The 72,089-nt window shown below is 36.6% G+C and overlaps 1 protein-coding gene across 2 annotated transcripts; it reads left to right on the top strand.

Annotated features, from left to right (window-relative positions):
* The first annotated feature begins 20,691 nt into the window (after window positions 1-20,691).
* Window positions 20,692-52,340, top strand: PI15 (peptidase inhibitor 15). 2 transcript variants are annotated; one of them, XM_008514163.2, is made up of 6 exons: window positions 20,692-20,891; window positions 21,445-21,757; window positions 42,297-42,415; window positions 43,443-43,575; window positions 43,685-43,800; window positions 46,930-52,340. In XM_008514163.2, exons 2-6 carry the CDS (start codon window positions 21,485-21,487, stop codon window positions 47,063-47,065), a joined length of 777 nt encoding a protein of 258 aa, XP_008512385.1. In that variant the 5' UTR covers window positions 20,692-20,891; window positions 21,445-21,484; the 3' UTR covers window positions 47,066-52,340. The 2 variants fall into 2 exon arrangements, with proteins under 2 accessions (XP_008512385.1, XP_008512384.1); XM_008514162.2 differs by having other exon boundaries at window positions 21,417-21,757.
* The last annotated feature ends 19,749 nt before the right edge of the window (window positions 52,341-72,089 follow it).

Raw genomic sequence — 72,089 nt, 5'->3', positions numbered from 1 at the left:
AGTGTTTGCCCAAATATCTGGGCAGCACATGGCCCAGTCAAGTTGACACATAAAATTAACCGTCACACGGCAATATGGGGGAGAATGAAGCATGAGCTAAGCAGTGTAATCCATTTATTAGTTCCAGGTAAATGATGCTGAAATCAACATCTGCAGCCCTGACCTCTCATCCCTATTTCAATATTGTATTCCTCACTTTCTATAAAACACTCCCTGTAGTTATTCATTGCTCACCATGAATTCCTTATGTTTATATACAAATGAAGATGTTGGATTCACTTTCCAATTCCTGCCAATGTCTTTATCAGGAGCACTATTAATCTTTTCCTTTCTTGGCTTTACAAACTCGTCTGACATTTTTTGCATCAATAATCCCATTATCCCAGCAACTACCAAATTTCATTGTTTTACTTTTAAATGTCTCTTGTGTTTATTCACTTATTCCCACTCCCATTATGCTAGGTCACAATTTTGTAATACCATATCTGGATTATTGCAACAGCACCCAGATTCAACCTTGGGTCACTAGTTCCAGTTACTGCCAATCTACTTGCATTTCAGACTAGACTTCCTAAAACACAAATTCTCTTCTGTGGTTTTTTAATCCCAGGAAGTGCCCTAGGCTCACGATGGCCCAACATGTCTAATCTCTTCGTTAAATTTTTTGCGTTTCTCAAAAATCAGACCTTGCTTATTGATCCGTTCTTCTCCCCATCCTTCCTAATTTAAGCTTTGATGTAGTCTTCATAATTTTTCTCTTAGCTTCTCTTTCTAACCCCTCTATGTACTTTCCTTCCACATCATTGCTCATGCCACTTTCTGGCCATGTCCTTCCTCTTTAATCCCAATCTAAACTATATTCACTTTTTAATTCCACCTTTAATTAAGACCAACCTCTCTTTGCCTCAAGGAAAAGTTTTTTGACTACTTAGATTCTCAGTCATCTCTGAATTTTCATTGTATTTCTAACCTGTCTCACTTAACAATCTTATATTTCTATATATTACTGCATTATTATTTCATGTTCATTAGCTTTGCTCCTCCTAAATACAGTGTCTATGTATTACACTTGATAGTACACATAAATATTTAATAAAAGTCTTGGTTAACTGGTAAATATGCTTACTTTACTTTTTCAATATAAAATATCACAGACTTTTCCAAAGAAAATTTCAGACTTTTTGACTGTGGCACTTGTGTTATTTTAAACATTTTAGTATTCTGCTCCCAAAATATAAAACTTTAGCGGGAAATGACCTACAGGATCTGTGTATATAGCTCATGAGTCAGGCAAGGCATGAGGTAATTTCCCAGTGGAGGGGGAGCAAGACTAAATATCCACATCTGGGATTTAGTTAGTAAATGAAGGAGAGAAGGAAGGTGGGAAAAACAATTGCACACCTTTATATATTCTGCTTTCCCTCCAGGTTGTCGAGATGAAATGAAGGGGTACAAGATATCCATATTCCTAACCAGTTGGACACATCTGAAGTGTTCATCCTATATTATGTGTTCTAAAAATTTTCTAAATGAACAGTTTATGAGATGAATCAGAAGTATAAGCAATGCAGAAAAAGGTGATCATGAAATCCCACTGCTGAATAGACTTGTGGGACTAGGCTGAGGATTTCCCTTTAAATTGAGGGAAATAATTAGCAAGTGAGCTGTGAGTTGGCTCTGGATATGATTGCATCATGAAAACTACTTGTCCTGATAGGCTTGCTAAAATCCAAGATGTGCTTTTGCACCCCAGCAATGACCTTTCTATTGAGCCATCTAAACAAAATTCAAACATAACCTTCCTTTCTCTGTTAAAAGTATGTGCTATGGGTTCTGTCTTCTATTTTTTTAGGATATCCATGTTTTATTTTAAAAATAATTATTTTGTTTATATCTATTATTATTAGCTCTCTAATTAGATAATTAAAGAAATATTGCCATTAAACACCCTTTAAAGTTTATAAATATGAGATTCGATGATTCAATAAATAGATTATTCAGTGATCAGATTTTCCCACGCACTAATGAAGAAACAATATAGATTAGTTTAATTATAGTAAGTAGATGGTACATTTCTGCAAATATATGGTCTATAATCCACCTTTGTAATTATGTGGTATGTATGCATGGTGAGTTGGTTGGAATACATTGGCACTCTCTAGCAGTCAACAAGATAAACTAGGCTTAGGACTTAGCAGAGATAAACAGTCTGTCATAAATAAGTGGTATGACCTATTTTAAGTATCAAGAATTCTTCAGAGGCCATGTAACATTTCTGGCATCTTTTGCACTCCTTTCAATGTACAGATAGTTGCTGTTGTCTCTTCACCAGGCCTGGGCTTTTCCTGTGGACTCTCGATAGACACAGGTTAATCTAGTTAGCCAAATCACAAAATAAAATATCTTAGAGTTTTTGACATCTGCGTAATGTATAAATTATTTCCTGTGATTGTCTGAAGACTGGAAGCTTTGAATATTATCCGTGCTAAAATTAAGAAGGCAATAGTCAGATTCTCTCTAACACAGTGTTCTTGGGCTTCTAAATTGATTTTGATCGTCTGTGTCTCAATTTGTGTGGAAAGAAATACCCAGCCACTTTTCAATCTCTAATTTAAAATTTCACACTTATTGCTTGGAACATCTGCATATCACATTTATTAGTTACATATCTGTTCATAAGAGAAATCTTCCCAACTCCACTAACTCCAAGGAAACTTACTTGAATATATTATGATTTTTCTACCAATATTTGTCACAAGATCCTGACCTCCAGGACCATATCAAACATTTCCAGTGCTTTTTTATCCCTTCCTGTGGATCTGAGATTCCATCGGGTATCATTTCCCTTTATCCTGAAGAACTTCCTTTAGTACTGCCTCTAGTGCAGGTCTATTAGTGTTGGATATTCTCTAGTTTCTTTGATCTGAGATGACTTTATTTTCTCTTTATATTTGAAGGATGATTTTTTTAGACATAGAATTCTGGGTTGATAAGAGTGGTTTTTTCAGCACTTTAAAGATGTCATTCTGTTGTCTTTCTGTCTGTTAGTATTTGCATCTTCCACTTTAAGTAATATTGCCTTTTTTTCCCTCTCTGACTGCTTTTGACATTTTTCTCCTTATCGTTACTTTTCATCAGTTTATGATGTGACTTTGTGTGGTTCTCTTTATGTTATCCTTCTTGGGGTTCTTCGAGGCTGAAATTCTTTGAGTTCACATTCTCACCGTTTTTGTCCCCTCCTCTGGATAATCAGTAGGGTGTTCTTAGTAAAAAGAATGTTTCCCAGAATTAGCCATAAAAATCTAGCTTCATAACTATAATAATAACAATAAATAATGGTAACAATGAAAATAATTTTTAGTTATTGAATAAGTAGGACTATAATATTTCTTAGTCTGGAAATAATACTATTCATAGTGCAATCCAGGGTTGTGTTAGTTTTATTTTTCCAGCAACACTTTTGTTTCAGGCATTTTGAAGTTTTTACTATATGAACTGTTGTCACAGAATAGGATATTAGAGGTTAAGATTTTTGACACGCCACTGTTCTTATTGATGACAAGACTCAAATGTGGCTCTGGGAATGGGAGGTTGTAGAATGTGGAATGAAGATGAAAGCTGCTGAGGTCAGAGTTAAGATACCAGATTTAGTAAAGTCTCTCTACAAAGTAAAGACACAAGGATGAATATTCTGTGAAGATGATAGACTCTCCTAGGCTGATGTCAGAAATTTGAATGGAAAGAAACACAATAGATCAAGTACCAATTTCTCAGTGACTGAAAGTAAGTTCCCAGGAAGTCAGAACATGACAATGATGAAGGGAGAAGCCATATATTTCTTGGTTTTTAAATCAAGTACACTTTCATCAATAGTTTTCAATATTTTCTTTATTAATTGATTTATTCAAAGTATTTAATGGAACCCTCTGAGTAATCTACTTTTCCATTTTTGCCTTGTTCTGTACACCATTTTCTTTGCCCTATAATGATTTCCTTTGTTGAGTTGCCCCTTCAACATGATTTTCTATTGAATGCATGGTTCTGCTGAAAATTTATGGGTAACTCAAATCCAATTTTAACTCAGTAATCTGCTTAGCAACTTTCTGCATACTGACATTATAGCAGTCATTTCTTTTCATCTGGTAACATCCTATTCCATGCCCTAAACTAGAACAAAGATTAGCAAATTTTTGCTGACTATTCACCATTTGTTTTCCATCCCTCTGGATCATGAACATGCCGTCTTGTCTATATGGAACGTCCCCTTAACCTATCACTAAATCTGCCCTAACTCCTTAATTTGAACTGTATGTAAATTAACATTCTTTCCAAAATAATCCTCTACTAAACTCCAATGTCATGTGAAATCCAACAAATTCTGAACCTAAATAACTCTAGTCTCCTCTCAGCACCTTGATCTCTCATTTTCTCAGTTACACTCTTTTGTCTGAAACTGATGTTTCTTTGGAGTACATGGCTTGAGGTTCTGTCTTGGGTTTTCTTCTAACACTTTATCATACAGCATGTGTCATACAGCCTTCTTATCATTAATGCCTCGCCTATAGATTAAAATGAAACAAACCTTCAGAAGCTTCTGTCATCAATTATTTCTCATTTATTAATACTTACTGAGCATGTAATACATGTTTTTTAAATTTTGGAAAGAAATCTAAATTTAATTGGGTAGAGATGTTTGTTTGCCTATTTTCCCAAGTAAAATGAGATGGGGTAATTCCTAAGATAATTTCCAGCTCTCACATATAATTGTTGAAGGCTATTGTAAAGTAGATATTCTCTCTTTTCCTCTGAAAGTACCGTAATTTTCCTGTCTTAATTTCATGCACACAAACTCAGTAGGCTTACCTCCCAGCTATTGTCTTCTAATCTCATTACTGTCTGGACTAATTGTATCTACTACCTTCTTTTTGTCTAACCCCACTTTTTTCCAATACCATATTGGACTTAAACATTCCCTATCAACCCCACTCAAAATAGTTTTCTTTAAGATAAAAGAGTGTAAAAAAGAATGCATATTTGACAAACAGGTCGAGGAATGTATTACCAGCCCAGTTGTAAATCTCTCAAAAGAAGCCCATATTGGCCATCTTTACTTCTGCTCGTTCCTTGAACTCAAAGCAATCCGGTTTTTGCCCCACTAATTCCCTGGTGCTATTTCCAGAAGTTTGTAAAGGAAGCTATTATTTATAAGTACAATTATCCCTTTTCAAACCTCACCCAACATGATCAAAACCAAATTCTGATGTCCCTGCCTGAATTGGCTTCTCCTCTTATACTTTTACCTAAGAAGTACTGTCTTCCCACTCAGCTGTTCCTTGAAATCTTCCCTTGTTTTTATTTCATTCATTCAGATACCTTTTTGTTAAATCAACTCTACCTTCAACCAAGGGGTTTTTTGGAGTTTGTCTCTTTGAACAGCAGATTGTTACTCTCTTGATTCAATCATTCATCATCTGTTACCTGGACTGTTACAATGATCCTTTAGAATGCCTTCTTGCCTCTCCCCTCCTCTCTTAATTCATCATTCATGTTCTCACATGAGTTGTCTTCCTTTAACACAATTGTCATTATGACATTTACTCACCCAAAACCTTCAATGCCTCCTCATCGAAAAGAGAATAAAGTTCAAGTTTCCTAGCATAAAAGTAAAGTCCCTCTGTAATTTGAAACTGATATAACTTTCCAGTCTCAATTCCCCACACTCTCCTTTTCGGTACACCTTATGTTCTAATCACATCATTCTGCTTTCTATGCCATGAACACTTCAGCTCCTTAAGCCTCTTGCCTGTTTCTCTATCGATCCATACCCCTACCTGTTGAAATTCTACTTTTCTCTCAAGATTAAAGTAAAATGCTTGTTTCCTATGAGGCTGTTCCTATTGTACTAATCAGAAATTATTACTTATATATTTGATAACGCTATGTTTATACCTGTACTATTTCATAAATTGACCTCCGTTTGACCTACGACCATGGTGGCCATGTGTCTTTTGCATCACTGGAGTATGAGCGGCTTGAAGGAAGGGACTGAGTCTGTGTGCGAGTCTATGTGTATATCTCTAGTGGCCAGCACTTATTTCTAATTCATAGAAGAGTCAATTTATGTTTATTGAAGGCTTCCAATTGCCCTTAAAGTGATGCTTTTCAAAGGTATCATATTCTTATTATGTATTAAGTATTTTGGCTAGTAATACATTAAAGAATAACTTATCTATTGAAAAACAGCCACACAAACAATCTTCACTTTACCTAAAAGAATATGCGAAGAACAGACTATTCATAGACTGTTGTGATCTTTTTTTCTGTTTTTTTTTAGATTGGTACCTGAGCTAACAACTGTTGCCAATCTTTTTTTTTTCTGCTTTATCTCCCCAAACCCCCCCATACATAGTTGTATATCTTAGTTGCAGGTCCTTCTAGGTGTGGAATGTGGGACTCCGCCTCAACGTGGCCTGATGATCGGTGCCATGTCCACGCCCAGGATCCAAGGCCAGGATCCAAGGCCCGAACTTAACCACTCCGCCACGGAGCCGGCCCCAACTGTCGCATTCTTGATACAACAAATCAATTGTTATATGATAAGTAAGTTAAGTTTACTTAACTGTAGATATGGCAATGGCAGTATTTTGAACTAATACTGTAGGTATATGTCAGCCCATGTGTCAATGTGTGTTTTTGGCAAAAATGTAGGATATAGAATAGAAAAATTTTACACCCAGAAAATTGACACTTAACAATTGTTAGTAAAACTTTGGAATTATTAGTATTTGGGAATGGTTTGAGACCACTGTTTCCCCACATTGAAAAGAGGACTTGATTATCATACGCCATTTTAATATAACACAAGATAAAAATGCCGTTTCAGCTCTCCTTTCCCCCTTTGTAGTTTTGCTATTTCTTTACCTCAAAAATGGACCCTGGTAATTTCCACCTCCAGTAACATTATAGATAGAACAGCATATACAAGCAAGAAGAAGTCAACTGCCTTATGAGTTATCATTGCTGACAAGGTTCCTCTGATTGCATTTCCGGATGTGCATAACCACAACACAACCCCTTTTAGCTAAAATCTTATTAGAGATAACTTCTGACATGAGACCCAAGCTCAGCCGTAAGAACTGATTTGGGACACTTGCAGGGATGATCTTGTCATTTGAATATTGAGGAAGGAGAGGCTAGGTGACCCAAGGCTCTGGATCTCCTTCCCGTCCTAGAGCTCACGATCTCAGAGCTCTTGGCTAGACCCTCTGCCAGAGTGAAGCTGTGGTTCTTTGCAAGATGGGGTCATTGTTATTGTTCTTCCAGTCTCCAAAGCAAAATACATTGTGTGACCAGCCATGTAGGTAGTGCCAAAAACCACCTGGAAAAGACCCATAGTTGTCACCAGGCCACATTGAAATGTGAATCATTGAAACTGCTGACCACTACAAAACCATGACAATTTTGTTTTTACCCTTAGCCAGATGATGGTTAAATAAAAGGACCAAAGAACAGGCGAAAGAGAAGGCATTTAGGGGAAGAATTCAACTTGCTAAAAGTGACATTTATTTTCTTCTGACTTACTATGGCCCACGTGATGTTATTCTAACTGACCTATTTAGAAACATTTAAGAGTAATATAACAAGCAGTTGGTGGAGGATTGGCAATTTTCTTAAGCTGGTTCATGCGTCACTCTGCTTTTGTTTGTCCAGCTGCCAGTATAAATTATGATCTGTTGAAGTGGATCTCGCTTGGCGCCCTCTAAAGTTGGCCCGAACATTTGGACAGTTATATGTATCTCTTTCTGAACAAGTGCATCATTCGGCAGACTCATGTAGCTCAGATGATGCACAGATATTCTGTAAGAACAGAGGCAGTCACAGTTGGTGGGAAAATGGAACAAAGAGAAAGACCAAAGGACGTTTGAGTCTGTCTCGTTCTAAGTGTTACTCAATGTGCTAGGACAGTATGACACTGAGACCTCACTGGTGTGTCCAGCCATTGGGGCTTTCCCAAACATTTTGACCAAATTGCTTTACTGTCAGTTACTGCCAATGTGCCCTACATTCTCGTAGTTTTTTTCTCCCTATCAATTCCTTCCTCCACCTTTCCCAGTCCAAACCTTCTTCAGGATTTGGCACACGCTCCATGGCAGTTGTCCTGAACGCCTCATGCTGAGGCTGACAACAGCACTCATGAACAGTTTGGGAAACTGTGTCCCTGAGTTACAGTGTCTCCTTGTGACCCTCTTTCTTCTCTCTTTTATTACGGTAGAGTTACACTTTAAATCCACACACATTAAATTCAACATTTAATCCTATTAACTCTTTTTATGATTATCTTCTCAACCTTGTACCATTTAAAGAAAATTCGAATATTGCAAGAACACATTTCCTTTTTCCTTTCATCAGCAGTCTGGACATTTTTCTTCCTTTCCTCCCTCAATTCCCAACCCCTCACTTCCACAATTTCCTCCCTCTTCTCAGGGTTCTCAGGCAAAAGCAGACATGCCCTAAATATGCTATGGAATATGTGTGTGTGTTTGTGTGTATGAATTTATGTGTAAACATTTTCCACACATTACTTCATTTAATTCACAACAACCTTGTGAGGTAGATTATTATCCCTCCTTTAAAGAGAAGAAAGTCTAGGCTTGAGAAAGGTTGTGTAATCTGCTGACAATCCCGGAGCAGGATGTATGCTGGAGTGCGGCTGCGTGTTTCCAGAGCAAATCCTCTCAATGCCCTGCTCTACTGTCTCTCACTTTGCTCCCCACAATATATGGGAAACTTGTGGTAAATGTGAGGCTCGTACTTGTGCGAACTTGAGGTTTTGTAGAGCCAGGAAGAGATAAGAAGGAAGAAGACTTACGGCGTGTCTCCTGGCTCAATTCCCACCATTTTCTGGGAAAGAAAAATGGAACTTTTTGTGTTATAGGTTTTTTCAGCCTTTGGGTACCACTTGTTACTTTTCAGATCCTTGAAAAGTTGGCTTGAAGATGTGGCTCTCTGCCAAGAACACAAACTTGGGAGACTTAAGGGATTACACGGCTGACGTTACACTGTAGTGGGAGCGTGTACACATCAAAAACACTGTTTAATAAACAACTGAAAATTGCAAGAAAAGTGGGTATTGTGGGATGATTTTCCCACCACAATGTTGAGAAATTGTTTTCTTTGCTTTAGTTACTGTTAGTCAGAGGTACAGATTACACATGGTGGTTTGTGCAAGACAATTTCACTTCAAATGTTAAAAGGAAGTCACTTAAAAAAAGGTATCTTTTATTTAAGTATTTAAGGGTTTATATTAACTACAATTCAAGCATTTTTATATAGTTTTATTTTACTCATATTATGGCCTGTACTTATTAAGCTATGTTCTTTTTGACTTTTAAATATCTAAGTAACTCAACAGCCAAAAGTATTTATTGAGTTCATATTATGTATAAAGTACTTTTCTAGGTACTGTGGGACTACAGATAATATAGTCCTCAGCCACAAGGAATTTATGATTGTGTGGTAGCCAGAAGATTAATCTACCTTAGATAAGGAATAATAAAGCATAGAATCAGATAAAGAATAAAATGGTATCAGTTATTGGTGAGATAAATGTTGGTTTTCACTTCTTCACCTTCTCCCCCAAAGGATCTGAGACAATTTGTGGGAGGAGTCAAGGAAGCCTGTGAAGGTGGAGACAGAATGGGTTTATCCCATTGGGGACACATGCTGAGCAAAGCCACAGAGACTGGAGTCGCACAGGCATCATCTCATGTGGAGGCAACTCACCTGACGAGCTTAGTGTTAATGGGAATTAGGAATAAGTAGTACGACGAGGAAAAAAGGATTTATGTTCATGGAGTAAAAGTCTTTTGGAACTTTAAACAGTAGAGTAATAAGATGTAAGGGTCTTTATGAAATTCTGGTAATAATGGGTTGATTAGGCGTTAGGAAAAATTGAAGTCAAATAGTAGTTAAGCATTTATTTGAGCATCCTGTATCATGAGTGCCTAAGATGAGGTGATCAAAATTCAAATAGAGATAAATGGATATGCAGCTATTTCAAGGGAAATTGGCAGGTTTTAGCTACATTATATATTAGGAACAAATAGACCAATGGTGACACTAGTAAAGACACGGACGTTGAAAGAAAATATTTTGTGAAGCATATAATAATTAGTCTGTTCTGGTATTGTTGAGTTTGAAGCTATCTAATAGAAGGTAGTGTGGAGTATGAGGTTGGGGTTTAAGTGAGAGTTTCAGTCTAAAGGTGAAGACTTCTGGGCAGCTTTCATCAAGATGTACTGTGAAAAGATAAGGGTCCCAAGACCTGGGACTTAAGGCATACCAAAAGTTACAACGTAAATGTGGAAGGGGGGCAGATTAAGGTGTTAGGAAACAATAATCACAAACTGTTTTAAAATAAGCAGGACATGTTCAAAGTTTGAGTCAAGGAATAGAAAACAAGTAGAGAAAAAACATTGAAAATTCTAGAAGGGAAGGAATAATTGTGGAAATGAGATGCCTTGCTTTCAAAATGATCCCTTTCAGAAAAGTAGAAAATTAAGGTCACAAGTTTGAAGATTTAATATTTAAAAGAAAAGAGCTATTCTTCTAAGAATTGGGAGAGGGGGAATTCTAAAGTAGAGGATAGGCATACACATTAAAAAAAAAACAATGTCTTGAGATAGAAATGAAGGTAAAGTCATCCAACCATTCATTTGTTCATTTGTTCCAGGTTTGTTATTGTACTAAGTAGTATGTCAGCCTAGGGGGAGATCAGAGATGAGCAATAGACAGTCTTCTCTTTCTTTACCTTATTACCTAGTGAAGGAGGTAAGTATGAAATTAACTAGCAACTCTAACTATACAAATAACTACAATCTTCTTCAAAGTCAGTGCTTCTCATAGCTCCTAGGTCAGCAGCATCACCATGACCTGAGAATATATTAGAAAAGCTAATTCTTGAGCCAAGTCCAGTTGTACTAAATCAGAAACTCTGGACCAGCATCCCATATTGTAATAAGCCCTCCGGGTGATTCTGATAATGCTGAAGTCTGAGAACCTCCACTCGAAGAGAATTGGGACAGTAAGGCAAATCACAAGCAGGGGCCTGTAGGAGCTCCCACTCCCAGCCATTCAAAGGGTATATAGCAAAATCGACTTAAGATATCAATGTGCTGATGGAGAAAGAAGATAAAAAGCTTCTTTTAGTTCTCATAAATGCATCTTACCATTGGCCTTTTGAACACTTTTTCCCCGCATTTGCTACCTATTTCATTAGGGATTCTAAGTTTGGGCATTCCCACTGGAGAAGGGGTAGGGGATTATACCACAATAGAGAGTAAGGACATTAAGTGATAAGTAGAGTCTTGAAATGTCTTTAAATCACACATTATAATCAGTCACCATGTGTACATACAAATTCTGTCAGAGAAATGAGGTTCTTCCTATCACTTATAGGAAATAAACTTTTCATGCTGAAACTTCTGATGGAAATACTGCATGACATTTACCCCGAACAATATCCCTGGAATTACTTACATGGTGCCATTCCCCTTTCAGTAGCACTTCTACACCTGACGCACAATACCAACACGTGAGTCAGTGAACAGAGTATTGTAGCAGGCTGAAAGAAATGTGGTCCAAAAGCGTGTCTCTCTCTTGACATTTGGCTTAATCCAGAGATAACAGCTAAACAATCTGGATGAGTGCTCCAAACAATCCTGCATAAATGTCTATAGTGTATTTCAAAGTTTCTGCATCACAATTCAAGTTTGCTCCAAAAACATTTTAGCACTTTTCTTTCCCCTAATTTTCCCCCAAAACACTCACTGTGCTAGGTGGTTGAATTTAGGGCCAAATGTATCCTTAAATTTGCCAAAAAAGGGAAACTCAGACTCTCACAGGTGAACTCAATCTATTTTGGGTAAATGTTCAGTAGTTCAGGATTTCTCCTCCATCTTCCTACCCAAGATGACGCCAGAGGAGAGGAAATCTTGGATGACATCTTGAGGATAGAGCTTTTTAATTCAGTATCTGGCTTTATGTCCCCTGGATGTTAATTTGCTTAAGTGTGTTGCCTGGTGGCTGGGCATTATGTTAATATCTGCTCTTGACATTTTAGTGAGTGAAACTTGAGTCTATGACAGGACAGTCAGAGTCCTGTGGCCCTCCCTTGATGATTTGGCTTCACGTCAGCTCTCACTGGCACTGCAGGTCACCTGCATTTCCATCAGGTAGTTCTTCCCCACACCTGATTTAGGATCTCCACCTCTATCCACCTGCAGCTTCTGTTACAAGGTGACCTCATTCTTCATTATTTTCCCTCTTCTGGCCCCTAATCCTCTCCACCACTGCAGTATGCTGAAGATTACTTTCTGTGATACTGTGATCACAAGGAGATTTGGCATATACTATATTTGCTCTTCTCTCTGCTCAAATATGCCATCCAACCAATGCCATCACTCCATTCAGCTGTGGGAATGGCGTATTGGTATGGAGCACTTTGCAAAGTGCTCTCCTCCCAAAAGCCCAAATCAGATGTGAGTCAAAGCCCTTCTACTTTTGGCTTTCTGCTGTGTATATATGAAGTATCTATCTTTTGCCATCCACGCTTCAGCTCCCAGGCTTGCAACCTAGAGTGATGAGTTATGGCTGTTGCATCTATCTTTCCGCTTCTCTTCTCCTTAAGTTCTTTGCAACAAGGAAGGCTTTATTTTTCTTTCTCTTCTGTCTATAAGTGACTTTTCTTATGTGACAACCTCCTCATCCATGAGGTGTCATTAACCTGTTCCCTTCCTTTGGGCCACAGTGGCAGACAGTCTTTGTGGGAACATGATTTACAGAAAGAATAATGATTTCTGTTTATTAATTTCAGAATATTAACCCATTATTTATAATTTTTTTCAGCAGAATTTTTCATGTGTGTTGATTACTAGACAGTCTAAGGTTACTATCAAATGTTTGAAATGGCACATTTTCAAGAGCTTTTAATGCTCTTTCCATCACAAGGGCTGCCTAGTTGCATACCCCTATTCATATTCTTTGTGAATGACAAGTGATAGACTTTGTGATATATAATCTGCCTAATGGCTCGAAGCATCCTAATGCCATCACCCCACTGTTCATTTCTAAATTTTTGCTGGGCAACTAACAAGACTTTCCCATAAAGTTTATCCAGACCTTCTTCACAGTGAAAGGACCAAAAAGAATTGATGACTCTGGCCAGAGTGCAGATGGCTTTTGGAGAGCCCAAGTTTTTTCTGGCTGTGTGTTGAGGTCCTGGATTAGAAAAACGTCATGCTGATATAACATTTGTTTATTTATCAAATTTAACAAACATCTTTTGAATGCCTACTATAGGAAAAGTCTGAAATGATGCCATGAATAAGTGCATTAAAATCTCTCAGTCTACTTTACCACAACATAAACCTCTTGGGCTTTATTTTGATATATTCTTGGCACATGGAAAATAAATATCCTACACTTGGGGCATTGTGCTGTTCTTCTTTTCTAACATCAACTTCTTTATCCTAAGCGTAGGGGGGAATATTTTTGAGTAGAATAAAACTTTAGGGTGTTTCATTTCTGTAGGTTAACCGTACAATTCCTGGATGGTCCTGACATCCAAGTCCTTTTTCCCTTTACTAAATTACCGACACCCACACGCCAACTCCAAACATCTGTCTAAAGTTCTTTGGGTTCTTCATGTGTTTCACCAGATTTAACCTATATTTCATAGGAATTTGTCACTTTAACAATATCTCTTGTCTACTCACCGTGAATGTGATTTTGTATACCCTCTGGAACCAGATGGTTATAAATTCAATTATACAGTCTTTAAGGACCATTAAAGCCCAATGGATCTATAAGCCTCTTAGTGGAGAACACCACAGCTCTCCAACTGGCTGTTTTGCTGACACCAACATAAACACATTCGCTGTTTGAAGAATTCCTTCATTCTGTCATGCTTCAGAGGTGGCAAAGTCCATGAACTGATAAAGTCTGGTCTAGCTATGAGATTCTTTTTGAACCACCAGACACTTTGGTCTTAAGAACCTTGAGATTACTACCCAAGATTTCTGAAAGATGTCTAGAAGAGGTAGAGAAAGTATGTGCCCTTTTAAGGATTGATTTGAAAAGCAAAGGGGTACCTTTATCTTTTCCTGACCCTGAAGAAATGATGGACCATGGTGTTCATCCATTTTGTTTTAAAGCAACAAGGCAATCCTTGAGATGAGAGTTAAGACTAATCTCTCTTTATCCAGGGCCATAAAATATCCATAGTAACAACTGCTACACATGTATTTATTCAAGGCCTCATTTCCTACATTGAATTATAGGAAGATGAAAGCACAGCCTCAAATTCACTGGGACAAGCAAGGTAAACAAGGACCCTTTGAAACAGAGGAGGGTTATTCTGGGAGCGAGGCTTTTGAATTATTAAGATAAAAGGGTCCCACCAGAAGTTCCTATAACATAACTAAACCAATAAGACAGATCCTAGGCAAGCTCAAATGTGGTATAATTTTGTCTACGTCTCCAGTTTTATCATCTGTTTATTTACTCAGTAGACATACTTTAATGTGCACTATTTACCAAATTAATTTTTATGAATTCATTAATTTATTTTAATTAGATGGTTAAGTGCATATACATTTAAAGTCAAATAGCTCTATAAAGTTAGAATAAAAAATACAGGATTCCCACATTCCTCACTCACATCTACACTCCTTCTCCCCTGAAGCAACCACTTTTACCTCTTTAAATAGTTTCTTTTTGTAGTTGACTCCATATTTCCAAATAATGTGCATACTTCCTGATTTTAAAAAATTAGCTATTTTCCAAAGCTGTCTTGTGGTAGCCAGCCTTCCAGATGACCCTCAATAATTCTCACCCACTGGTTCATGGCCTTGTGTAATCTCCTACCACATCGAGTGGGTCTGAGTGACTCGCCTAACTAGGGATATTGTATGTGACTTCCATAGGTGGTTCATGAAACACATTGTATCTTGTACCTTGCTCCCTCTTGGATCGCTCACTCTGGGGGAAGCCAGCTTCAGTGCTCTACGGACACTCATGAAGGTCTGTGGAGAGGTCCATGTGGTGAGGTCCCTATGTGCTGGCCTCCTGCCAACAGCACTAACTTGCCAGCCAGGTGAATGAGCCATCTTGGAAGCTAATCCTTCAGCCCCATTTAAGTCCCAGCCAAAATCTTGACTGCAACCTTACGAGAAACCCTGAGCCAGAGCACCAGCTAATTCCAAATTCCTGACCCACAGAAACTGTGTGAGATAGTAAATATCTATTGTTGTTTTAATCTCTAAGTTTTGGGATAATTTGTTAGGCAGTAGCTAATAAGTTCCACATTTCCTATAATAGAAGGTGAGTATTTAGCTCTCTTTCAAGCCCCACCCCCTTCCCAACAAGCATACAAATCCATACTTCTCTCTTCGTCCTTCCAAAAGTAATTTCATATCTTTGGGTTATAGTGGTATTCATTGTTTATATTATTATGTATGTATAGATATTCACAGCAGAGCTACATCTTATTCTGTGATTATATTTCCTTTCTCCCACAATGTCTTGTAAATATGCTCTCAACATGTTAAAAAAAAGTATCATGAAATCAGTCAATTTCATTTTTTTCCCTTGGAAACACTCTTTTTTGGGCTTTTTGGGCTTCTATTCCAATAAGCTACTACAAAGCTTTTGCACTGAGAATTCCCTTTGCCATCATCAAGGGAATTCCCTTTGATTTTATCCTCATGTTGCAGCCCCTATTTCTTGGATTCCATATCTATCTCCTTGATTTATTCCTTTGTTTTGTTGTAGCAAATTCTTCAATAGCTCTCCAAAAAAGGTACATTACTGGTGAGTTTTTGAGACCTTGTATGAATATAAAACAATTTTATTCTACTCTTCCATTAAAGAAAAATTGTTCTTTATTATTGAACAATTGTTCTGTGTTATTTTGTATTATTTGTTTATTTTTGAGTCAAGCTGTGTCGGGAACTTAAAAGGTTGCCTTGGAACCATGCTTTTTGGAACTACGTCCAGCAGTTCTCAAGATTAGTCACACAAAAATTGTTAATTTTTATGCTTACTTTTCCAGTGCAGAAAACCCAGAAGTGTTTTTTTTTTTGAACTTGAGGAGAAATAATCACACACAGGTTGGAATAATCACACAAATAACATTATGTAATATCTAGATCCTAATCACTTTTCGTAAGAAAGATGAAAAGAAGAAATAACAGTGAGTTAAAATATAGATACTTGAATCTGGTTTCACAATACTAGGTAATACAATAAAATAAATTATACTATATGATAAATGATATTACAAATGTATTTTACAAAATTTCTCAAATATTTTGAAAATGTAGTATTTGGTATTAGATATTATAATTATACATATTTATTATGTAATATACACAATTTATGTGTTACACACATACAACATATAAGCTATGTGTTTTATATATTTATATATAATGCTTATCAGCAGAGGGCTCAAAATTTGAAAATAATTTGTGTGTTTATTTTGCCCATTTTCTGAATCCAACAAATTCACAATCCTCTACAACTTTACACAAATGGAAACGGAAATACACATTAGCCACCAAAACTCTTTACCATTTTTGCAAAGCCCTTACCTTTCATCAAATTACCCCCTACATATACTCTAGATTTATTAGTGATTATTAATGGTTAAATTGGTGAAAAAAAGTTTGCAAAGCTCATTTAGACTTCTGTAAATGTTGATCACTCTAGAATGCTATATGAGACGTAATCAAGCAAGAAAAGAATTTATTAAAAGGAAATTAATACACAGTACAATGTTATCTTACTGTTTACTGAGCTCTTTTTATACTAACATACACTATTAAGTGTAATAATTACATTATCAGAGGCAAAACGCCTGCCACCCTCCCCAGTGAACAAACACACATGGGCTTGTGAACTTCCTGAAGCTATCACAAAAAAGAAAGTGGTTAAGTGTAGTTGGGGCATAAATTGTGGCCAGAATACAGAAACAGAAAGGGATGTTTGCAGTAAATAAGGCTTACAAGGTAGATTGATTTATATTCTCAAGGCCCTTGTAAGGCAAGTCAAGGCACTTGAACTTGACCCTATGGGCAATGGACAGCAACAGAGAGTTATATGCAGATGAGTGAAATGAATTGATTTGCTTTTTAGGAAAGTGGCCAAAGGCAATGTGGATTATGAATAAGAGGAGAGACACTGGAGTAATCCTAGAAAAAGATAATGGGATTAACTGTACGCAGTCATAAAATGATAAAAGCAAAAGGGGTAGAACGGTGAGACAGTTCAGAGATTAAAAATCCACATGTTTTGCAGAGCTAGTGGATGTATAAAACAAGGCCCAAAAGAGTGAGGAACAAAGGAAAAATTGGGGCCTTTGTCCTGAGGGTGTCAGAATAAAATTATAGTTCCTATTTATATGGCATGTCACAATTTACAAAACACTTTCACATATACTGCCTTCCATTGTTTCAACAACCTTATGATAGATTAATATAAATTAATTAACAAGTAGAGTTTGTATAATAATCTTAAAAAGGCTCTGACCACTACTGAGTAATTTCTTGGTGAGATGCTCTTTGTAGGTCCTTTTCCCGGTCATCTTTTCTTCCTTACAAAGCAGATGTGGACTTGTGTTCCCCTCCTCAAACATGCTTGCATATACCTATATTGACTTTGATTCTCCCCATGTTACTAGATAAATAGATTTTTACTACCGCATATTCCATGGGCACGTGTGTTCTGTCTCTGAAAAAAAAAGGTAATTTAGATAATGCTTCTCAAATCTTAATAAGTATATGGATCATCTGAGGATCCTAATAAAATGCAGATTCTTTTTCAGCGGGTCTTCAATGGGGCCCGAAATTCTGCATTTCTAACAAGCTCTTTGGTGATATCCATGCTCCTAGTACATTTTGACTTGAAAGGATTTAGACTAAAGCCACGTGCACATCTGTACACACACACATACACCTTTCTTAAGCAGGTATGCCATTCTGGGACATTTATATCTGATTTCAATTTAAAAATAATAACTATTTTCTCACAGGTTTCAAGACAGACAATAGTTACTGCCAATTGTGTACGTTATTTCTTTTCACTAATATAGCTACATTCCATTTCTGTCTCTGTTGGCAAGCATTCGCCTAAAGGTTTTGAAACATGTCAATGGTCTTTTTCAAGAAGAGATCTCATAAAGAACCACCTCATTGTTACTGGTTCATTAATAGTTCTCTTACTGACAACTTGGATGTATGCCTCTTAATTTTGCAAGTATTTTAAAATTAAAATTACTTCCAAAGTATTTCGAATTCTTCTTCTGGCAATAACGTCTGCTTGGAAGCAAAATTCTTAACTCTCCTCCCACAGGTCTTTTCTTTTATGATTCCATAGCCTTGTGGGTTTCCTTAATAGTCTGAAATTCCACAATATAATCCATGTGTGTTGAAAGACCTTTGAAATCATTGACATGCCTCTGGGTCTCAAGATTAAGCAACTATCAGCTCTGCCCTCTTTTAATTGGATTCGGAGAGGTAATCTCCTATTTAGGTCCATCTCAGAAATTCCTCCTTTCTCTTTATCCTGCTCTATCCTTCCACTCACTCTTAGAGTAAACCCATTTATGGTTTCTCAAGGAATGCATTTGTATCCCCATGGAAGTCCTGCAAGTCAAACATCAAGAGATGGACAATATCTCTTTGTGTACATGACAAAGAGGTAACCTTGAAAGCAACAGTTGATTTTTATGAGATTCTAAGCAAGAACTCAGCCACCCTGGAGAAAGAAAGGCTCGTGTCCGCTGCTTAGGCATTAAAAGCCCTTTAGTCCTCTATATGCTGGACAGTCACATGAGACACGTTGAAATGTATAGGCTAATCAGCGCTGGCACTGATTTCTCAAAAGACCCTGGGATCTTCGAGTTGGACGGCTTATAAAGGGTGTGTTTTCTAACCCCCTGTTTGATTCAGGAATCCTTAACACAGCATCCTTGAGATTCATTCAAGGTACCATGAGTACTTTCTGAAGGGGTGAGACCTTAGCTGGACAGCTCCAGTTAAACATCTGCAGCTGTGAGCAGACACGTGCATTCCCTCAAGCAGCTCTGATGTTTCCTACCATTCCTGTTCACCGCCCATGCTCATGTTATATGTTCTTGCCTTTTCAATTCACGGTCTTAATTAATTCCTATTTACAGCTTTTAGTATGGCAACTTCAGCTCTCCTAAAATCACCTCACTTTAGTTAGGAGTTTAATACTCATCAAAATATGGCAAAACTTGAACTTTGACGTGTTATTGACATCTGAGACTGCATCTCTTTACTTTGAACTTCAGTGACGCTTTTGGTTCCAAACACCTTACTGCTCTCTTAAGGAATTTTATGAAGTCGGTCTCAACATAGAATATTCACCTTTTCCCTCCCATTTTTAGATGCACCAATGAAGAGTTAAACAATATGCATCAGGCCACACATACTGCTGGAGACCCAACTGGGAATATAGCCCAGGAAACTTGGCTCTGAGTCTGATGTGCTAACCACATGACCATCATTTCTGACGACTATAAATTCACGTAGTGCTTCTCCTGCTGAAACACCCAAGAGACAATCACATTGGCAAACTGGACAAGTCAGTGTATATTAAGTAAATTTCTCAACTGAATAACGTATATTTTCCAGAATTCCTGTTACCACTGACTGTGAACGGTCCACATTTTGTTAATGTTATCATGACACATGGCATTTTTGAGGGTCCTTTTATTAGAGATTGCCCTCAGATTCACATTCTTGGCTCTTGTCTTGTCAGACATGGATTTCGGTCCAATGGCATCTTTCTAAGAAGGCACTTCTGACTGTTGGCAGCTGCTGCTGCTGTTAAATTCTTCATGGCCTCTGTGCTGTGCCCTCCAATATGTTTCCTGAGAAGCTGAGCCACTCTCTGCTTATAATTTCAACTATATGCTTCTAAACCTGAAACAGATGTTATCTTGGCTGCGGTCATTTGTCATGAGCTTCTCTATTTGCACTGTATGCAGGGCAGGTAAAAGGCAGGTAATTTTCTGCCTCACCCTGCAGAGAAAGAAAAAAGGAAGGGAGTGTGAAACAAGAGACAGAGAGAGAGAGAATGCATATACCAATTCGAGGAATAAAGCCACATGGAGACAGAGAGTACAACCACTTGAGCATCTATTATCCTAATATCATATGCTATAGTTTGGCTACTACTATTTGCCTGGCATCCCTCTGGACTCATACTTGTGGCCACCCAGACTAACTGTGTGAGCTGATCTCTTGATGTAATATCAGCTTGCTCTTTTGAGCTCCCATGCCATTTACTGTCTTAAAAAAAATGTACTGCTTGTTACTCAGCCGTCTGTGTTTTCAAGAACTCACAGTCTTTTTTTTTTTTTTCTTCTCTTTTTGTATGGGAACCAGGAACTAGAAAGCATTAAGTGAGAAAAATGAACCACTCATAGCATAGGTAGAAGCCCAGAGAAAAAAGGGTTTGTCTTTTATGGTTTGTACTTTGTAAGCTGTGGGTGTGACTCAACTTCCTCACCACCCACATAAAAAGGTTGCCACCCAATCACTGTTTTTTCTATCCCAAACCCCTCCCCTTTGATTTTGGCTAGGAGAGACCCTAGGAAAGACTGCCCTTTCTGGACGTTGCAGACTGTGACATATAAAAGCTGTTAGCTGCTCCTGTAGCCAGCAGCATTCAAACCTTGCAGAGTTTTGCTCTCTGAGAGCTTGTAATAAGACACACTCCTCTTACAAGGGTTCATGCTACAACCTAGCAAAGAACTTTAAATTTTTGGAAGAACAATATATTCATTTTGGCATTGTGCAGAGGTAAGCTATTTAGCTCAACAAGTTTGTTTTGCATGCATTGATTTTAAAGTAGCTCACATTTTTATTTTTTTAGAATTGAGATTGGATTATGATAATTTTTTGTATGTGTTCTGTCACTTGGTGTCCATATATGTCTGGGAGACATTATCAGCACCTTCTCTGTTGTTACCTGTGATGCATTTTATCTCTTCATTCTCAAGATGAATTTCAGTTCCTCATGATTTCCCTCTGAGAACAAACAGGCAGTAAGGCAGTGTGTGGTTCAGGCGTTTAGGGTAAATGCTTCACATTCATTTTAGGGTTAGTAGTCATGCTATTTGTTTTTCTCTAGCTATAGGCGTTCCTCTTAGGGACCTACCTCATAAGACAGGTGAAATGTATAGAGACTACTATAGGTTGTCTCCTAGTCTTGAGTTCAACACTTGTTTGGACTTTTTGGAGAAAATCAAATCAAGCTATGCTCCCAAATGATGACTCTGTAAATTCCTACCCTCTGGCCTTATTTTTTTTTTTTTCCTTTCATAGACCCTAACTCTACCTTTCTGCTTTAAAGCAAAGTAAACTCGGTGGCCTCTCCTTCTCCACTCCTCAAAATGTTAGCAAGCTCTGCCGTCTGCAGCATACTCCTGTTCTGCCTTCTCTGTGAAGCGAGTGCTGTCGTCTTACTCAATTCCACTGACTCATCCCCGCCAACCAATAATTTCACTGATATTGAAGCTGCTCTGAAAGCACAACTAGATTCTGCGGATATCCCCAAAGCCAGGCGGAAGCGCTACATTTCGCAGAATGACATGATCGCCATTCTTGATTATCATAATCAAGTACGGGGCAAAGTCTTCCCACCAGCCGCCAACATGGAATATATGGTAAGAGGAATTCGTTCTCTTTGAATTCTGAGGGAGGGTGCTTTCTGTAAATTGTGCGTTGGGTTGGCAGAACCTAAAGAGTCTTTATATGTTAAGGGATATGGAGATTTTTACAGATTTGAACTTAGGAAAGGTTCTTATGTCTCTGGTAAGCTTAAGTACTATTCCATCATAGAATTAAAGAGGAGTGGGATCTAATTTCCTTTTGTGAGTTCCATACCCACTGACGAATCACATTTTATACAAGAAACGTAGATAAAGAGTGGGGTATGTTGACTGCTCGAATTTGGAAGGTCCGCTTTTTAAAAAGCTTCACATGGAACTTCTTCTGGGCTTTGTTTATCTAGTAGTCCTGTTTATCAGCTAAAAATATTTTTTTGAAAATAATTTTTTAAAATTATAGGTTTCATGTGCCTGATTTATTCTCTGGGTAGGTGTCTTTCCCTTTCTTGGACAAAGCTCTTCCTGAGCTAATCTATTTGTATTCTCAGAGAACATGCTGACTTTTCCTCTTTGTGATTTAATGCTTTGTCGTTCAGATAACAGCGCAGCCAGGGCACTTGCACACTGTTCCAACTTGCCATGAACACATTCTTTGCTCTCTCTTAAAAATAGGCTGTCTGTGTTTAAAGCATTTTACTTAGTAAAAAAAAAAAAAAAAAAACCGACTAAGTTGGTATTGGGAGGATAGATGGCTTTTTAAAGTTACTTTTATTTTTGGTTTTGAATTTATGCAAGGTTATGGTTTAAAAGAGCACAGCTTGGAGCCTCTTTAAGGCAATGAAGACCACCAATATGGTATTTCTGTGTGGGGGTGGGGGAGGTGGTACCACGACCAACTTTTTATAAGTGCTGACCTAAAATCTAGAATTTCTATTAGATTCTAAATTCATCTATTTTATTTAAATAAGCTTTTTAAGTTTGACTAATTGCAGATGTCAGAGTTACAGGAAAAATAAAGACTTGCCAAACGTAAGAGAGTCATAGTTCATAGAAGTACAATTTCGACTCTATGAAAAAGCATTTTTCTAGGAATTTTTAAAGCAAGAGGAAAAGAAGGCATAATCAATCCTGTTGTATGAGGGGCAATGTAGTCTTGTGATTAAAAATATGGGCTCTAGAATCTAAATGCTTGAGTTCAATCTCCAGTCCTGGAGTTTAAACTGAGTGATTTCATTAGCTCATTGCGTTTCATTCTCATCATCTCTCACATGAGGATAAAGGAAGTCTCTGCCCCATGGGGTTGTTATGAGGAATGTATGAGTCGAGGGATAGAGCAATTAGACCAGATCCTACAGCAAAATAAACATGAATGTTCAATAAACATTAGCTTTTACGGGTTTCTGTGAACTTCTGTGAAACGTGCCCGGTGAAAACTCATTCAAGATCTAAAATCAGAAAGAGCTACCCACATCACCTTTCTAGAAAGTGATATGCCGATATAGAAAGAAAAGGAACAAATAAGTTTTTTAAGTTTTCATATATTATGAGAGAAATATGCATGAGATTCTCTGTGAGATCAGAAAGGCGTAATAGCCAGATTGCAGGTTTAGGGAAGACTTCCTGACAACCATCACATCACTATGCTGACTAAGGTGAGGATCAAGACCGCTGAATCAGCTTTTGAGGCGAGCTCTTCTGGGTTCAAATCTTAACTCTGCTGCTTACTTTGTGGCCTTGTGCAAGTTACTTAATGTGTATAAAACTCAATTTCCTTATCTTTAAAGTAGGAATAATAATATACGTAATAACCAATCACTACATAATGCAATTCACTATTTTAATGATATTGAGGGCAGAGGTATCATTATGAGCAAAGGTGTAGATGGGGTACAACAAGTAGAAATAGATTGAAAAAGCCACATTTTTCTCATTATATTTTTCCACACTGATCAAGAATTAATTCATTCCACATGCATTTATTTAATTTCTTCTATGTGCCAAGGACTTGGCTAATTGTTTCCATAGATGATCTCATTTGATAGCTCACATTCTCCCTCTGAGGTTAAGATTATGATCTTCATTTTACAAATGAAATCACTTGGACCTAGAGAAGTTAATGACCAGGCCAAGGTGTTATGGGTAATGAACAGTACCACTGGAATTAGAATTTAGGTCTGTGCAATTTCAAAGCCCACGCTTGTGCTGGCGAACAGCTTTTGATTTGCTAGAACGAGCAAATGCTCCATTGGGGGAAACCCCTGGAGATGCCAAGATATCTTTGTTTTCTCTTTTTAAATGCCAGCTGAAATCCTATAGTATTCATATTCTATTCTATTATTATTTGCTTATCAAATATAAGAGCTATTACATATGATTTATTTTGTAAGAATCAGATACAGCACTGGTTACATAGCAGATGCTTTATAAGGCCTCCTGAAGGCAATAAAGTTAATGAGAAACAGTAATTAGAAGAGTAAGTTCTATAAAGTAAAATATGACCATCTCAAATTATCACGTAAACAGTGAATATAGTTCATGCAGCATGTATTTAATCATATAATATTTATTGAGCATTTACTATATGTTAGGTACTATTTTAAGCACTGAAGATAGATTCACAAATAAAATAGACAATTCTTGGTCCCCTGAGTGAGGAATTAGACAATAAACAAGACAAATAAATTACGTAGTATGTTAGAAGGTGCTAAGTTTATGAAGGAAGATAGAACAGTTTGTGGTGAGGTTGTGAAATTGAATAGGGTGGTGAGGAAGGAGCCCACTAAGAGAGTCCTGGAGTCGGGCAAAGGCAGGAACCGTATGAGAGATGAAGGAACACCCATCACGGTGGTGGAAGAGCAAGGGCAGAGGCCCTAAGGTGGGAGAAAATCGATTAGTACAGTTAAAAAATGCGCTCAATTTAGTGAAATCACAAGTTAGAAGGACTCTTTGAGTAAATTGGCCAACTGAAATAATTCATCTGGATCCCTCATGAAGACTCAGAGAAACATTGAGGAAGGTACAATCTAAGAGATAGGTTGGAGGTTGAAGCAGGAACTATACATGACGTTAATCTGCAGGCCAGGTGAAAAATACAGGCCTCAATTTAACACTGTTACCTTTATCTTCACTTGTTCAACATTGATTTGGATGGTGAGCAATTTGAAAGTAAGCTCAGTTCCTAAGCTCTAGTATGTACTTCAAAAACTTAGGACACTTAATTCAATATGGCCACCAGCCATGTATTCAAATTATCCTCTTCAATGAGTGACATCATCATGGGAGGCTCTTAGAAGGTGGTCTTCAGCTCAGGTCTTTCTCTCATTACAACGGCCTGATTTGCAATCCCTTTCATCCACAGCTTTGCCCTCTGAACCTTTACCCAGGCCATTTCTTCTCCCTCTAATGTCTCCTCCTGAACCTATTCCCTTAATTATAATCCTAACCTTCTAGTTTTATGTCAGAATGCTGTGTCTTCATTGATATTTCTTACACTCACAACTACATTTGACTTCTCTTTCTTTTGAACCGCTGTAACCCTTTATATCTATCATACTTTTCTCATCAAAATTGAACTTGATTTTTGGTCATTTGTGTATTTCTTGCAAGCTTCCTATTTTTAAGCTTTCAGGTTTCTAAATTTATGCTTATTCACCTTTGAATCTCTATTTTCTTGGGCAATTTCTTGCATATAGACAGTGATCAACCATTTTTTAATGAATTTAGCTGAAATCACTGTGAATTCTTACATTTATAAGTAGCATCAATTTTGATATTATAATGTATATTTTAATAGAAGTTTTCTCATCATTTGTAATAATAGTTTTATCCTATGCACCTAAAATTTAAAAGGGACGTTTTTCATAAATTCTGAAAAAATTCCTTAAAATTAAATGATTTTATCTTCTTTAAGTATTTGGTTATGTTAGTATATGCTTGACTAAATAAAGTGGAAACAATTTGAACGCCAGAGTACTGACATTCATATTATAGTTGTATAATATTTTCTTTGGATATATTGTTCATGGTTTTAGTAAAAAACACATTATTTGAAATATTTAACTTTCCAAAACAGTATCTTTTCAAAAAAAAATAGTAATATAGATAGAGCTTAAGATATGCAAGTCAAACTTCTTTACTCTTGGTTTCTGTCCTACAATTAGTTTATTGACAAATTTCCAGAGCTCCTTGGCCACCAGCTGTTTTTCATTCTTCCTAAGGGCAGCGTAAGCCATGACTCTAAACCACAAACCACACTAGTTTCTGAGAATCAGAATTATCCCCAAAAGAATGAAATTGCAAGGCTCACACATGGAGTAAAATTTTTAGGGTATATCCTGAATTCAAGTCAATTGAATAAATTAATTTAAAAAAAATAGAAGTCCCTCCACCAGAAGAAGAGATCCAAAGATAACAGAAATCTTTGTCTTTAAAGTATAAGCAAACCAGTGAAAAACAAAACAAACAGGAAAAAGACCCCACTGAGCGTATAATTCACATAATACCTGCCACGTAAGATTGGCTTAATGAAAGAAGTATAGATAAATTCCACGGAAAAGTCAAAGAAAGATGTGATAATCTCTAGTTGGCAAAATCTAGAAAGGCTCCTTGGAGGAGGGGCATTTGAGATAGATGCTCAGGACGGGGCAGGGTTGGCTATTAGCGTAGGGGAAGCAAGGCACGAACAAAACCAACAGGAGAAAAATAGCACAACACATGAAACATATTTTTGAGGAGTTTGAGAAAGGATCGAGGATCACTTAATACAAGAGCAAATGGGGAGACTGTGGTGGTTTTAGAGCAGGGTTAGAAAGATGGCCCCGACAATTGATGGAGTTTAGATTGATAGTGAAGGGGACCAGGGAGGTGACAGCCACTGACTCAGTGGTGCCATTCCTTTAGGCAAAGGTAAGGAGGAGCCCAACACCTACACCTAAACCCAATGACAGGTAGGAACAACCAACTCAAGTGTCGTGCAAGAGACAGAAGTCTTCACGGACGGTAGAGAATGGTGGAAAGGCAGGCGAGGAGCTTCGCGCGTGCAGATATTGACGGATATGAATTGAACGACTTAAAAATGAAAAAAAAAAGCAGGATGTAATTTCAAGAAGCCAAAATAGGTATATTGATAATATGGCCTATTTTTCTAATTTAGTGCCTGTAAGTACAAGTTTCAGGACTAAGGAAATAAGACTTCCTATACTTTTCTGGAAAAGGGAAAAATATTAGTTCCCAAGTCACAGCAGGTAGTAAAGTAACAGAATTCATGACCTGAATGAATGAATGGAGGATAGTTTAAGCCATCCTCGGAAGTAATCAATAAACTATTTGCCTATAATAATTTATAACTTGGGAATAATGAAAAATGCTGATTTTATTTATTTAGGCTTCATGTGGAAGAGAATGTAGATAATGTAAACTACTTATTTTCTTATTCAATAGTTGACTAAACACTCCTGATGTCTGTCCTTATCGTTATCATTTTTTTACTGAAGCCATATATTGTCCCAGATGGCACATTTCCATTCATTTGGGAAGGATAACTCAATTTTCTTGTCATAAACATGAGAAATTTGATGTGTCTAACCTAAATCTTTTCAATGAATGCTTTTATGACCACTAGAAAGCCTGCTGAGAACCGTTGCCAGCCAGCAGTGAACTGAGAAAGACTGCTGACAGGAAGGCATTTCTCCAGCACATTCGGAACTCCACATTCCTGTCCTCCTACATGTAGGACCTTTTAAGTGCCTTGGCTTCCAAGGAAGACCGGGCACATTTCGCAGGAATTTTCTCCCAAGGTGCACATTGCTTGGTATTACTTACTTAGTATTACTTACATACAGATGTTCAGCTCTCCTCGTGTGGAGCTAGCTGAAGGTAAGAACATTTTGTTTGTGACCATTTTGAACACAGACTCGAAGAAGAACGGATGGAAAAACATTAACACGATGTGATTCAGAACCTCACCATTAGGTTTTAGACAGAAAAGCTGTGACTCACACATAGGCTATATATATGGCGACTACATTTCCTAGTATCCAACGCTACTTTTTTGGTGGCAAATAATATTTGACCACCTACAGTGGTGCAGGAAAATAATTTTATTATATTCCTGCTGAGTATTTATAAAACCTACCATCATATCTGTCCCACAGAGAACACTTGGTAAAAATCTGTGGAATAACTGAATGAAGTCTTTTAACTTTTTCTGGGCATCCCATGTAAAGAGCACGTGGCTATAGTGCTCTGGGGGGCAAGAGTCATTCAAGATTCATTCAGTCAATCCGCAGGATTTATGCATGTGTCTGGCACTGTGCTGGGGGACTCAATGGGGAGGAAAAAGACACTCTGACAGGAAATACTGTGAACAGACAGGTAAGCGGCCAAAGAAATAAGCTGAGTGCTAAAGTGGAATAAATACAGGGTGCTTTGGGATCTCATGGGGAGTACCTAACCCAGACTTGGACTCGCGGTAGAGGGGCAGGGAAGCCTTCCAGAAGGAAATAATTTCCGATATTAAATATAAAAAGTAAATAGAAAATATACAGGTGAGTGTTAAGGAGGGAGGGGATGCACGGTAGGGGTGGGAGGATGTTCTTAGAAAGTGTGTGGAACATTGAAGTCACGGATAAAAATTCAGTGTGGCTTGGATGCAGTGTAGAAAAGAAAAAGTGATGTGTGATGAAGCTGGGAAGGCACCTAGAAACTCCTTTGAGCTTTGTGCTAAGATCAAGGGAACTTGTTGAAAGTTTTCAGCAGAGAAGTTACATAATTAATTTGCATTTCAGAAAGGTCATTCTGGCTACAGATGGAGGAAGAGATGGGAGAGAGGCAGAAGTGAAGGCAGGGTGCACAGTCAAGAGGCTGTTATAACAGTGTGGGGGACAGATCATTGAAGCCTCAGTGAAGGTTAAGGCCATAGGGATGTGTGACAAAGTGAATTTAGGGATCACATCAACGGGAGTAAGTGATTTGTATGATGAAGCAGAATGGGGATTTATATGATGACGTTGTTAAAGAGGATGCCTCCATTTCTGACTATGACAATTGGGTTTCGCTGAGCTAGAGAATACCAAGTAAAGAGCAGGTTTCAGGTAGTCATTTAGTGGCTGCTGCTTTACCATCCAGGGTACACATCTACGGAGATTGGAAAAAGTAGGTAGTATGTGGGAGAGAATGTTCTTGTACTACAAAGACTTTTGGATGGCAATATGCCTTGGTAATCAAATGGAGCACTCTGCAGAATAGGGGCAGGGCAGTGTCGTGGAGACGGCATGGGTGAATGATTTTATGTCTGGGAATGTACTCAAGAATTTTTGCAAGAAAGTTTCATGTGTTTCTTTTTTTTTTTTTAGAATAAGTGCTGAGACTTAAATCAACATGAATCGAAATCTTTCTCAGGGGCCTAGGTAGCGCCAGGCCCATCTAGTCCTTCTGACACACTCAGAACAAGGTATTTTTGGAAACTGATCAAAGGACTTCAGAAAAATAGACGTTGGCTAACCTGGCTGGTCTGACGTCCTGAATTTAGAATATCTGAAAACCATTTAACAGTCAGTCAGTGGCCATTAGATAGTTAGGAACTTGAAATGTTTAATTGCTTATGAGAATTTCTGAAGAATGGTATGGGAAGGGGGCAGGAAAGGTAAAGATTAACAACTTAACACCGGTCAAGAAAAATACTTGGCATAAAATACAACATAGACTGAGATTTTGAGGGATAGGACCCGAATGTTGCCAGTCTATGTTACCCATAGTGTCTAAATTCAGGTACCAAGCAGGTTTTTTTCTTTTTGACAAGAATATGGAAGAATGCCCAACAAGTTGTATTTTTAGACTAAACTTTTCATGACTCTTAAAATTTCACACCACATATGCCAAACTGAAAGAGTCCAGAAATGTCACTTGAGGACACAATATTTTTTCTAAAGAGTGCATCAAATTCATATTTCATAATTTCATTAAACGGGAACATTCTACCAGATCTGCTCTTTACATTCCAGCCAGATCACGTTTTCAGCAGGGAGTAGGTAGGCGGAAAGGCATTTGAATTCTTCTGACCCAGCGGGCAATAGCAAGATGGGGGGTTTGCATGGGTATCACAGGACTGCTTAACAATAAAGAAATTCATTTCTGGATTATTCTAACACTGAGTTGCTGAAAAAAATTCACCACACCTGAAAATGTCTCCCTGCCTCATAACTCCATTATTAAGTGATAGGTGATGGATATTATACTTCCCTGGGAAGGAGAACCAGTGTTAGAATCCATTAACAAATGGTCTTAAAATTTAAAGATAAAATGTATGTTAGAGAGGGACTTAAGGAGGGGAATTAATAAATTTTAAAACATCTAAAATGTTCTCTAATTTTTATCTTCCACTGTTTCATCTTATTTTCCTGGAAGCGGGCTTCTTATTATCTACACACAATTCTGTTTCTGATTATTTGGTTGCTTGAGGGTTTATCTCTTTTCACTTTATCTGATTGCTCAGTTGAGATTAAAGCTTGATGTCTCTCACACTTCAGCCTGCCAGATAACGGGGTCAAAAGTGCATCTCACACTGCTTCCCATTTCTGGCAGCTTTCTCGCTCACTGACACCACTTCTATTCCAGTGCCTGATTCTCCAGCAATAATATCTACCGTTGAGTACACCCTGCCTTGTTGTGGCTGTGCTAAATTCTCTTTAGTCAGTAACTCGCCTAACTCTCTCAACAGTCTTGAGAGATGAGGACAATTTTCCACCTTTAGAGACAGGAAACCCAGAGCTTAGAGAGCCTAAGTAACTTCCCCAAGGTCACAGAGCAAGAAAATCAAAATGATGAGAATGTAGTTCCATCTGACAACAAAGCCCATGCTTTCAAAAACCATACAATCCACTCTTCTCTACATGTTCATCTCCTGCTCTTGAGCTTTTCAGCTAGGGAATTTCCCTACATGCATTTTATCTGAGGACATCACTGAATCTTAGAAAGTATTTCTTCATGTGGAATCAAATCTTGCTTGTTGTACTCTTTCTACCCTTGGGGACCATATAGGAAAACTCTGCATTATGATAGTGCTTCAAGTCTTTGAAGGTTGTGAGCATCTTCTTAGACTCTTGACACTCAGTCACCGAGCTCTTTCTTAGCCTCCAGCTCTTTTCTGTTAAATACATGTACACACCACCTCTTGAATTCAGAGTGTTACCAACATAGCCTATCAGGGAAGGCTGAGCAAAGATATTTGCTTTCTGAAAGCCCTGGAAAAGGTAAGAAGAAATGGAAAAATCAAGGCACTTCCCCCACCCCTTATGCCACACATACACCCATGAATGGTGCCAATTAGATTGTCTTGGGAACTTGAAGCAGTGTGGCTCTGAGCCAGGAATGCCTTTCATCCAGTTGTTGTCCCTGATTGAGTTCCAACATGTGTGCATTCTTCTGACAGTGGGGTGCCTGGAATTTATGTGACCTGACCAGTGCAGAGGAGCGATGACAAATTATTCTCTATTTGTTCTCCTTCTGAGGATGCCTCCTAAAGTTAGGTTGACAGATTTGATGGGTGCATTCTCCTGCTGATTCATGTCATATTCTCGTGAGCTAAGTTTCTTATAGGTCAAATATGTGTTTTAAACACAGGTTCAATGTTATTACAATGGAAAGCAATTACCTTACTTTTAAAATTTTTTGTCTTTTTTTTCAAGATTTTGGACTTTCAGAAAGTTATGTATATGTTTCTCCCAAACGTTGCTTATGATATCTTTGTTAGTAAAGCCATTTTGAGTTCCTACGATGATTTCTAAATAAGCAACATGACCACCATCAGTTAAGTCTATATTCATATCCATGCACAGACTACGTGCTCCCTTCTGTTGGAATTGTCACTCTCAGGATGAATGGGGTTGGCTTATTAATACAGCAACATAGAAGATGGTTTCTCTATCTGTCTCTCCCGTAATTCTGTCCTCCACAAACACGCAGAGCAAACATTCTCACAGAGTTTGGTATACAGTGTCTGCAACAGCAGGACATTTTCCTGATGAAATGCTATTTTCCGTTTTTACCAAAAATTGGATCAATAGTTGACCAGACAGAGCTGAAAGGAAGGCTACTGATGTAAGTGTTTATACATGGAAATTAACAGACATTACCTCTCAGAAATGTCCACTTCTTCCTAAGCCTTCCTAAGTGTGGCTTGTCACTGTATGTGTGGGGTGGGAGAGGGGTGGGAGAGGAAGCCCAAAGTTCCCTGGAATCAGAATGACACTCCACCAAATAAAGCTTTAGACAATTATTTCTAATCAGAAAACCACTGAACCACTTTTCAAGTATCCATTCAAGGTCCCCAACCCTAAAACTTTGATTCAATACGTCCAGGATTGGGCTGGGCATCTCGGGAGATCCTGCAGTAATTTCCCAGGTGAGAACTCTAAAATGTGCTTTAAGGACAGTCTTAGATCATGGTTCAGGACACAACACTGAGCTGAGGAATATATTATGTGGCTCAAATATCCACTTATTTGTCAAGAGACTCTATACTGAAGGAATTAATAGGCTAAACCAAAATAAGAATTATCCCAGTGATAATTTCTCTATTATCACAAAATTTCACTTGACTATTCATTCAGCACCTGCTCTCAGGAAACATCGTGTGGGCACTGTGGGTGAGCTGCAGAAGTCTGCAGAATGGAACAATGCTTACTTGGGAATATACTTGATTGACTAAGAACGCTTCAAAAGAAGCAAACTTTTAAGTAGCACATGAATTTGGAGCTTCTTTGTATAATGTATCATACATTCTATGTGTATAATGTATCATGTAACAATGAATGTGTATAATGTATTATAATTTGCAATTATTCACTTATTTGTTTGGTAGTGTTTTTATTGCCTCTCTCCCCTAAACTGTAAGGCAGAATCCAGGTCAATCTTGCTGACTGCTAAATTCACAGTTCTCAGTGCGTCTCAATCAATATTCATTGACTAGCTGCCTAGAGGAAGGAATGACTTAGGATTCTATTGTTTAATCAGGAAATTTGCATTTCTCATATTTTGCATTGTTGAGGACAAAGCAGCAGTCCCTGTTTGGTAAGTTTGTTGTTAGGAGGTTTGGGGCAAAGGTACTCCCAGGGTCACTCTTTCTCGTCACCATCCATGGCTCATAAGAGGAAGATGACAGATGCATGTAAGTGTAATGGTGATAATGATAACTTAGGTTAGAGGTCATAAACCGTAGACCCACCAACAACTCTAGTTAGGTTTTTTTTGTTAGTGCCGTTCAGTTGACTACAACACTAATGACTCTGTGTACAGCAGAGCGGAACTCTCCGTGGTCTTTCTGCGCCATCCTCTCACGTTCTGCCTTTATATCAGACAATGCTCTGCTGCTCTTCTTAGGGTTTTCATGGCCAATCTTTTCAGAAGTGGGTGGCCAGGTCCTTCTTCCTAGTCTGTCTTAGTCTGGAAGCTCTACTGAAACCTGTCCACCTTGCCGACCTTGCTGGTGTTTAAAATACTGGTGGCACAACTTTCATCATCACAGCAACACAAGTCACCACAGTATGACAACTGACGGACAGGTAGTATGGTTCCCTGACCAAGAATCAAACCTGGGCCTGGGTGGTAAAAGCATTGAATCTTAACCACTAGACCACCAGGGCCGGCTTACTTTCATTAGTAGGTATGTTTAATTTGTCTACATAGTATTGAACTGTACAGAATTTTACATTTTTAAAAATTATTTGCCAACATGTAAAAGTTGATGCATTTCACATAGACATCAGGATTTCGAGATTATCCTGAAAAGTGGTAAGGTCTAGAGGCATTGAGCCCACTTCCAACTTGTCAGCAATTGGTTAGAGAGGAGTAGCTTCTTTGGGTGGGGAAAATTCACTCATTTCCAAGTCTCTCCCTCTGTCTCTCTCTTTTTTTTTTAAATAATTTTCCAGAGGTCAAGCAGCAGTTGTACTTTATCATCTTACACCCAATAGTACTTTACTCATTTTCATTACTGGGACATCCACCCAGTGCAATCACTCGAGTTTGGTTTTATTTATATGGTGCCGTGCTGTTTTTAAAGCATTTGACAGAAATACAGTTTCACAGTGCAGATTTAGCCATGAATAGATTTAAAACATTGAAAACTTCTGTCCTTTATTTCCTAATCCCCAATCCTGTTTAAACACTCTTACCTCAAATTCTGAATACTTTTTCTTTTATCCAGCCCTTCATTAATTTATATGTTGAGGCTTTATGTGTAGGATGCCCTCCCTCAGTTAGGAGTCTCTTTCAATAATCCAGATAACAAGTGATGGTGGCTTTGACCAGGGTGGTGGCAATAGTGGTAACGATCAGTGGATATATTCTGGATAGACAGTATCCCAAAGGTAAGATCCACAAGATTTGCTGATGGAGCAGATAAGGATTATGAAACAAAGGAAGAGTCAAGATGATTATGAAACAAAGAAAGAGTAAAGATTTTTGGCCTGAGCAGCTACAACAGCAGCCTATAAACTTTTTCTGAAAAGGGTCAGATGGCAAGTACGTTGAGCTTTGCAAGCCTTATGTCTATGGTCCATGTTGCTTAACTTACTTAACTCAGCCGTTATAGCACAGAAACAGCCATAAGCCAGCAATGGAACAGATTTGGTGACCCTGAACAAGCAGATGGGTAATGCCATTCGCTGGTAGGAGGAAGGCTGCAGGAGTAGCTGGTTAGTGGGTAGGGAGAGGGGTAGGGTTGTGAATATCTGAAGCTCAATTTGGACATGTTATATAAAGGTTTAAAGTAGGTAGGTGGATAAATTAGTCTTGAATTCAACTGTAGAGATACAATTTAGAATAGTGAATAAAAATTGGAATTAGAGAATAGTAATACCATCAGCATATAAATGCTATTTCAACCCATAAGACTGGAGAAGATTGCTTAGGCAGTGAATATAGGTGAAACAGAAAAGAGAAAAGAAAAGAGAAGTGGACTTGACCTGAGCCCTGGGAACCCTTAGGCATGTAGAGGTTGAGGAGATGAGGAGGAATCAGCAAACATTTAAGCAGCAGCCAAACCAAAACAAGACAAACGTGGGTTTGTGAAACCAAGGAATGGACATGCATCTAGGAGGAGCAAGTTGTCAGGCATGCCAAAGCTAATAGCCCAAGTAAGACAGGACCAGGAAGTGACCGTTGATGACGTTGATACGAGCAGTTTGGGTGGAACAAAGGTGGGGTGGGGAACCTGCTTGGGGTGGGCTCAATGGAAGAAGAAAAATTGGAAATTCTCAGTTAAGACAACTCTCAAGGAATTTCATCATAAGAGGAAGGAGAAGAATGGTGCCGTACTTGGAAGATGTTTTTAAGAAATGTATGCTGTTGGCAATGATCTTCTCTAAAAAAGTGCACTTCACGTCATCTCTTTGTAGAAATTTAGCTTTCCCACCTACATGGTAGGTGATACTCATCTTATTGGAGGGAATACTTCATTATCTTCTTTCTAAAATTTAAAAAATGCTTAGGACCCCATTTTGGTATTTTGTGATATACTGTGGTCCCATATTTTGTAGTTATTTTTGAGGCTTGAGGGAATTTTTTTAAAGTTTCCTTAACTCTCTTCTTCTCTTATAAAGTAGAATCAGTTTAATAGCGTTTAACTAATCTACTCAATGCCAAAAATTTCCCATATGACAGCCTTTTCTCTTCCTCTGCTCTTCCCCACCACACCCCACCCCACCCTCTCCAGCCTTCCCAAAGCTGATTCCTGCCCTCCTGTCTGGTTTTACTCAGCTCTCAGTTTCCTTTATTGGCCATTTCACAAGCACTTCTACCTAATGGAAACAAACCCACCAATTTCAAAACAGAACCGCAAACATGCCCAGGAAGTGTTTTAAAAGCTTTTGGCTGCCCTCAGGGGAAATAATTTTGTCATCACTTAATTTCTTTTTAATGGTTCTTTCTTATTTCTGTAAGTCAGTACTCCTTTTCCCATCTGAGTAATGCAGAAAAAGATCAAAAAGTCCTAGCTAAATTATTTTTTCAAAACCCCAAACTACTGTCTGTCTAGATTGACTACTTTTTATCTGAATATACAAGGAACGACCACATAAATGTCCAAGAAAATAAATGTCTATAGGACATTCCATACTATCTCCAATGCCATTGCCATCACAGCACCCATGACGATAACAAATTTACAAATGTGTCTCCAGAACTTAAAGTATGATATTTTTATTTTTAGCATTTTATGTCTTTGAAGATGGTTTCCATGGGCAGAGTAGATTTTTCAGATCACTTTTGTTTTCAAAATTAATATTCTTGGTTCTTCCTTAATTTAGCTTCAATTAATGAATATTTTGTTCTATTCATAAGTCTAGCAAGTTTTGGCAATCACATTTGTTTAATATTTGTTACTAACAAATTTAATTAAATTTCTTAAACTGCATTTATAGATTTAATATATTTGATTTTTTTTTTAAGGTTAACCCTGAGCTAACTACTGCCAATCTTCCTCTTTTTGCTGAGGAATACTGGCCCTGAGCTAACATCCATGCCCATCTTCCTCCACTTTATATGTGGGATGCCTACCACAGCATGGCTTTTGTCAAGTGGTGCCATGTCCGCACCCGGGATCCGAACCAGCGAACCCCGGGCTGCCGAGGAGCGGAACGTGCGCACTTAACCTCTGAGCCACCAGGCCAGTCCCAATATATTTGATTTTTAAAGTATTTCAATTGATTTATTGAAAATAATAATTTCCGTATATTTAAGTGTCTCAAAAGTCTAAGAAATAAAGTGACTCAAAGTTCTAAATTTGTAATACTGTTTAAAAAATCTAACAAGATTATCCTTATACTTTTCAACCTAAAATCATAAATATTAAATAATTACTCATTGATATGCTTACCTTGAAACTACAAAAATAACTTTTGCTTTAACAGGCCACATTCTCTTAACCATTACAAATTTTGATAATATCAGATATGCACAGCTTCCTTAGCCAGAAACATCCATCCTTTTTAATACCTTACATTTGATTCTTTCAAATGCTTTTATATTTAATTCTTATGTTTGGAATTAAAAGATGTTACCCACTTTTAAAAAAAGTGAGATGTCATCTCAAATGTTGGGGATATGCTCTCAATTAGGGTCGCCTTCCAGTTTGACTGTTTTTCTTGTTGTCCAGAGATAGCAACTGGAATTCAGGAAGGGAGCATCAGATGTTAATGTGCTTTGTGATTCTGGCTGCTGCTGTGTTGTGGATACCAAAACTTAGTGAAATGGCAGATAAAACAACCTCATCCCTGGGCTGCATCATGTCATTCTCTAATTCTTCTGTCTCCTTAGGAAAGGCAGTGACCTTCTCTCATGCTGCAACATTCTTTGACTTGATTTTGTATTTCCTTGGCTCCAGCTCTAAGGACCTTTGAACTGGATGAGAATCTGCATTCTTTTCATATCCCTTCTATCTCTTGGATCTACAACTCTTCTAGATATTTAAATGACATCAGTTTGAATTCTAGATATCTCTCATGGTTTAGTCTGACTATGTGGTTTCCACAGACAAGATGCTTACTCTATTCATAAGCAGAATAGCTCATGGTGAACATTTTAGTCCAAAGCTAAATCAATCAATTTACGAGCTGACCCACTAAATGGCTCATAACAACAAAGAATGGAGGAGAACCATTTGGGACAGTAGGGCGCATGTACAGGCATATGTACACTCCAATGCTATTTTAAGCCAGCTTTATTTTGTGAATTATCTAATTTAATCGTAATATTTAACTTCTGGTGGGTCCTGTAAATGTTTTTGTGTACCCATGCACGATATTCTTAATTTTTGCCTCAGTTTTAGGAGGTAAGGAGAGATTTTAAGTGTTTATAACTAAATTATCTGTGAAAGTATCTTATCTATTTAAAGGGACAAGAGCTAGAAATACAGAATGTTGAAGCTGGTTGAATAAAAGCTAAGTAGGCATCAGGTGCTTAGTTTTTCCAAAAAAAGATAATAATCTGTTGCATATTTACTAGGCATTCCACAGAATGTTAAATAATAGCACACATGTATGCACTTCTTTTTTCTGTTGCTATCTTTGTAGGGTATAATATTAAAATCATTTCAAATAAATGCCACTGATCCTCAGAGAAATTCAGCAGATAGACTGCCCATCAAGCATTCATAAATTTATATATTAAGTTAAATGCTTAGGCAATTTACATCTTTATTCCCTGAACTTCTATAAGTAGTTAAAATTCTTTTACATGATTATACTGCAATATTCATTGCAATTTAGAACTTCTGGATAGGAAAGAATGGGTCACATTGAGCCATTCCCTACAGCCTTCAATTTTTTGTTGAAATTTCCTACTGTTATTAAATGAAGTTATCATTCCTTGCTATTTTCAAACCTCAAAGACTTCTCATCATATTCAAAAATTTAAATACCACTGCAGCTTAAGGGGGAAAATAATTTACTTATCTTCTTCTGTGAGTTGTAACCAATGGAGAAAGGCCTAAACAGCATATGAGATCTCACCTTTACCAGTAGATAGGATTGACGTCATTCCCAAATTTCAGAGCTTCCTACTCGAGCTGTAGCTTCCTCTCTCTGGAGAATAGATGTCAGTCCTTCCTGGGGACAAAGAGGCAAGAAAGAGTACAGAAAACTTCTGACTTTCCATGCAGTAAGCATCAAAAGGACAGTCGGTCACGTGTCCCCTAGGGAGGCAAAATGACTCGCTCTCTGTGCAGGACCTGTTCTGTGCCTGTCTGTCAGACTCTCCAGCATCTTCCTTCTGGGACGTAGAGACGGGCACAAATCCCTCCCATCAGTTCCCTAAAAGCAAACGTAAAGAGAGAAAGAAAGCGGTTATTCCTCCTTCTCCACAGCTCTCTTCTCCAAAATTTTAATTGTGATATTTGTGCATAGAAACACTTAAACATGGAGGCATCAGGAAGGCTAAGTATATTGTCTTCCTGTCAAAATCCCTTATCACGGGAACAAAGAATGCTCATGTAAGATATTTTTCAGGCATGAATTTTTTGGTTATCTTTTTGACGTACACAATATTTAGCTTTTAAATATATGAGTGAGTATAAAGATAGACTATATATGCTAAATTATTTTCTAAATTCTTAACTGCCTTAAATATTTCTAAAAGAATCTAGTTTTCCTGTCTCTGTGTTATGGAAAGGACTAGAACTGAGCAAGTCACAGGTCAATATAACATAGATCTTCCTGGCTCTGATACTGGGGCTACTCAGGTATGTTAAATCATGAAAAGTTGAAGACGAAAGTTATGCCAGAAATGACCTCATCCATTCTCCTTATATCACAGATGAGTTAACTGGAAGATAGAGAAAATAATTGACATGTCCTCTGTCACAGATGATCTTAGCAGTAGAAGTAGGATTAGAGCACAAGATTTTCAGGTCCGTGTTATTTGTGCCATTTGTAAATGGAGAGGAGTGGATTCTGACTCCTGGGGACCCTCTGTGCAGCCCAGCTCCGGCTCACCTTCCGGTGCTGTGTCAGACCATGCTCCACTGCTATTCATAGAGTCTTCATGGCGACATTTTGGGGAAGTGAGTGTCCAGGTCCTTCTTCCTAGTCTGTCTAGCCTAGAAGCTCCAGTGAACTTGTCCACCATGGGTGACCCCGCTAGTATTTGAAATCCCGGTGGGGTAGCTTTCAGCATCACAGCAACACGCAGCTGCCACAGTATGACAATTGACAAATGGGTGATGTGGTTCCCTGACTGGGAAACAAACCCAGGCCTGGTGGTGAGAGTGCTGAATCTTAACCACTAGACCACCAGGGATGGCCATTTGTGCCATGCTGTGCTGACATTTTTAGGACAAGACTATAATAAGGAATTTTAGCAGTTATTCATCTGAGTTCACACTGTACTTCAATATGTAAATAATACTTAGATGTGTTTTTTTCCCAAGCGACCACAATTATTTAAGAACACTACAGGGGACATAATTTGTTGATGCTAGCCCATCTGGAATTCCTTTGTGAGTTAATTGTGCTGGTTTACATTTCGGTGAACTGTAACCCATATTTCATAAATCTGTATTTCATTTAAAAACATCAGAAGAGTAAATACTAGATAAATCCATTATCAGCCCAAAAAATGCTTTTAAAAGTGAACTTCAGTCCCAGGATGCTATGATTTTCATTATAAATTGATTTTGTGTCACTGATATACTTTGTCCTGATTTTTACAGAAAACGAAGAAGTTTGAAGCAGTAATTTATAAAATTTGTGTCAAATGATTATTTTACTGAGCTAAGCAATTAACTATGAAAAAAGTAGTACAACATCTCTTTTTCATAATGGTAAAAAAGCATGATATCAACTCAAAGAAAAAAATACATAAAGAAATAGATAGGAGCTCCAAAAATATAGCATGAGTGTTTTCCATTTTTGGTACTGTATTTAGCACTGATTACTTATTTATTAAAACGGTATTATGTAATGTTTTGCCACATTTAATTTAATCCACAAAATGGGCAGATTATATTATGGATGGCTAAGGAAAGTGTGTCTTGCTATAGCTCCTTGAGTAATCTGTCTTTTTACACGGACAAAGGATTTGCAGCCATTGTCACCATAGCATTACTCCCAATTCTTTCTAAATAATTATGATTTTATATAAACTTTGTGAGTGAGTTTATTTTAATGTAATTCTAGACCAGTTTTTGTAAGATGACTTTGTTTTTCTAATTTAAAACATTTCTGAGTAACTAACAAATCTCTTTTGAGGGTGGCTGCCATAGCCTTCTAGGGTGCAAGTGTCTCTTGAAGAGTTCATCTCTTATTTTGTTTATTTCCCATTTTATTTCAAAATCATTAAACTAGTTTCCTTCCAGGTAAATACATTGTCATAAATCTATATATCCCATTATCCTTGGGGAAAATTAAGCCTTTTCAGTGTTGTGGTCAAGCAGTCCCACGAGTTTGCTTCAAAGCTGATGACTTACAGTGAACTCATGGCTATTAATCCTGGTGTAGGCGAGTCTTGCTTGGTTCCACACAGCCTGGTGGAGGAGAAAGTCACCAAAAGAATGATAAAATGAGGGAGACTATGAAAAGATCAGTATAAGAACTTCTATACACCTTCTTACAGGGCTCCACATAAATTTGAGTAATTACAAAACTGTCACATCCTTCTTCATATAAAGGCTTACCTTTTGAAACATACTACTAATCAGTATCTAGCCGCAATTTGAATAAAATTTTTTCAGATAGCATGACAGATAAATATTTAAATAATTTAGGACATAATGTCGTGATATTGAACTATAAAACTCAATGAAAATCACAACAGATAAATACTTCACTAAATTATACTATCACTAGGGAGAAATTTTGAAAGCATTTTTTCTATACTTACATGCCAAAATTATATATATTCTATATTTTGTGTTTTTGTACTTTGTAACTTGCTAGAAAATAGAACCATTTTAGAATTGATTTATTATTGGCAGGTCCACAAATGCTCATCTTCATTTCCCCATGCAGCTTTGGAGATGTGAATGTCAATCCATATGGTAACTAATATAAATGTATATCAAATCAATAAAAATATAAATCTACATTAAATCATTCAATTGTTATCCCACAATTTTTTCAAAAAAAGTTGTTGATGTTATATGTGGATAACACCATTATTAATTTCAACAACTTCCTTTTTCAAGAACAATTACTATTTTTCTTAATTTATTTAATTGAAACTCGATGTACTGTATTTTGTAGCAGCCCTAGGTAGCATAGTCAAGTTTTTTTAATCATAAAGATAAAGAAGGTTGTAAAGAGTAATTTTGTTTCCAGTCCATACCAACTAAAATGTAATTCTCATATTATTATTACTACCAAAGATTCTAATGATATAAATTATGAAGGCTCCCTGGGATTTATTGTACAATAACATGGTTTGACCTTTAAAAGTTGCAATATAACAGGAGCCAGCTCTGTGGCCGAGTGGTTAAAGTTTTGCGCACTCTGCTTCGGCAGCCAGGATTTGTGGGTTCAGATCCTGGGAGTGGACCTGCTTCACTCATTGGCTATACTGTGGAGGCATCCCACATACAAAGTACAGGGGGGATTGACACAGATGTTATCTCAGGGCAAATCTTCCTCACACACACAAGAAAGGTGCAATATAATATTAGACATTATTAATTTTGTTAAATCAGCTTGAATGAATTCTATCATAATGATTTTTAAGATATGTTAATATCATGGCTCCTTGTTGCTGTGAAGATGTCCTCTAGAGAAATCAGTGGACTTTGGTGGATTCAAATTTCAGTGATCAATGTGAGGTGTCCCCAGGTTACCTCTAAATAGAGTATTTTTGTTAACCTATCCATTACTAAAAATGATGCCTGGACTTTGGATCTAGATGGCACTATAAAAACAATAAAGTTTTTTGTGGTATAATCATATTGCATTATAGAACTTGGAATGTCAATGGTCTGAATTTGCTTTCTTTCACTTAAAATAGTCTCAGGAACCAGAATCGAAAGAATTTCAGGAAATAGCAGCACCATTTCTTTCCTCTTACTTTTTGTTTCTTACTAGCAAACCTGGTAAAGCTGAAGGCTTTTTCCCCTTTACAGGTTTGGGATGAAAATCTTGCAAAATCTGCAGAAGCTTGGGCGGCCACTTGCATTTGGGACCATGGACCTTCTTACTTACTGAGATTTTTGGGCCAAAATCTGTCTGTACGAACTGGAAGGTAGGAAGTTTCATGGATACTGTTTATCCACCCAACTTTATTCCTTATGGACTCCAAGGGGGAGTGACAGCAATCTCAAGTAATATCAGCCAATTTTTATTGAGTGCTCCCTATGTGTCACCACTGATGCTTGGCTTATGACTGTTTTAGATGTCTTCAAGGATTACTTAATTTTTAAAGGGGTTTAATAAGACCAGTCTCCCCTTTCACCCATGGAACATCCTTCCTTAGCCTGTATTTTTCACTTACCCCACAGAGTCTTTGAAAGCATCAGGCACGTGTTATATCCTGTACTCTGTCTCTTCCACCTCAAGAAAACTCCCTTGACTGTGCCAGGAGCTCTTCTTATGTGTATGGCAACTTTCCCACAGTTGCGTATACCTATATATGTATGTGTATGTATTATACAAATTATATATATTTACATATATCTGTATACACCCACATACAGACACACACACCCCACATACATATATGTTGCAACTATGGGAACTATGGGAAAAGCTGTTCCTAGTGATAGGATTATTTTTCTACCCCTGTGGAATGTCATTATCCGCTCCAAAGACCCATTCTCTTCCACACGGGGGAGGAAAACCAGGGGCACTATTATTAAAATGAAAGAGATTCAAGTTGAAGGAAAAAAACACAGAGTTCTAGTATTGCAACTACTTTTGTGAATCTAATTCTTAATTGTGTGTAAGATTTAGATGAAAGAAAGTTTTGACAGATAAAACAAGATAACGATAATGACTTGCAAAACATTTGCATTTCTCTTTTTGAAATGATCAGACACATACTTTAAAAAGTATTGACTCACTTGCTCCAGTCCTGGGCATTTTCATGCATGGCACTACTTGGAGGAATAGAGGCTTCTAGAATGTGGCGATGGTAATCGTGAGGGGCGGGTATGCTCTTGATTCATCATACATAATCTGCAAAAAGAAGAATTAACCTACAATTTAACATAAATTCACTGTATATTATCACTGCTATACTCTAAATTCTCATTTCTTTTTTTTATTTCTAGATATCGCTCAATTCTCCAGTTGGTCAAGCCATGGTATGATGAAGTGAAAGATTATGCTTTTCCGTATCCCCAGGATTGCAACCCCAGGTGTCCTATGAGATGTTTTGGCCCCATGTGCACACATTATACGCAGGTTATTTCAATTGTCTTGTTAATTTTTTAAAAAATGCTCTTACTATTTTGGTGAACGTGCGTTTTCTTAGCTCTGACTTCAATAATGTTATATGGCTTTATTTTTGCAGATGGTTTGGGCCACCTCCAATCGGATAGGATGTGCAATTCATACTTGCCAAAACATGAATGTTTGGGGAGCTGTATGGCGACGTGCAGTTTACTTGGTATGCAACTATGCCCCAAAGTAAGTACCAGGTTAGATTCCACTTCCTGGAGCCTTTAGTCGTGTTCAATTTTTCCAGTCTGATGGGTATTTTAATGTGAGTAAGCCTTAACTACAAAGGCCTCTAATCCTGAGCTCTTCCATCACTCCCATATACTGAAAAATGATGCGCTGAAGATTTCCTTTCACAAGGATGGGGCTTCTAGGCTAAAGTTGTAGACAGAACAATTTGAGATACTGCAATTCACTACATTCTCCTCACCATCTTTCTTTAGTCATGGTGACTGTAAAATAAACACTGTATTGCCAGGCTTTTGATAGCTATGTAAAAGGCAGCAGAAAGAATCTACTAATGAATTTATCAGCATCACAATAGGCTCATCTATCAGTACTAGAATGTTGGCTTAACTTTTTCACTAGGAAAGCAAAACAAGCCCTTCTTCCTTCTTTTTAAGAGTAAAATTAAAAATATAGCTTCCTAATTCCACCATGGCTGGGAGGTATTCATTATCAGAAGGGAAAATGTAAGTGCTATGACTTCTTTTTAAATTAAATCTTTGCCATGATTTAAATTTCAGTATTAAAAATTATTCAGTAACTTTATTCTATGGCATGAATAAAAATGCATTGTGAAAATCGATCAAAGATTATAAAATATGGTCATGTTTATGAGCATTCTTTATGAGGATAAATAAGTATTTGTTAACATTTGATAAAATGCCTTGTTGATAACAGTAACTCTTGAGATGATAAAATGTTCCAGTATTTATACACGAGTCTGTTCCCATTTTGGAGTAAATACCAAAATGTTCAAAGGATTTATGATATTCTTGGTGTCTTCCAAAGTAAGTCTCAGAGATTTTCTCCAGCTTTGCCAGTGTGGGGAGGGAATGAGAAAAGGCTTCACAAATAACTGCATTACTCATTTATATGGTAGGATGCCAGTGGCAGTGTTTTTGCAAAGTTAGAAAAATAGTGATTTTCCTGATGGTCCCTTCTTCACAATTATTGGAATAGTAAGATTTGGAAAGTAGAATGTGTCTGCTTTATGAAAGCAGTAACACTGTGCATTTGTTTGATATTTTCACACCTTCTATTTTTCTCTTAAGCTTTTACCCTTCTTCCTGACATAAATAGGCCAAATAGTACCCAAATGGTGATAGAGGTTTTTATTTCATTCGTTGAACTTTTCTGGTTTTGGTGAATGATTAGAATTTTCTAATATTATTGATGAGATATCTCATTGTTTTATAGGTCCAAGAGATTAAGATATTGTGTTAAGGTGCTATATTTGTTCTAATAAAGAACCATTATTTTGAAACTAAGGCAATGAAGAAAGTTTTAAAATCCTGACTGATAATGGAATGTAATTCTTCCAATTCCAATATGAAATTATCACAAGCCTGTTTTTCAGGGGAAAAGAAAGGAAAAAGAGAGAAAGAGAGGGGGGAAAAGGGAGAAGAATTTAATCAAGTAGAATAGGACAAAAAATAAAAGAATTAATAATATAAGTTTATTGATGGGTTGATTGACTATTGAATATAATTATTCAGTAAAAATTTTTGATTTATGTAGAAGTTTATAATATAGTATGTCATATTTTTTACATATAATAACACTGTATTTCTAAGTTTATGTTACCAAAAATACGTGCTGTATAATTTCAAAAAGTTATGTTAAATAAATAGAAAAATATGAAGTTAAAATAGCATAGGCTGGGTTCATATACTGTCATAGCTTCGGGTAAAGATATAGAGGCAAATAGGATTGTAAACATAGAATGGGAGAGATTAGGGTAAAAACATGATCTACACTCATAGGAGAATGGGCCTCTCTGAACGTTTCTGGGCAACTAGGTGACATTATCACAATTATGCTTGAGGAAGCTTATCTGGAGGGCAGACTGTAGAAGAAACCAAAGAGAGGAGGGCCATCTTGGAATCTCATCTCGTTTTGTAATATGAATAGTTAATCAGCATATTTTCCACTTTTATAGATAAATTTTCCTTTGTAGATATTTTATAGATAAAAGTCTGAAATTTTAACTGACAGGTCTAAGTAGATATTTCTCTGTCCTCTTGATACACTTCGTGAGTCGCTGCTTGGTCTTATTTAAGTCTTAAAGAAGATGAGAACCACCTGTGTTGAATTCTAGCCTCTTCCCTACTGTTGTCTTATCTTCAACCCTAACTTTACTCTTGACAGCTGAATTTTCTCCCCTCCATTCAGTTTTCTTCACATTGCTGGCTATATTGCTATTTCTTAGCATTCTAGTTACTAATCACCGTGCTGCTGAAAATACATTTATTACCTGCTCCTTCATAATTAAAGGAGCTAAATAACAGGGCATTGTGGTTCTTTTTAACTATCCCAGATGGTGAATTTGGTGTATGATTATATTCATGGCCCTCAGTACAGATAAAGAAAAATATTGACAACACAAAGTAATTCAGTTAAACACGTTCAGCGTCATCAAAAAATGAAGCATTCATAAAAAATAGCTATAAATTTATGTATGGGAAAAAGGTTTTGGAATGTTTAATTGCTTCTGTGAGCCCTTATTCCCTTACCATGAGAAAGAAGTTTTCCATACCTCATTTTATATATATTGAGAATCCAAAATATTTTACAGCTTTAGAAACAGAACTTGTGAACATTTATAACCTATTTTTTTGTGCTTATGACAACTTCTTGCTCCATCATTTCTATGCCTCCCAGAAAATATGATACGTATATGTATTTTTTTACTATCCTTAGAATAGCATTAGCATGAGTTTGTAAAGGGGGAACAAGGCCTGATTATGTGCTCTAGAAGGCAGCCCTAGGAAGGAGACAGATGTGTGACGGAATGAGCGTCAAGCCTGGTGTCAGATGACTAATTGTGTCCCCATTCCTTGTAGGGCCTCACTTTTTATCTGTAATTTAAGATAAGATTAACTTAGAGATAAAATATTTAGAAAGCAAGATATATGGAATAATTTACTGTAAGAATAAGAAATGGATGTAACTTCCAGTGCCTTTCTAAAATGAGAAACTTCTCAAAAAGATCATATGTGTCAATACGTGTGATCATGTGCTTAAGAGACAAGCAGATTTTTTTAATGGGCAACTAGGACTAATGGTATCTTCTTCTATTTTCTTTCTTTCCAGGGGCAATTGGATTGGAGAAGCACCATATAAAGTCGGGGTACCATGCTCAGCTTGTCCTCCAAGTTACGGGGGATCTTGTACTGACAACCTTTGTTTTCCAGGAGTAACGTCAAACTACCTATACTGGTTTAAATAAGCTTATCTTTTCCTCCAGGAAATAGAATGACTTCTGAGAATCATAGGCATATATATATATTGAGTTTTGCACATACTATACATATTTTATGATAATCCTGTTTTCCTTTTATTATTCATTGTCTAAATTAGTGTTTGTCTAGTATGTTTGTTTAATCTTTTGAGGTAATCAAAACATTCACTTCTATCTTCTGACTTCTAAGCCTAAAGTTAAAGTATTGTATATGTAGTATTGACATAGTTGATGCATCCAGTTCCAAAACTTGCTTTCCAAAGGAATTGTGTTATGCTCCTAAAGAATAAAATAAATATTTGGCCTGTAATGTATGTGTGTATACATATACTATATATGTATACACACATACACAAACATATAATCGATGACATAACACATAGATAATAATATGGTCCAGTAGTTAACTTGAGGAAAATTTTAAAAATCCTATTTTAAAATATATGTGAGGTGGTAGGACATCTTAGCACCTATAATACCCATGAATTGATAGTTTGCAAAATAACCCTTAGTGATAGCCGGATATAATAACTCGATTGAGCAAGCTTGGATTTCATTCTGGCGATATTTTATCTTATTTGAGTTCACTAAAGGATATGCTCAACTTATGTAAGTTTCAAATCCTGCCTTTTGCTTGATCTCTTCTGTTGAATCAGTAATCATTTGTTGAGTGCTTACTACGTGCAAGGCACTCTGCTAGTTATGTTCCAATAACGCAAAGATAATGAGATATGATTCCTGCCTTCAAGAAGCTCATAAAAATATCCAGGAAATAATGCAGCCTAATGATTTTGCTGTAAAATTACTATTTTTTAACAAATTGATTTTTACGTAGTTTTGAGGATGTGAATGCAACAATGATGTTCACCTGTCGGTGGAATGCATGATAAGCCACACTGTGAAATACGTAAGGCTTCTGACTAGCATGAAAACTTACCTACAGAGCTCAGCACTACAAGAGGCAGGGGAGAATTAAAAATGGCCCCAGACTAGCTGATGAGGCCCAAGAGAGGAGAATTCAACACCTGAGTGAAGACACTTACATTTCAAGTGTGTGTGTCTGCGCGTGTGTGTCTGTGTGTGTGTGAGATTCAGGTTATGTAATACTTCCATAGAATTACAGACTAGGTAAACATGGTTAGTTCCAGAGTGCAAATAACAGAAGGAAGCTACTTGTTTAAAATTTCTTACACATTTGCAGTGTCTTAGGGTGGAGATGTTGAAAGATGACACATAATCAAATGCATTCGATGTGGGAAAAATCCACCATCTGGAGTTTAGCTTTACATGATGACAAACAATTGACCTGATTCCTTTTACAAATGGAATACAATGACTGCATGTTTTGATATCTGACTACTCTGCTTTTATGGGCACACATATTGACTTTATTAAAAATACATATTTTGGAGACAAAATGGAGAGCAGAAATAATTATGTGATTCAGGCAAAAATACAACTTTTATCAAACATACAATAGGCAATTGGAGAGAAAGCTCGTTAGTGAGATGTTTGCTTGATTGATCTAGAAAGTATCTCCATCCTTGATTTTGCTAGAGTAGTTCTACAAAAGGAGCAAAATTACTTTATGTTACTTTATTACTTTATTATGTTACTATATTACTTTATGTTAAACCGTACTTGACTATTCTCAGTTCCAACCCTGTTGCTGGTTTACTTGTGCGGCTTGGTTTCCCAGTTCCGAAAAAGAATAGTGATATTTGCTACATATTTCACAGAGGATCTTATGAAGGTAGAATTACCATATTAATAGAGTTTATAAATATTAAAATTATCATTAATGTTGTGAAACGTTAATTTGAGGTAAAATTAAATTTTCATGAGCTCCTCTTTGGCAGAAATTCTATCTGATTCTTTGTATTTATCCTAGCTTCTTATATAATGGCAATAATGTAACAATTGTTTCTATGAATGGATTTTTGGAATTAACTAAAAAGTCTAGAATTGCAATGATTTAGAGGAATCCCACCTTTCCATGTTTTATTAGACAAAAATGTCTTAAATACAAAGCTTTGAATAAATCAAAAATCCAGATAAACCATCAAACATATCAGATTAAGACTAGGGTCTGCACACTTATGACTTACACAAGAGTCCTTTCCAAACCACAGCTGGAACTATAAGTTTGTTCATAAGTTAACAACTCAGCTGAAAATATAACGGGTATATTTGTTATTCTCTTTGTACTTTTTAAAGTTAGTAATATAAAACGGCCATGTGAAATGTTTTATTTTCCAGGCTAAAGCAAACGAAAGTTTGCTAGTATCAACACAGCATGTCATATTTTTCACAGCATGCAACAATGGTGCTAGGATAGTTATTTCTCACTGTAATTCCCAGAGGCAGAAAGAGTCTGAGTATAAGCTATTTCATAAGAGCAGCTCTAAATATTGTGGTTATCATTACAAAAGAAATAGTAATTGGCAGACATATTCTACAGCATTGATCCTCTCTATGGTATAGATCTTTCATATCACCTTATATTGAGTAGAAAAGTGAAAAAATGCTGTCACAAAATAGGCTTTTTGGCTTTCATGTCATCAAAAGATGGGAAAAATGACAATTTTAGCTGTTAAACTGATGGATTTCTTTATAGAATTGTATTTGAGTTGTGTAGGCACAGTCTTCATGTTCCTGGTTATGATAGCTACGCTTGCTTTGAAAATGTGGCAGAAAGAGTTATTGTCATTTTTGCTTCTGCGCAGTAGTCTGAGCACCATCAGTTCTGTGGTCCGTCAGATCTTCCCCACCAACTCCATTGGGCAATGCTTTTAATGTTCATTTGCAACTTTCGTGGAAACCTTCATTTGGAAGCTCCGTGCACCTTCAGCACAGAGTTGACCAAACACTGGGCAAATGCAACCAATGCGATTTACTCAGAATATTTGCATTGAAACAATATATATTTTCTCATTAATACATGCTTGTGTGAAATCAACTTGGAACATCTCCATAAGCAAATCTTATAAACATATAGGCCCGTTTAAGTGTTTTGTGTTCATACCCGACTTATTAAATGAATGCATAGGCTAAACATAATTTGAATGTGTCTGTGAAGGAAAAATAATGCGGTCTGTGTTCTCCTTAGAATAACAACTTGTCTAACAACATTCCCTAGGTTCTGCACTATTTTAGGATGCAAATCTTGACATGGATGGAAATCTTTACCTACTGAAGTGTTTAGGGAGAGTAAACGTAGATTTCTATCAAAGTCTAACATTATCCTTGCTTCTGTATGTTTTTTTTTGTATTTTCATCATATGTGTGGAAGAAGACATAAACACATGCAAAATATTTTTAAAAATTACGTTATAGTATAACTATGACTTATGAGAGGTCAATCAAAAACTTAGAAAGTTTAACAATTCACTGATTAATGGTGCTGAAAATCAATTACAACCACCATATCCTTGCTACAATTTTGAGGTTTCTTTGCAATTAAAATTTTTATTAAGTGTGAACTATCATTATCTATTCTGGTGCTAAATATATGGTGCTAAATGAATTTTTAGTGTATGAACTAGCAATGCTCTTATTCCTTGTTACAAGTGTCATCCGCTCAATTCCTGATTCAGAAATATTAATAAAATCCTGTTAATTTAATCTTACCCCAAAATAGACCAGTGACCTCTAATTTTGATCTGAGTCCAATATTATTTAGGTGCTATAGAATGTAAATATATATTTCTTAAAGTTATAAAAAAATTTAAGGCATTTTTTAGCTTTGCAATGTCCAAATTGAAGTTATTGCTAAAGGTTAGATTACAGGTACACCCACCATGCTGCAGGCACTCGCGCCCTCTGCTGGTTGTAAAAACAAATTCTTGATGGCTACTCGGCTTACAACAGAAGCCATTTCTTCTATTCACTAAAAATTTAAGTTGCCCAATACTAGAATTCTCAGATACTCTCTAAACCTGATAGGATTAAAAAATGCTTGACTTTATTAACATACTTTTTTAAGACGATAAGAGAGATAATATATCTTGGCATTCACTTTCCTAAATAATTATGTTTTTCATGACTTTCCAGTTCTGAGGTGCTTATTAAAGTGGTTTTTTTAAGACTAGGTACTACTAAAATATATTTTTTATTTGGTTTATATAATAAATACAATTAGAATTAAAATTAGCAAGAGATAAGTGTGTCTTACTTTCAGAAGTGGTAATTTATTTTTATTTAGAATAGTACATAAGATAAAAAGGAGATATGTTAAAATAGTTAATTCCATTTATAAAAGGACTCTCTCCACCTTTACTTGTCGGTCTGTAATTTAATAATGTTCTTTGGTCATACTATTGAGCTAATGATAACATTTTATTATTCCATTTAAAGCCCTCTACCCTTACAACCGTCCATCAAAAGCTTAGAATTACATCACTTGTAATTAATGAAGGCAATAGTCTTAGGTAAACTTTCAGTTGTGTACATAATTGACTGAGTGTGATAATCTTTTTCGACAGAGATGCTTCTTAAACTATGTTAGCATAACCAAATGAAATATGCTTTGAAGCAGTTTTCCAAATTAGTATTTTCAAACTTATTTTAAAGCAATAGAACCCCTTTTATGGTCTCACTAATGTGTAAAACTCCAACACGTAATAGACACGAAATGGACCTGCTTATCCCCAAAACTTCCCCAGTGCCTGGAACGTTTCTTCTGTGAGCCCTAGATTCCATCAAACAGAAAAACGACCTAAATCATCCAGTTACTCCCATTTTCTCTAAAATAATCAGCTAATTAAAGCAAAAAAAAAAAGATTTGAGGCTCTAAATTATTTCAATGGCTCTTCTAAATACTCACTTCACTTTGCATGTGTTAGAAGCCTCTTAGGTTGATAGAGAATCAAATGCTGACTTGAACTGGTGCTTGGTTATAAATTACAGCATCTTCTCTTTTATGATTTGACAGATTTTTGGTACCATAATATTTTTGAGACTGAGAGATAATCGTGATGCTCATAGAAAAACAATGTGTTTTTAAAATATCTAAATGTTTCAAACATGTACATAATCCTAAAATATACTGTATTGTTTTAGATTTTTTTTTAAAGATTAATTTGGGTGGGTTTTATTCGTTACCTAACACTGTGGTAGTCAAAGGTGCTGATGATGTTGTGATAAAATGTCATGAATGTGTACATACGGAAAACCTGTGTAAACCTCTGTCCTTATAAAGCATAACAAATGTAGCTTTTTGAGCTCTGCTATATTATTTTTTTCAATAAAAGGTTACAATTAATTGTCTTGTTTTTAAAGTATCTCTGTGTTCTTGCACTTCTAGAGTTCGAAACTTCTAGAGTTTCGAAATCGATTCGGAACTAGACGGCATGATGATTTTGATAGGAAATAAACTACTTTTCTAAAGCAACAGTGATTATATCTTTAATGTATCACTGAATCCACTAAATCTTCTATTTTCTTTTGCCTTTATTTCCTTCCCTGCCTCCTTCTTTCCTTCTTTTTCTACTTAATTCCAAAAAATATTTTGCAGTATCAAAATAGAAAGATATTTCCATGGAGGAAGAGGAAAAGAACAGCATATCAAGAAGTTCCGGCTGAGAAAATTACAGCAGTTGAAATAAAGATTTTTATGCCTCCCCACACAGGGGGCCTGAAGAGACGCTGGATGTCTCCAGCCGCCAGTTGGCCCATGACTGCTGGTTCCCAGTGTGGTTCTGCCTGCAGAAGGACCACACCTTCCTCTCCAGTGAAATGGTAGATCTCACAGGCCAGTTCATTGAGAAGGACCTGAATCTAGGACTTTCTTTATATTTCTCCTTACGATATACCACGCAAGATGACAAAGCTGCACTAACCTAAGCCTTTTCAGAGGGTCTCCCTCCAGAGCCCTGTAGCTCTCTGTCAGCTTCTCTTTCTCTTGCGGGTCCTTCCTTTTTGCTTCACTTTCTCCTCTGTCAGGTCTCCAGTTTCCCACCCACATGCTTAGAAAGTTCCATCCATCTCCACAAGAAAAAGGGCTGCATTCATTGATCTCCATGTATGTGTTTGTATGTGTGTGCGTGTGTGTGTGTGTGTTTTGCAGATTCTAGCCCCTCAGACTAGGCCTGATGGTAATGAAGTCTTGTCTTCCTAGTCCTGCACAGCTCTGACAATGAAGAAATGGGGTGGTGGCGGGGAGAGAATGGTAGGTCCCTGATCCCATTCAGTCTTCCCTGCCAGTGAGAGTTGTGGCCGACAACCTCATGAGAAGCAAGCACACCTGACAAGGCCATTATCTGCTTTCCCAGAAACAGCAGACTGGGGTGGGGAAAGCTTGTTCTGGCTGTCAGTCACGCTGACCCAGCTCCTTCTGAAACAGTAACCTTGGCATTGTGGTGCCAAGGGCACTGACTCCTTCCTGAGCTGAGCTTACCCAGTTGAGCCAACACTGCAGGAGTGACTGGGCCTGTCTTTGCAAACTGGAGAGGCAGCACCAATCCTAGTTGAGTCTCTCTGGCCCCAATTCTCTTCTGTTATGAAAGAGGAGTGAGGTCCCAGCAGGTTGCCTTCATTCATAGCCTATTAATTGAAGGGAACATGCCAGCTTATCAAGGGACACATGAGTTTTACTAAACTTGAATGCAGTCAGGGATTTGTTCTGTGAGTTTCTACATGCCAAATTGAACAATGTACTTAATTGTCAATCAAAAACGATTTTTTCTGAAAATAAAAGGTGCATAGAAATGATACAACTCTACTTCATTCTAACAAATGAAGTGGTATGTGAAAATTCTACTAGTCCTAGAATCCCCAATGTCACGAAAAATTACATATGCATTTACCCTTCAACCAAGCAATTCCTCTTACACAAATCCATTCTAGAGATACACTGGCAATACATGAAATGACATGCGCACAACATTAATCAGTATAGCATTATTTGTAACAGTAAAGGGCCAGAAACAACTCAAAGGTCCATCAGAAAGGGATTGGCTGAATGGCATGTCCACATGAGGGAATACTGTACAATTGAAAAAGGGAACAAGAAAAATCTCTATAAACTGGTAGAAAGTGGTCTCACAAGATGTAAGCGAAATGTGGTACACAAGAGTATAACTAGTCTGCTACCCTCATGAGAAAGGTCAGGTGAAATCATATGTATGCATACGTATGCATTTATAATGCATATTTGTTTTTATTTGCAAAAAGAAAAGTGGAATCGTAAATTAAACAAGAATAAAAATTATTACTTCTAGGAGTAAGAAGGCAACAAGATGGAGGGGTCAAAAATATTTCAAATGATTTTGAAACACAGTATTTTGAGTGTACATCCTTCGTGGAATATATTGCAAACGCAGAGCTGCAAAGAAATATATAACTTTACTCAGCCGTCTGTCAGTAGTAGTATTGGTGGGGGAGGGGCAAGAATAATGCAAATAAGTAATTAGGTTGGTCTTTTTTAGGAACCAAAGTTTTCCAATGTCAGAGAAAAGAAGTGCGATTTCCAAAAAAGTTAAGTAACACTGAAATATTAAATATGAACTTCAAATATCATTATTAACTCAGGATATCTTAGTTTTGAAAATTAATATTTTTAGCTTTGAACGGTGAAAAGCCCTAGGTTCTACGACAATCCAATAATGCTAAGTGCATTTCACGGTTCTTGTTGTCTCCAATACTGTTCACCACTAAAAGCAACACTTGGCATCACCTCAGTTACAATCAACGTAATCCAAGCCACCATGATTTCTCACATAGATTAATGGCGGCCAAGGTGGAGTTTGTGCTCCCAGAGCATACACGAGAGCAGCCATTGAGAGAAGTACTTAAGAATCACAAGAACTTCTATTTATATTTAACTTTATGTAGGGGAAAAAAAAGAAATTATTAAGATTTGCTAGAGGATAATGGATTGACAGTGAGTGCCCTCCCAAGGTCCATGCGCATAAGGGCCACATGTCTCCTGATGGGAGTGGAGTGTCCTGGAGGGATGGTCAGCCATCCAAGGCTCACCTCACAGGGCTATTTGCTTTTAGGGCTTTTCCACACGGCATATTTTTGTGAATCAGGTGAGAGAATTAACTAATTCTGAAACACAGCTTTTACTGAATATTGACAAATATTCTTGGAAAATTCCTGCAGAACGAAGATTTAAAATAATTTAATAATGAAAGCACAAATTAACCTTAAGGAAAATTAACCGTTGATAATTATCTTGCTTATAACAACCTTTCTGTCAGTCACATTCTGAGGTAAAAATAATGATGATTCAACTAGGTATGACAGACCGGTCAAAGAATTAAAAATTTTCAAGAATATTTGTGGTGGTAAATCTGCTATTAATTATTTATTAATAACCACGCACTTGCTTTGATATATTAGCTGGTGGCAGTTGAGCTATGATGATTAGTAAACATTTTTAAACCAACACAAGTGTAAAATCATGCTTGAAGTTATGTACTAAAGAAATCTTTTACTAAATTATTGAGCATATTTTGCCATATTACTTTGTTAAAAATTTTAAATACTAATAAAATTTAAAGTTAAAATAATAGTAGAAATATTGAAATAATATTTTTGTGAAGGTAAAATGTTTTTACAACATTGATAAGGTAATAAAATATTTTGAAAGGTTTTTAAAAATTTTATTCTAAAGTATTTATTTCTCTCATAATACACACAATATATTAGTGCATGGTATCATGTCTCATATATATTAGCACGTGGTACCATTTATATTACATATGGTGGGGGTACAGGGTCTAAAACTTTTTATGAATAAGGGTGCACAACCAAAAAGTTGGGAGGCAATAGGTCTGAACACAGAGGGTACCTCCTGACACATCTCCCAGCTCCCCATTTTGGTCTTTGACAGTCCCCCGCCACACAGCATCTGGATTGATCTTTGGGGAAGTAAAGTATATCTAATGACTTTCCTGCATGAAACCTATCGATGACATTCCAATGCACTCCTAGGAAAATCCAAGGCTTTATCACTACTTAGGAAGCTCTACTGGGCTGGCTCCTGCCTCCGTCTCCAACACCCTTCTCTACTTCTCTCCTTGCAGCTCACTCAGCCCCGAGCATCCTTGCTTTCTTTCTGCCAGATTCATCCCCTCCTGGGTTTTTTCACTTCTTCCCTCCGACTGGAACACTCTCCTCCCAGACAGTCCCATGGCATTTTTCTCTCTCACTTCCTTCTGGCCTCCCTCCCAATGGGCGCTTTGCTGACCCCCGTATCTCGAGCAGCCCTCTTTCATCTCCATCACGCTCTCATTCTGCTTTTGCCTTATTGCCTCATAGCACCAACACTATGATAACTGAGTGAAGATGTGTATGTGTGCGTGCTGCTAAATTGCACTGCACATGTTGGTCTACTGGCATGTCTCCCACTAGAGAGCAAGCGTTACGAGGGCAGGGTCTTTGCCCTGTTTATTGCTATATTTCCAGAGCCTAGAAATGTACTTAGCACTTTATAGGTGCCTAATAAATGTTTGCTAGGTAGACTAATGGATGAAGAGACTTGTAAAGATTAAATGAGGTAAATGCATGTAAAGCATTACACACACACGGTTCCTGGTAAGGAATAAACAAAAATCATTATTTTTACCACCGCTATTATTTTTTCATGATGTTCTGAAAAATAACTAAGGATCTATGGAATCTATATCCTTAGGGAGTTTGTGCTAACAGAACTAATTTACAACAAAAGCAGTTAACCAAGCCTGTTTTTCCAGAAAACCAATATCTTTCATCTAAATTACTTTTTTTAATCCATAGATGAAATCAGAATTAAATCAACATCCTCTGGGGAACAGATCCATGTAGTCTGAACGATCAATTTACGATGCAGATTGCCTAACAGACATTGTATAATGGCCCCTGATCTCACCCTTAAATGGAAAAGAATGAGGCAAGAATGCAAGTTCTGAGAGAACAGCACCCAGTTCTTCAGCTTTTTCCTGCACTATTTGTACTTAAAAATGACAGTAAGCTACAGAGAAAGAGAAAGAAGAAAAAAGAAAAAAGAAGTATGTCAAGGACTGCATTTGCTCAGTAATTCCATGGGAATCAAACAGGGCAATCTGGAAATGACAGAACGAATTGTCATTTGTAACTGGAGTCTTTCCCCCACAGCATCTCGGTGAGTTCTCGCACATGGAACCCTGAGAAACTGAGAATTCTATTTTAACTGGATTCATGAGCTTAAGCCATTAAACCTGTTTGAGGGAGAAAGAAATCCATATAGAAAAAAATAATAAAGTCTAAGAACATGAGATACCTTCTTGGAGATAGAAAATAAAATGATAAATAAGTATAAAATAAAACAACCATATAAAACTACAATTATGTTAAGTTTTCAGATAAGTTACAAATCCTCCCTGAAGTAAAACACCATGTCTATGTATGTTTAATATTTTTCCTGCTTATTAATAAACAAACCCATAGCAGTAATAGGCAGCCTTTTCATGTTATCTTTATGGATAAGGAAGAAAGGGTTTTTAGTACTGATTCTCAATAGGGATGATGTTGACATTTTGGCGAGGAAACTGTTTTATTGTGAGGGACTGTCCCATGCCTTGAAAACCATTTGTCATCCCCAGCTCCTCAGAACATAAATGCTTATAGAACATTCTCAAGGTTCTACAGAATGGTGATAACCAAAATCACCTGTATACATTTTTAAATTCTCTCCTGGAGGGGAAGGAAGGCAGTAACACCCCAGACTGAGAACCACTGATAGAGACATTCATGAGCAAACATCAAAACCAAACTAGTCTGATTAATGCATTAAATTCTTCTGTGGGCTGCTCATTCCTATATTCCATTGTAATTATGCACAGTCACTCATTTTTCACATGGTATTTTTGAGTTCCAACTATGTGTCAGACTCAATTCTAGGTTTGGGAGTCATGCAGTGAACAAAACAGATAAAAATCCTTGCCTCCTGGGACTTACATTCTAGAAGGGAGGAGATCACAATAAACAAATATGAAGTTAGACATGGAATGCGTGAGAGGGTAATAAATATTACGGAGAAAGAATAAGGTGACATGAGGCATAGGAAATGCAGGGAGGGAAGGTACTTAATTTCACATAAGGGGTCGGAGAAGGCCCAACTAAAGCAGCATTTCAGCAAAGATATGAAAGATTTAAAGGAGATAGCCATGTGGAGTTTATACTCGCGTATATACCATGTTGATCCCTAGCGAAGAAGTTTTCAGGTAGAGGGAAAAGGGAGGGCAAAGCCCTCCTGGTAGGACCAGGCCAGCTGTGTCCACAGATGTGCCGCAGAGTGAGGGAAGAACATGGTGTTGGGTTGGGGTCAGGGAGGTCAAGAGTGCCATGATCTGACACATCTTAGAAGGATCACTCTGACCACTATGTTCAAATAGACTGTGGAGAGTCAGGGAGGCTGCCTTCATTAGGACCTTGTCCTGTCAATCATCCTTTCTCTTGTCTTTTCACTCTTCTTCCAAGCCCAGAATAGCACCACAAATAGTCCCCATCATAGCTGCTTTTTAGCCCCTCACCACTCAGATCCATGAAAGTGTCACCTGTATTCACTGACTTCGGATCCTGTTACCCACTTAATCCTTGGTGTCTTTCTATTCATTCATTTATTCCACAAATATTTGTTGAGCATGTTTTAAACATCAGGTACTATTCAAGATAAAAATCAATGTGCTTGCCTACCAGAAACTTACATTGCAGTAGCAGGGGGAAGAAATAAAGAAACCCACATAATAAAATGCCCAGTGGAGAAAATCATTATGAAGAAAAATAAAGCAGGGGGAGGAGACAGAGGATGAAGGGATTGTGGGTAATTTAGATGGTGGTGGTCAAGAAGGGTCTCACTGAGGAGGTGAAATTTATACAAATACCCGAATTATGTTTGTTCTTCATCAAATGAAACTGCCTGGGAGGATTTCCGTGATCTATTTATTGAAAATAGCTAGTACTTCTTACTTTCTTCAATCTCTGTGCACCCAAGATAGTAATTCATTCCACTTTTCTCGAAATTCTTCTCCTTGGGTTTCCTCAAAATTCTTCTCCTTGACTTCTATTATCTCTGGGAGTTTTGAGTGGTTCAAATGAGAAAAAATAGGTTCCCAACTATGATTGAGAAACTGAATTTATGGCACAACCTATTGCTTAATCACTCTCTCTAAGGCCAACCTTGACATGTAAGTCCTCCCTTCAAATACTTTCCTTTGCTTCTTGCCCACTATAGAATATGTGCAAACAGTCTTTCCTCACATTTAATATCCCCCATGCTCATGTAAGAGCTCATACTTACAGGTTTTTCCTGCTACACTCCACACATCTTTTCTGCAGATAAATGGAACCACTCGCTGTCACTCATACTCTAACGTCAACTTCTCAACATCTCTGTCTAGTCTCCTATCATTTATGGTTAGTGTGTGTATGTAGGTCTATGTATGTGTGTGTCCTCCATGACACAAATCCTTCTCACATGGCTTTAATTTTACCTCCTTTGGGGATCTTTGTTTTTCCCATTTACAAACTTGTTCTCTTTCCTTTGAGCACCAATGGCACTTGAATTGTGTCTCTATTTTTGCATTTCCCTCCCAGCTTCCCTACTGCATATTCATAAACATTCTAAAAGTCTTTTTCATTATACTATGGGATCTGTGCTAGGGTCATCTCTGTGTCACAAAGTATTAGCACAGAATAATGATTCACTATTGAAATAATTAATCTTTTGTGCAAGACTCTGGTCAAGCTGCCACATTATTTCTACTATAGTCACATATCTGCAGGTACCTGAGTGACCAACAGATGCCACTCTTGTAACTATCTGGAATAGCATACTTGTGTTGCAAACTTACAGGAACTTAGAAGAATTATATCATAGGAACATTTAATACTTCTTTTGCATTACTTATATTAAATATAGAAGCAAAAGTCAATGCGTGTTAACAAGCATCTCTATGCAGAGAACATGCGAGTGAGATTTTGTTTCCTAACCTTTGACAAAGTAATGTAATTCATTCTTCAGGTGGACAGGCAAGTGGGTGGTGATTTTCTGGAAGATATTTGAGAATGAAGTTGAAGAGAAACACTGACTAATTAAGAGTTTGAGTAATTGATACAGGGTTGTAAATATTAAAAATTGGTTCAGTGCTATACTTTATGTTTAATTAAAAGTATTTTCAAAGCTGAACTGACTATTTATCTACTTAATAAAAATTTAGAAACCAATTACAATTAAGAGTTGATCCCCTTGTTAAGTAAATGTAATGATTTTTGGCAAAATGTACCATTATTATGTATATAATTAGTTCTTAATTGACTCCAGTAATTAAATACTATTCAGGAAGTTTTAAAGCACCTATTCAACTTTCTAAATTTTAAACAAGAAAAAGGCACAAAAAACCTAATCAAATAAAAATACATAATGCCATATTAATATGATTAGCATAATAAAAATCATTCTTTATATGTTTAACATACATACACATTTGTATATAATGAAAGAAAATGTCCATATTATTTGCTTTCTGTTCATTTCGCTAGTGAGAAAGATAGTTAGAACGTAGTATGAAATGTGCCATCATGCACGATCCTGAGCAAGGGCTCCTGGGGGAGACCTGGGGATTGTGAGTGGGTGTGGCTCTAAAAAGGCTTTCTGAAGGAGACAATATCTGAACTAAATCCCCTCTCCCTATAGTCCTTCTCCATGATCCATAATCATAATCCAACTAATACATTCCTCTGATTTACTGAGATTTTCCCCAAAGTGATGTAAGACATTTACCAACAGATTTAAAAAGATCTACAACTTTAATCGTAACATATACAAAGAAAACTACACCTAAGCACATTACAGTCAAATTGCTAAAAGTCAAAGACAACGAAAGATCTTAAAAGCAACTGGAAATAAAGGCCCTTTGTCATTAATGGAGCAACAAGACTGATGGGTGACTTTTCAATAGAAACTCTGGAAGATAAAACCCAAGGGTATAATGCCCTTAAAGCATCAAAAGGAGAAAATCTCCAAGCTAGAATTTCATACCTATAGAAATCATCCTTCAAAAACAAAGAATTAATCTAAAGAAGTCAAGAAAGAAGGAATTAAGATGGGACAAATAAAAATAAATAGCTGGATGTTAGCTTAAAATCCAGCTATATTAGCAATTACACTAAAGACTCATTTTTATCTTGATTCCACCAGAAGATATAAGAATTACAGATTTTATTCACCAAATAACATAGCTTCAATATTAAGAGATGACAGAACTAAAAGAAAATATAGACAATTCAAGAGTCATAGAGGGGGGTTTTAACACACATCTCAGTACATGATAGAATGAGCAGACAAAAAAAATCAGGAAGGACAGAGAAGATCCGATCAACCAATATGACTTATCTGATGCATGCAGAAGACTTGATCTAACAATGCAAAATGATGTTCTGAATGTGTGTTAGTGGACCATTTACCAAACTGTACCATCTGCTGGTCCAGAAAGCAAAACTTAGAAAATTTCAAAAGACTAAAATCATGCAGAATATATTCTTTTATCATGATGGAATTAAGCTAGAAACACATAAGATAAATATAAAGAGAACAATCCCAAATCTTTGGAAATCAAGCATTTCATCAATAGGTCAAAGATAACATGGAAATTATAAAATATTTTTAATTGAGTGATAATGAAAAAATGACACTTGGGTGATGCAACTGAAGTAGCGTTCAACTATAAAATTATAACTTTAAATGCATATAGTAGAAAAGCACAAAAGTTAAAAATGAATGATTTAACCTTCCATCACAAGAAGCTAACAAAAGAACACCAAAGTAAACTCAAAGTTTATACAAGGAAAAAAGGTAAGTATAAGGGCAAAAATTGATGAAAGAAAACAGGTGTGTGATAGAAAACATAGACAAATTAAAAAGGTTTTCTCTGAAATAATTAATAAAAATGATACACCCTTAATAAAATATATCAAGAACAAAAAACTAGAACCCACTACAGATCTCGCAAAAAATGTATTTTATTAAAAGATAAAATATATTATAAATGGCTTTATGCCAATACATTCAAAAACTCTGATAAAAGAGACAAATTACTTGAAAGAATTAATAAAACCATAGGAAGAAATGAAAAGTCGAATAGCAATTTATCTGTGAAATGAATTGAATCTGTAATTAGAAACATTCCTTCAAAGAATTCTTCAGGACCAGATGATCTCCCAAGTGAATTATTCCAAATATTTGAGGAAGAAATAATAGTAAAACTTCACAGACTCTTCCAAAAAGTAGTAAAATAAGGGACACTTTCCAATTTGTTTTATATGACCAGCAAAACCTTGATACTTCAACCTGATAAGGATATTAAATAAATAATTATAGGCCAATACCTCACAAGAAACAAGGCCTTAAAATACTAAGCAAAACATTCTAATATAATCTAATAATATATATATAAGATAGTATATTATGCATATTATGACCAAGATGTATTTATTTTAGCAATTTAAAGTTGCTTTACCATTCAGAAATCAATCAATATAACTCATCATTATTAGAATAAAGGAGGAAATTCATATATCATCTAAATAGAAGGAGAAAGATCATTTGATAAACATCAGCACACTGTGACTTAAAAAAAAAAAAAAAACCTCTCATTGTTTTGGAAAAGTATTGAACTTTCATGATCTGATAAAAGCTATTGACAAATGTTTTCCTACTACCACCATATTTGATCTGGTTAAATATTAAACAATTTTCTACTGAGGTTAAGAATGAAGCAATATATACTATCACCACTTCTGTTCAACATCGTACTTGAGTTTTAGCCAGTGTAATATGACAAGGAAAATAAAAGACATAAAGAAGAGAAAAGAAAAACTAAAACTGTCATTCTTAATGCAAGACCTGATTACATGCACAGAAATAAAAAAGAATTTAGAAATAATTAGAAATAATAAATTTAACAAGACCACTGGATACACAAATGCAAGTCTGAATTTCTTATTAGCAACAAAAACTGAATGAAATTTAAAAAATTCATTTACAATAGTACCAAAATACCATATACGTAGTTTTAAATTAATGAAATATATGAAAGACCTTTGTCTTAAAAAATACCAAAAGAATGCTCACAGAAATTTTAAAAGTTCATTGGTTGAAAATGTACACATATTTTTCATATATTTGAAAACTCGATATTTTTAAAATGCCAATACCCTCCAAATTGAGCCACAAATTCAATGCAATCCCTATTAAAGTTCCAATGTGTCTTTTTGTGAAAATTGATCAGCTGAGTCTAAAATTTATATGGAAAAGCAAAGAACCTAGAATAACCAAGAAAGTCTTGAATTGTGGCAGCAATGTACTGGAGGAAGTACATTATCAGATCTCAGGACTAATTTTACAACTACTATAATTAGGTCAGAGTGGATTGGCACAAGGATGGATAAACCAAAACGAATAGGGTGTCCAGAACAAAATCTTACCTATATGGTTCCTGATTTATGACACAGGCACCACTGCAGTTCCATTAGGGAAAGGCTGATATTTTCCATAAACGGTTCCTTGTCAATTTGATATCCATTTGGAAAAAAACAATATTGTACCCTACCTTACATGATAAACAAAAATTAACTTGAGATAGATTCATAGACATGTAAGTGAAAAGTCAAACAACCAAGCTTCTAGAAGAAAACCTAAGAGAGTATCTTCATGTCTTTGGGGTAGACAAACATTTCTTAAACAGGACACAATGAACATTAAACCTAAAAGAATAGATTAATAAATTGGACTACATTAAAGTCCAGACCTTCTGCTTATCAAAATGGCGTTAACGGAATAAAAAGGCAAAACATGAACTGGGAGAAAGAGTTTATAGTGCACTTCTGGAAGTTTTTATATCCAGAATTATTGAATAAATCTACTAGAAAAAGACACTTGAAATTCCCAAGAATAACAAAACATCTGAGTTTTTATTTTCAAAGATATAATTAGTTTTTACTTAAAATTGCTTGGTCATTATTTATAGCATCTTATTCTCTTTATATATTTATGGGCTTCTTTTGTTTCCTGAATAAATTAAATATATTTACTTTATATTCTATATCTGCTAATTCTAATGGCTGAACTTCTTGCCGGTTTGTTTTTGTTGATTTTTGACACAAAGCCTTCCTTCCGCCCTCCCCCCTCCCCCACTCCACACACACACATCACACATCACACACACAACCAGGCAAGTTCTCTGTAGATTATTGGAGGCCTGGGTTGAAGCCGCCTTCCTCTAAAAGGAGCTTCCTCTGCTTCAGTCAGTCCCGTAGGGACGCTACCAATCTGGAACTACTTTACGTGAAGTTCCTCGATTCAGATTTTTCAGACCGCAAAGACAGAGTGGATTTGGACTGGAAACGTTTGTCGTGTAAGGGCTAGCTTGTGGTTACAAATTCTCAAGGACGATTTTATTTTCTTACCATCTACTGCCAAGATCAAGTCAGGCAAGTTTTCCAGCTGTCCCCTCCTGTGAGGTGGGTTCATTTCCCATTCTCTTACGCTGATGGAGTCCGGCCCTATGTGAATCCCCTTTGAGAGGACCCACCTGCTTCCTCTTCTATGATAATGTTCTTCTTCAGATTCTTTTCTTCTGCGTGGGCTCAGTGATGTATTAAAGCCGATAAATATTCTATACAGAATTTTAATAATTTCAAGTATGAGGGGTTTTCAAGGTATTTGTTTTACCACATTGCCAGAAACAGGATTATATCTTTGCACTAACTTTAAATCTGAATAAGGTTTGAACGAATAGTTGTGTAACATACGAGAGGATCTTCAGCCGGTAAGGGCAAAGCCAGGACTGGAACCCAGACAAATTAACTACAGACTGCATTCTTAATCACGACTCAATTTTTTATGCAAATTTCTTGACATGAAGTCTAGTGAATTAGTGGACATTTGACAAATACTGATTAATGACATTGTTCCTGGTTAATGGCTAAGTAACTGGTTGTAAATAACAGCTATTGTTTAACATAGGTAATAACACTCACACAGTTGTACAAGTGAGAGTAGTTGGAGTAAAGAAAAGCAAGGAACCATGTTTTAGATGGATTCTCCATATGTTGCTAGGTTCATCCATAATTACATCAGGAGAAATGATTTATTCTTTGGATTCGCCATGTGACACTGAATCATCAAATGCTTTGGCATTAATATGTTTTTGGTCCTTCCCTGAATTAGGAGTTTTGCTCTGTATAATTTAATTTCTGATGTACCCATATCATTTGTAGAATAAAACGTTTTTTACGTTTTGACTTTCCTCCTCCTAAATCAAAATAAATCTTTCATTTTTGCAATTTTAACTTTGTGAAACATTTACAAAACTACCAAAGTTTGCCCACATTATCCACTGAAATATTGGTAGGTAATTCTGCTATTTAAGCTTCTCCTTTTGAGAGAGTTCATCAGATTTCTAATAGTCTTGTCAAACAGAGATTCCCCCCAAAAGTTTAAAAGAATATATGTCCCAGTAAATTTGAGCTTTCATGGATAGAGGGTTGAGAAAAAATTCTGATATATAATATTTTAATATGATAATGAAAATGTATTCACATTTATGTACAGTTAAATAAATCTTTAGCAATTAACATATGTAACACTAAAAATAACTTGGTTTTAGTTGTTTTGAAGACCTTTTTTGATTCTAAAAGTTTGAGAGGAGGAATATTTCCCCAATCCACAATTCTAGATGCTGAAACTAACCAGATTCCAATATGAATATAAAAATAGAAATAATATGTAATTTAAGTACAATGCAATAAAATTTAGGTGGCTTTAGATTTTTGGCTCGATGCTATATTGTTATTCCAAAAGACTAAACGGATGTCTGGAGTTGGGCAAAGGGTAGACTGAAAGTTAGGGAACATTAAATAGAAGTCAAAGAATATGCAAGGTAGCATTTTCATAACAAAAAAGGACGCTAGTGTTAACCCCTGCTCTGCCAAATAGGTTAGCATTTTCTCTAGAATACTTTTTATGGGTTTCATCATGAAATAGAATTTTTCTACTGGTTATCTAAGGTTCACAGTTAAAGAGCTAAATTAGAGGCTTGCCTTAGAGGCACTACATTTTATATTGATGAATAATTCAATCAAACCCTTTGATAGAGCAAATGATTTGAGAAACAATATAAGGAAAGAACACAAGATACCTTTATTGCTATCATTTCATGTTATAAAACATTAGTTCACAAAAAAAACTGGGGGCGATTTTCACTAAACTTCCGCTTAAAAAGGGGAGGAAAATCCAAGAGTTTTCCCTGGTGGATGGAAAGGACTTTATAGAAAAAAATTAAAATTTCTGCTAAGAAATATGCAACCAAGATATTATATCCTTTGAAGGGAAGAAGAGCCTACTAAACTAGAAAAATACTAAGCACCTCGCTTAGTTTGAGCTATAAGGAGAAAGCCTGTCATTCTAGTTCTAATTGGTAGTATCTTGTTTTTTCCCCTCCTGCCTTTGCCAAATGGGAAACAACATGGCACTTTCAGACATGGACTACGACTGACAAATATCTACACTGATATACTTCCCCTAAAATGTAAGTCAACTTGCTTATTAGTAAGATCATGTCGGTACATGGAAGACATCCTTTTGAGTGGAGCTCAACTGCTAAGTTTAGAAACCAGCCGTGCCTATGTATAGTTCTCTTCTTTGTTTTATAATGTGATCATTCTCCCCCTGGAAGCCAGAGAGCTCAGAATTGGTTGACAGGCTTTCACTTGAAATAGTTATCTTTAAAGTAATTTCCCCAACTAATTCTTTTGCTGCCATCAGTTAACCTGAGGTTAAGACGAGAAATAACTGCAATAAACAACTGCCGATCAAGCACAATTATCCACTGCCATGGCAGCAATTCTAGACCATAAAAGAATTTCCAGGGTTTGAAATCAAAATACAAGGGTATGAAGATTGTTTTCCATTCAATCATTATTATCTTCCTTGGGTTAAAAGTTTCAATTTCACCAGATTCCGCAGATCTGTTTCTTTTTAGTGTTTTGTTCAAAAGTTGCCTTTTTCTCCCACTAGTTTTGCTTCCCAGAACAAATAAGCATTTCCACTAACCACGGCCGGCGCTTTGGCTGCTTCTGGAGCGGAGTTCTCAGTGCCTGCTGCACGCAATAAGTTTTCAAAAGGTAGAAAACCAGCTTCTGGCTTAGAGAAAACTTGGGGGAAAAAAACGTTTACATTCTCTCTGACCTGCATAGAACACATCTCTGCATTCAGTTATTAGTCCATTAATTCTTGGAGGACTTAAAACTCAAGGGTTTTCCCCTCAGCCTCCTACTGCAGATACGTCTCTGCACTCACCTGATTTTAATATACTGGCCCCCCTTTCAGCACTTTCTCTACCACACTCAATGGAAAACTGGACAGCTTCTACTCTCTAAAGTTCCATTGACTCTTTTGTTCTTGAAGGAGCCACTTACTTTATTGAAACAGTGATTGGACAGTGTTTCAGTGTCTTAAGTGATTTTCTTTGTTTCTCAGTTTAAACATGATGCTGAGGCCTTACGCAGGAACTGAGTGGAGGATTGCTTCAATTAACCCATTCTCCCTTTCTCGTGGGTGGTGTCGTCAGTGTTGGCACACTGTTTCTAAGGAGTATGTGAGATTTTCCACACACTACAGATAATACTCTTGTCCTCATATTCTGTCTGTATGCACACACATCTATCTGGGGGACATTTTTCTAGAGCCTTCGACAGTCTCAGCTCATAGCAAGACAAAAAATATCTTCTTTGGGTGTTGTGGATAAAGAAGAGAAACAGGGAAGCTTTACCAGTGAGTTCTGCCACACCACCTTTCTCTAGGAGAATAGGTGGAAAAAATTACCTTCTTAAGTACTTTGCCCTCCTTCCACGTAGACTCAACACCTATGGTGGTACAGGATGATAGAACAGCCTAGAGATTTCTGGAAACTAAGTTGGGATGAGTGAAGAGAAAGATATTATGGGTCACTGTGATCTCCTCCTGATGAGGCAATCTCGAAAGCTCCCCTCCTGCTTGGTTCTTTTGCTGTGTTCTACTCTCAAAATTTCAGTTTAGACCCATTTAAGAATATATGTTTTGCAGAAGTACGTGTGTGTGATGACTGTTTTATTTTATTGCTTCTTAAAGAATAATTGACATGCAATATCCTATTAGTTTTAGGTGTACATCATAGTGATTCAATATTTGTATACATTATGAAGTGATGGTAAGTCTAGTTACCATCTGTCACCATAAAGTTAGTACAATATTATTGACTATATTCCCTATGCTGTACTTGACACCCCCATGACTTACTTATTTTGTAACTGGAAATTTGTACTCCTTAATTCCTCTTCACTTATTTCGTCTGTCCCCAATCCTTCCCACATCTGGTATCCACTAGTTTGTTTCCTGTATTTATGAGTCTTTCTGTTTTGTTTTGTTTGTTCATTTGTTTTGTTTTTTAGATTCCACATATAAGTGATATCATCTGGTATTTGTCTTTGTCTAACTTATTTCACTTAGCATAATACCCATGTTGTCACAAATGGCAAGACTTCATTCTTTTTGGCTGAGTAATATTCCACTGTGTGTGTGTGTGTGTGTGTGTATGTATATATATATATATCTTTTTTATCCATTTATCTATTGATGGACACTTAGGTTACTTCCATATCTTGGCTATTGTAAATGATGCAGCAGTGAACACAGGGGTGCATATATCTCTTTGAACTAGTAATTTTATTTTCTTCAAATAAATACCCCAAAGTGGAATTGCTGGATCATATGGCAGTTCTATTTTTAATATTTTGAGAAACCTCCATACTGTTTTCCATAATGACTGTACCAATTTACATTCCCATCAACAATGAACGAGGGTTCCCCGTTCAACCCTCGCCAACACTTGTTATTTCTTGTCTTTTTCATATTAGCCATTCTGATAGTTGTTAGGTGAGGTCTCATTGTGATTTTGGTTTGCATTTCCCTGATAATTAGTAATGTTGAGAATCTTTTGTGCACCTGTTGACCATCTGTATGTCTTTTTTGGAAAAATGTCTATTCAAGTCCTCTGCCCATTTTTTAAACAGGTTGTTTGGTTCTTTTGATACTAAGTTGTGTAAGTTCTTTATATATTTTGGATATTAACCCCTTATTGATGCATCACTTGCAAATATCTTCTCGCATTCAGTTGGTTGCCTTTTCGTTTTGTTGATGGTTCCCTTTGCTGTGCAAGAACTTTTTAGTTTGATAGAGTACCATTTGTTTATTTTTGCTTTTGTTGCTCTTGTCTGAGGAAACCAGTCTAAAAAAATGGCTAAGACCGATGTCAAAGTGTTGACTGCCTATGTTTTATTCTAGGAGTTGTATGGTTTCGGGTCTTATATTCAAGCCTTTAATCCATTTTGAGTTTATTTTTGTGTGTGTTATAATATAGTGGTCCAGTTTCATTCTTTTGCATGTGGCTATCCAGCTTTCCTAACACCATTTATTGGAGAGACTGTCTTTTCCCCCTTGTATATTCTTGCCTCTTTTGTCACAGATTAATTAACCATATAGGCATGGGTTTATGAGTTTATTTCTAGGCTTCTATTCCATTGCATTGATCTATGTGTCTGTTTTTTTGCCAGTACCATACTGTTTTGATTACTATAGTTTTGTAATATAGTTTGAAATCAGGAAGCATGCTACCTCCAGCTTTGTTCTTGCTTCTCGAGATTGCTTTGGCTATTTGGGCTCTTTTGTGGTTCCATACAAATTTTAGGATTACTTGTTCTAGTTCTGTGAAAAATGTCATTAGTATTTTGATAAAGATTGCATTAAATCTTTAGATTTCTTTGGGTAGTATGGACATTTTAACAATATTAATTCTTCCAGTTCATGAGCATTGTATCTCTTTCCATTTATTTATGTCATCTTCAATTTCTTTCAATATCTTATAGTTTTCAGAGTACAGGTCTTTCTTCTTGGTTAAATTTATTCCCAGATATTTTATTCTTTTTGATACAATTGTAAATGGGGTATTTTTCTTAATTTCTCTTTCTGATAACTCATCGTTAGTATATAGAAATGCAACCAATTTCTGCATATTAATTTTGCATCCTGCAACTTTACTGAATTTATTGATTAGTTCTAGTAGTTTTTTGGTAAAGTCTTTAGGCTTTTCTATATGTAATATAATGTCATCTTCAAATAGTGACAGTTTTACTTCTTCCTTTCCAATTTGGATGCTTTTATTTCTTTTTCTTGTCTAATTGCTGTGGCTATGACTTCCAATACTATACTATGTTGAATTAAAGTAGTGAGGGTGGACATTCCTTGTTCCTGATCTTAGAGGAAAAATTTCAGCTTTTCACCATTAAGAATGGTGTTAGCTGTGAGTTTGTCATATATGGCCTTTATTATATTGAGAAATGTTTATTCTATACCCACTTTGTTGATAATTTTTATTATAAATTGATGCTGAATTTTGTCAAATGCTTTTTCTGCCTCTATTGGGATGATCATATGATTTTATCCTTCATTTTGTTAATGTAGTGTATCACATTGATTGATTTGTGGATGTTGAAACATCCCTGCATCCCTGGAATAAATTTCACTTGATCATGGTGTGATCTTTTTAATATATTGTTAAATTTGGTTTGCTGATATTTTGTTGAGGATTTTTGCATTTATGTTCATTAGGGATATTGGCCTATAATTTTTTCTTTTTTTCTGGTGTCTTTGTCTGGTTTTAGTGTTTTTGTTTATTTTTAATTAAATTATTTACTGTACTACTTTTCTTCCTATTTATAAGGATCTAGCTTGGGAAAGAACAGTCAAGGAGAGTCCGAAGAGTGCCTCTGTCCCTGCACTGGCTTGCCTGAGGAGCTAGCCACAAAAGGAGCATGCTATTACCTGGCACACAGAGGGTCTCAAAATATATTTGTGGATTGGATAGTCTCTGCTTTGTTACCTTATAAGGTCAACTTCTCTTTCAGTCTTTGTTATGACTCTCAGATTGGTTCAGTTAATACATAGGCTAATGCTGAAGGCCTGGGGCCTTCTATCTGAGCAACAAGATAATAAAGGAATTTAGGTTGGTAATAGGTTAACTTCCATAATACTACTGGTCAATCTAAGACCTTAGCATTCCAGTTCTCTACTATTTGAGTTCATCTCCCTTTTTGCCCTTGGATCTTCATTGACTGAGTTCCTAATTTGCTCTTCCAATTCTCCAATTGAATAAAGTTCCATCTCTGAACTCTAGTCATCTTGCGACTACATAGCTCTTATCAGTTGGAAAAATTCTGAGAAAGCACACATAAACAATTAAACTTTAAACCCTAAGGTTTATTGTCTGCCTTTTTGACTCCAGCCACCACTGCCAGATAATGAACTTCTGGGCACCAGAACGTGAAATGCCTTACTAACAGTTTCTGTGTACAGGTGTCTTTTCCTCTTTTTGTTTGTATTCTGGCTTTCGATCTCCCTTTAGATTTATATCTACTGGACAAATGGACCAACTCTAATGCTCCAATTATTTTTACCCTCAGACCTGGAAGGAGGGTGAGGAGAGGAGGGGAATGTGTGGGAGGGAGAGGCTTTTTGGATTTTTAGTCCATCCCATCATATCCTTTTTTGGTGCGTCCCATTACTGCCTAAGCAAGCTGATTATATTCACGTACTAGCTCCCTGAGAGCTCCAGAACATAGAAGAGGCAGAATAGCATAATGGTATGGACTCTGGAGACAAACTTTGAATCTGGCTTTGAGACTTTGGGAATTGATTTGCCCTCATTGTGTCTCAGTTTCCTCATTTATGAAATGGGGATAATAACAACTTCATAGGATTGTTGGGATGATTAAGAATGTTATATATAACGGACTTCAGACAGTGCCTAACCCATAGAAATCTTCAAGGAGTGTTGGCTATCTCATATGGTCTTTATTCTTGAAGAAAAGATAGAAATTTCTTGGGTAGATCAGTCTATCTCACAGTACACCCGAAGCTAGCAATATTCTAGAAAGTTGTTTCAGGGCTTTCCAT

Source organism: Equus przewalskii, chromosome 8, assembly GCF_037783145.1.
Source record: "Equus przewalskii isolate Varuska chromosome 8, EquPr2, whole genome shotgun sequence".
Classification (NCBI taxonomy): Eukaryota; Metazoa; Chordata; class Mammalia; order Perissodactyla; family Equidae; genus Equus; species Equus przewalskii.
Note: the sequence above shows the minus strand (reverse complement) of the source record. Positions and strands in the feature narration are given on the sequence as shown.

What these genes read in the sequence shown, in the direction of transcription:
- PI15 (XM_008514163.2), top strand. Translation starts at nt 21,485, where the DNA reads ATGTTAGCAAGCTCTGCCGTCTGCAGCATACTCCTGTTCTGCCTTCTC. An exon ending in CCGCCAACATGGAATATATG is followed by an intron (nt 21,758 to 42,296) that starts GTAAGAGGAATT and finishes TCCCCTTTACAG; the next exon opens with GTTTGGGATGAAAATCTTGC. An exon ending in GTATGCAACTATGCCCCAAA is followed by an intron (nt 43,801 to 46,929) that starts GTAAGTACCAGG and finishes CTTTCTTTCCAG; the next exon opens with GGGCAATTGGATTGGAGAAG.